The 72089-nt window shown below is 37.3% G+C and overlaps 3 protein-coding genes and 1 pseudogene across 3 annotated transcripts; 3 read left to right on the top strand and 1 right to left on the bottom strand.

Annotated features, from left to right (window-relative positions):
- The first annotated feature begins 2733 nt into the window (after window positions 1–2733).
- Window positions 2734–2831, top strand: LOC145767743 (U6 spliceosomal RNA; annotated as a pseudogene).
- Window positions 2832–5967: 3136 nt separating this feature from the next.
- On the top strand, window positions 5968–8807 carry LOC145767306 (claudin-19-like). Its single transcript, XM_082579100.1, has 3 exons — window positions 5968–6408; window positions 6936–7100; window positions 7675–8807. The coding sequence occupies exons 1-3, from the start codon at window positions 6195–6197 to the stop codon at window positions 8289–8291; spliced, it is 996 nt and encodes a 331-aa protein (XP_082435226.1). The 5' UTR covers window positions 5968–6194; the 3' UTR covers window positions 8292–8807.
- Window positions 8808–16134: 7327 nt separating this feature from the next.
- On the top strand, window positions 16135–33961 carry LOC145767575 (anaphase-promoting complex subunit 4-like). Its single transcript, XM_082579424.1, has 17 exons — window positions 16135–16351; window positions 19732–19884; window positions 21145–21262; window positions 21675–21774; window positions 23689–23802; window positions 24586–24723; window positions 25445–25542; window positions 25938–26097; window positions 26575–26687; window positions 26987–27092; window positions 27347–27461; window positions 27943–28133; window positions 28494–28587; window positions 28939–29026; window positions 29304–29442; window positions 29815–29970; window positions 31509–33961. The coding sequence occupies exons 1-17, from the start codon at window positions 16135–16137 to the stop codon at window positions 31614–31616; spliced, it is 2208 nt and encodes a 735-aa protein (XP_082435550.1). The 3' UTR covers window positions 31617–33961.
- On the bottom strand, window positions 33508–70827 carry LOC145767576 (sodium/hydrogen exchanger 9-like). Its single transcript, XM_082579425.1, has 13 exons — window positions 70700–70827; window positions 60323–60513; window positions 54781–54858; window positions 54538–54614; window positions 54064–54279; window positions 52596–52872; window positions 52016–52183; window positions 45860–45971; window positions 45051–45204; window positions 44477–44534; window positions 36895–36977; window positions 36584–36689; window positions 33508–35160 (listed from the first exon to the last, which is right to left on the bottom strand). Exons 1-13 carry the CDS (start codon window positions 70779–70781, stop codon window positions 34822–34824), a joined length of 1941 nt encoding a protein of 646 aa, XP_082435551.1. The 5' UTR covers window positions 70782–70827; the 3' UTR covers window positions 33508–34821.
- Between the last annotated feature and the right edge of the window lie 1262 nt (window positions 70828–72089).

Below are 72089 nucleotides of genomic sequence, written 5' to 3'. Positions count from 1 at the left end.
GGTGGCTTCATAGATAAGAAGCAATAGAGAAATGGCAATATCTCAAGAACCGCTCAACATATTTGGATAATTTTTAGCTCTACCCCATGTTTTCTGGGGTGGGCTATTTGTTTATGAACATTAAAACAAGTTTTGGCAACTATTTTTTCAGATAAAAAGAAATTAACTTCTTGTCGTTATGCACCAACAAAACCATGATGCGTAACTTTAAAAAAAAATTTTTTTTTAATCGGGTAGAGGAAAAATTGATGAAAAGTTTGGCAAAAGCAGTGTAGTGCTAAAGCCCCAACTTTTAGCCCAAATCACATTTAAATGTAGTGAAAGATGGAAAAATTTTGATGTTTTTATTTTCCCTGAAGAGGTTCAATACTCCATTGTGATGTCATAGTCATGTTTGTTTTCCCTTAATCACACCATTGTGCTGTCATAGACATTTTTAAAAGAAGTATGGTTGCACTTATCTATCCAAATTGAACTACTGTAGTTTTCAGGACTTTGAGACTTTAGCACTTTTCTGTTTTTGCCAAACTTTTCATTAATCTTTCCTCTACCCAATAAAAAAAAAAAAAAAATTAAAGTTACGCATCATGGTTTTATTGGTGCGTAACGACAAGAGGTCAATTCTTACTCCTTTTTACTACAGCGTAGTTCTCAAATAAAATAAGTTTTCATCTTTGATGTTTGTTTTGTATCTTTATCCTGCATTGCAGTAGCCTAATATGGGTAAAACTTTATTCTTGTCAGGAAAAGTATTATGAAGCATTTATTCACTATGTGAACACTGCGAGCAGTGCTGAAAAACTCCACTTTAAAGGGAAACTTTCTTCATTCATGGTTGGTAGTTACTAGCAATAGTTAACATGGGTGGTGGGCATTTGAAAGCAACATTAACCTAAACCTTTTCTGACAAATGCACTTACTTTTGACAGCTAAAAATATCAGTGATAAGATCTCTTGCATTATGTCACAAATGATCTGCAAGAAGCATCAATGACAAAGTGTCTAAGACCTTACAAGTTAGTGAAGTTACAACACATGAAAGGAATACTTCTGTTTCAACATTTATAAAGCATATGCATCGTTGTTAAGCTATCAGTTAAAAAAACATGTTTAAACAAGCTATTGGCAATAGCTTGCATTCGTAAATTACCACAAATAAGGTAATGTGTGTTCTGAATACTGCCATCTTGTTTTTGCCAAAATTTCGTCAACCCATTGAGTGTGTACAAGAATAACCAGTAGGCCTACCGGTATACTAACATCGTAGGCTACCTTCCATAAAGGGCACTTCCATAAAAGGAAAAAGAAATTAACTCATCTACATTATGTCATGTATCAAATTGCATTAATTCAATGTTTATCAGGTCTACTGCCACAAACATGCCTGGGAATGAATAAGAAAGTGAAACAACGTAGGCTATAGGGCTACGCAAAAAACCTATGCTGCTGCCAAGCACACACACTTAGGAATTTCAGCACACCAATAAAACCAATTTTACTAGTTTAATGTTTTTCAAGAGCACTATAATGAAACTAAGCTGCAAATTGTAAAAAATTTGCAATATGAAAAAAAACAAAAAAAACAAAAAAAAACAAAAAACGCGTGTTTTTTTGGCCCAAGTTTTTTTTGAAAAAAAACACGTTTTTTTAAAAAAAAAAACGGTTCGTTTTTTTTGCATTTACAACTCTAATCAGAAATCAAACGAAATTACGAGATATATTAAGCACAATCAAGAAACTAAAATGGTCCTGGGCAGGTCATATAGCAAGATATCAGGACAATAGATGGACTAAAAAATTCACAACATGGACACCACGAGAAACCAAACGAAAGAAAGGAAAACCAAAAGTGATATGAGATGAAGGGACGACATTGACAAATAATGCAATACAACCAATTGGTACCAACTAGCACATAATCATGTAAATTGGCATGAAAAGGAGAAGGCTTACGCTCTGCAGTGGGCTCTCACAGGCTGAAAATGATGATGATGACACTTTCCCATGTAATTGCAATCGACTTATATACTCTAGTCCAGGGGTCACCAACCTTTTTTGCATACGGGCCACTTTGGCACTAAAGAGAGCTGTGGCGGGCCGCATTAATAAAATGTTAAGTAGGTTGACTCTCATGCTAGAAAAGAACGCATTTCGTACCCAGTATCCAGCGTTACATGTTGTTCATATTTATGTTAGAATACCGCAGCAACAAAATTAATCGAACAACGCTACTGCCAGGCCAAGCTCCTTTTACAACACTTTTGACTTTTTTAACAATGCCTAATAAACGAGGCCACTTATTTTGCGCACTTATAGCGAGGCGAGCGGTTTCATCAGAATATTCATCTCCAAGCAAGAGTAGTGTTGTCACTTCGCTTCACAAAAGATATCTTGCAATTAACAATTTCAGTAAATAAAGAAATGTTTGACACATCGCAATACAGGCAACAATAGTGACCTGCAAACATATCAGCAAAAAATAGGCTCCAATAACAGGGAAAAAGAAACCAGGCACCATAAAACAAACGCTTGTGGAAATCACCGAAAAATCGTAATTCTATCGTAATTCATGAACAGTCTTTCCTCTAAAAAAGCAATGAGTTGGTTTTTCATCCTTTTTGTGAGAGTCTATAAAACCGTCTTTCTTTTGTTATAGACAACTGTCACTTGCGGTGCTTATCAGCGTGGCAAGAAAATTTTGATTAACAACATTTTGCAGTACTTGCTTCGGCAGTACATATACATGTACTAAAATTGGAACGATACAGAAAAGATTAGCATGGCCCCTGCGCAAGGATGACACGCAAAATCGTAAAGCGTTCCATATTTAAAAAAAAAAAAAAAATTGCAGTAGGCCTAGCCTACTAAGCTAAATATTTTCATAATACAATCAGAAAAACTCTTTAAATTTATATATAATATTTTGCCAATTTATTATAAATTGAGTTGGCACACCGACCTATTTTGCCAACAAAAACTTGCATAAAGAGAACACTGCTCGTGAAACACAATAACGGTGAAACGCACACTAGTGTTTGAATGACATTTGCAAAGTTAAAATAAGCAACCCTATGCTCACAGACAATTTAGAAATTCGATAACAGACGTTTTAATCAACTACTGGGACAGTGTGGCTGGACATCGCATTGGTATAACTTTAAGCAACCCCCACCTAGAACTATAATCTGATTGGTCGGTCGGTGGAATTGTATGCAAAGCGAAAATATGCTTCCCGGAAATTATTTTTTGCCTTCGTGCTCTTTAACTCCTCAAGAAAAGTATTTTGGGTTGTACTTGTATGCTGATGCCTTTCGCGGGCCGCAGCGATACAGCGTGGCGGGCCACATGCGGCCCGCGGGCCGCCATTTGGTGATCCCTGCTCTAGTCTGAAATATTATTTGTGAAGTTGTAATCAAATGCATTGTCAAAGCAAGCGCAAGCACTGATTGTTTTGAATTAAACTTAAATAAACTGCATTTACATAAATAACCTATTTAACATGAAAACGTAAAAAAAAACTAACCTAAGGTAGCCTACGTTTTCATTTTTTATCGCTTTTTTATCTAGATCAGTGTTTGATAAACTGGGATAAATGATCCCAATTTTTATTGGTAAAATAGTGGATGTGTGCAGAGACAAACAACTACGATTCCTGAGAACTCTAAAGCTCATGTCGGTCAAGCTCTTCCAGTGCAAAGTAACAATAACCAGAATTATACAACGACATTTATGATTAATTTAATCCGTTTTCAAATGTTTTGTTGTCAAATTAGTTTATGTGTAAACATTTGGTTCGGTTTTCAAAATATGAAAATCGACAAACCCGGTCAATGACAGAAAAACTTTGACGTTCTGGTGAGAATTTCAAAAGTGTTTCGAAGCGTATTCGCAAAGTATCCAATTTTGTAGTTGCGGATACAAAGAACATTTTTGGGGGAATCGGATCTAGTTTCAAATGAGCAAATATTTTAAGAAAAATTTGACAGTAGGAAAGCGAAGTTCTGAAGAAGCAATCGATAGAGGGTCAAGGGCTTGCTCCTAGAAAATGTTGGCAATTTTTATCTTATCTTAGTGGCTATTGGTACATTTTTTGGACCCGTAGCTTAATGTTTTGTTGTTCAATACGCACAATTTGTAGGCCTATTAGCCAAAATTTATCGAATTAAAACTAGATTTCCGTGAAAAGTTTTAGTTAGCGTAGTCTAAAAATTGAAGTTAAGTTTCAATCATTTTGTTTATGATCACAGAAATATTTCAAAAATATGTTTTTTGACTTTTATATTCTTGTGTAGTGCTATAGCTATGGTCTATCAGTGAAATTTAAAAAAATCTTCTGAGGTGTCCTTACTTTTCAATTAAGGTTGCTAGCTCATTTCAACTCACACCTACATTGTACACTGGGATGGGTTAATTTAATTGTTTACTACTTGAGTCAGCAATGTGTTTACTTCAAAATATTGCATTGTTATTTTAGTTTTTAAGGACACATATAATTTTACTTCGTAAATCCACTGCCGAAAACGCGTTTGCCCAATGCTGCGGTTTAGTTAAAAAGTGGGATTGACCGGGCGAAACAAGCGGGAAAATTGAAAAAAATACATGTTTTGTTCTTTGTTTTGAGAGGACAAGTCCACCTGGAGTCACTATTCCAACTTTGTGTTTGAATAGCTATGTACTGCATCCTTTCCGAACCGTGGCTTGATGATCTCATTGTTTTGATGTAAATAGCATACGATATCAGCCTTACCTCACCAGTATAAAAGCTAGCAAAACAGTGGAGATAGGAAGGGGATGAAAACATCATTAAACCTTTACAGGAAAACCAGGTGCGCTTGTAGACTAGCTTAAAATTTTAGTGAGTTAACTGGAAATCAAAAAATTAAAGGGCTTGAAATAGTGACGTAGGCAGAGGTTGGGCCCTATAGCATTTGTCTATTATCATGATTCATGAGCTAAGCTAGATTTGTGACTATAATGAAAGCCATCAGATACTGACTACTGCAGTGGAGTAGGTTTATCCGACGTTACTTTTTTAGTAAAAAGAATTGTAGTTGTGGTATCAGGAAGGTTGAAAGTAGCTTAGGCTTATATTGTGTGGGTTCAAAGCGAGTTAGAAAATTTCATAAAAACAAAAAAAGTATTGCATGTTTTTTATTAGGGTTTTTTATTCAGGATGGAGGAAGGCAAATGTACCAATACCTCATTGGATCCGCTACTGTTTTCACTATTGGTTTGGACAAAAAAATATATTCCTTGCAAAATGTTGTGCTGCATGTTTCTGTAATTTACCAAACACTAATTTCAACCAACTTAAATGGATAAAAAAGAACATAAGAAATTTTCGTTTCCAAAATTTACTAAAGAATTATTTCAATTAAATTATTATCACTAAAGAAACGAGAAAAACTTTTAGATCAGTTTCAAATGTTTTCCGGATGCTGTTTTCAAAATATTTTGACGCAGTCACATGTAAACAAAGATTGCCAACTTACCACAATGTCAACGACCTATTGCCTCGCTCCATTTGTGAGAATACATATTGAAAACATCCAGGAGTGCAAACAATTCTTTTTATTCCAATGTTCAGTGCTTTATTTGTAAGCTACCCAACCATCAAAAACTCCGTCGTATATACACTGATTTAACGTCTGCAGACATTAAATCAACGTAAAAAGGACAAGTTTTTTCCGAGGTGGAAACATCTACGCACGAGAAAGTGAACACAGCAATAATCCTCTGTTTGCGGTGAGAAGTTGTTTGTGCCAAGATCCGCTGTTTCAAGAAAAGCAATGATTAGAAGAAATTCAGTTGATTTCAACTAATCATTTGTGTTTTTGTTGTTGTACTCTCATATCTTTTTCTTCTCCAGATATGAACTATATATAGATGCCTGCAGCTTCAGTAGCCATCAGTTGCCAATTGTACTGGTTGTGAAGCAGTTGCAATGGTTTAAGTTTTTTACCTTGGAGCAACTAAAAATCTTGAAAACTCAGCGTTTTAGAACGGAATGAAACATTGACTGTTTACGGCATTCTACAGTATTGTCCGCAGCTGTATAGCTTATCTAAGTGACAGTCACAAAAGGGCTAAGTAGATTTAGCACTAAATGTGAGTTGCAGGATATTTAAAAAAAAAATTTTTTTTTTTAGAAAAAGCCTTTGGAATTTTAATAAACGAGATAAACAAATCAAACGATGTATACACAAATCCCTGCTCTTGCCCTCGGTATTCTTGCTGCTGCATCAGTCATCACCACGACCTTCTGGAACCAATGGTCCGTGAGTGGGCCTACCAGCAAGGGCGTTTTGGGGCCAATTTGGGCTTGGAGAAGCTTGTTTGGGGAATGCATGCAATACCAAGGCGGCCAGTCGCAATGTCAAGGGCAAAACTCAATGTTCCTCATGTCAGGTAAGAATTCAAGAACATTTTGACTAGTAAATTTCAAAGGGATATATGGTTTTATTGCTGTAACCAGCATTTGGTTTATAAATTCATTTTACAGTAATAATAACGTTAAAAAATCCGCATATGTGAGATGGATAGGCTATACAGCGCTATAGAAAAACATATCATTATTTTGCTATTCAATTGCAAGCTATTGGTAAATTATGTTGAGGTGTATTGCCAAAGGTCAGCTTTTGCATTGTTTTTTAAGAACAATAGATTTCTTAAATGGTAGCTTAAAAATGTAAGACCACGTTGACGATGCTTTACTGAAAGTTGTTTAAATTAAATTATAAAAGAATCGCCAGAATCCGTAATTTTTTTACATTGTGCAACCTATTACTTAACCATATGAGTAATGAGTAGGCTAAAGATTGCATTTATAAGTATCGGTGGAGATGTTGCAAAACTGCGTTTGCCAGACAATGCAGCAATAGTTTAGAATAGATGATCAATTCGTGATCACTCATTAACATTAACTTGTCTTACAGGATACAAGCTTGCTCTTAGAGGCTTAATGATAGCCTCTATCATTCTAACCACACTTGCGTGCATTGGTATATTTTTGGGAATGCAATGCACAAACGTTTTTGCGAAAAAACGCAATTTCAAGCGAAAAGTTATGTTTATCAATGGAGCTTGTTTCTTATTATCAGGTGATTATTTGCATTAACTTGTTGCAAACAAAAAAAATGTCTCAAAAGAGTCTGAACTTTTGTCTAAATTAATTTAAAAACGTTTTCAGTGTTGAATAACAGTAAAAAGCCGAACACTAAAAATACCAACGTTTTCCTCTACTACTCATTTATTATGTTTGTGGTAAGTAGGCTACAGTATTTAGTAGTTAATTGAATACACTGTTGATTTTATTTGAATGCATTCTGACTTTTGATTTGATGTAAATGCTTAAACATGGCTTTTGTATGTTCTCATAACACTTCGCCTCTTCACAATAGTAAAGCTTACACATTGACATTATTTTATTTTCAGTGAAATGTTGCAATAATGGTGAAATGTTTAAATGAGTTATCTTAATGTCAAAACCTCAAAGTAGGCTAACCAAAAAGGGGTTGATGTTTGAAATATAGTTTAATAAAGTTTCAATATTTTTTGCTAAGAGCATGCTCTGAGTAAATTGGCGTTTGCAGTTGAAATAATGCTGCAAAAATACTTTAATATTGTGTTCTCTACAAAAATTTGTTTTTTAAAAGTTATTCTTGTTTGTTTCAGGAATTTTTACCTTTGCTGCTGTGGTATGGTACACGTTCGTTGTCTATGACGAATTCTTTAAGTTTGAGAACCAAGACAATTACATTCAGTGGGAACTTGGTGCCTGCGTCTATCTCGGCTACATTGCAAGCTTCTTTTGTGCCCTTGCTTTCCTCGCTTGCATTTGTCGGCCCGGGCCTCGAGTAGAGGACGAGAAGGATAATAGCAAAAGTTACTATTACAAACCTCGACCTTTTGAAGTCAAAACGTCAAGAGATGATGAGCACTTGCATGGGTTTCTGGATCGTTACCGGTCCCGTTATCCCAGAAGTAAGTCTTTTCATCATTCTTCATCTAAGCATTCATCGTCTAAACGCTCTTCCAACCACTCTTCATCCAGAAAATCCCGCAAGCCTTCATCTTCTGTCAAGCGATCACGGTCAGTATCTCCGAGGCGATCATCATTTTCAGTGCGACACTCATTTTCTCACAAGGCTGAGTTACGTCGCCATTCAGATTGTAAACGCAAATCATATCATTCAAAATCTTCAAGATCTTCCTCTATAAAATCGTATCCTAGTGATGGAAAATGGGTGGATGAACCAAGTAGCCTTGACCAGTATGCTGAATATGTTTGAGGCATTCATATTTTTAGCTTTTTGTAATGACAAAAGTTTTGCTAAAAGTTTAATTTGGAGCAGAAACTTTTGGAAATTTTGAAAAGCGGCATTGAAAAAAAGGAACCAAGATGATTTCATGTGACGTAAAAGCAGTGGTCGTCACACTTGAATAAACATGTTTCCAAAACAGGCATCAAAATACGTTTAGCTCGCTTGTCATCTTTGTAACATAGATCTCTTTGTTAGTACATTTTTCTTAGTTTTAACTTTGAATTGTATTGTGTTGAAAATCAAGAGACATTCCATACCAAGTTTCATGTTTTTAAACTGTTTGTTTTCAGCAATTTTACATGCCTACTTGCAATTTGAAAACTTTTTATTTTTTGGTCTAAAAACAAGGCTGTAACTTTTGTATCTATTTAGTAGACCTATTTTTGTTGGTCGTGATTGTTTGTAACGATATTTTGCGTTATTTATATTTTGTTCAGATTTTCATATGTTGCGCATTTTGTTGAATTTTTAGTAAAACAAATTATCAAAAAATATCTCTGGGTGTTTTTGAAGTTGCAATGCATAACGATCTTAAGGAAAAGACATAGCAAACAGTGAGACACTTGCTTGGCAGTTTGGTGGTGAGAATGTCCGCCTCTGAATCGGTGGGCATGGGTTCTATATCCTGTCAGGTCAGGTTATAACCAAAGGCTTTTGAAAAATGGTAGGAAATCTTATTTCTGCTTGGCACTTAGCAAAGAGCAAAAAAGTGGATTCAGAGATAACAATGTAGCTACTCGGATGCGCCTCTAACGGCTGAGCTGTGTCAGGTTTGTAAAGCGCTAGAAGAAAGCAAATTTGCAATGGATGTAGAGCTATATAAAAGCACACATTAATATTATATTCCAGATATAGAAAAAAACTTCAAGCTCACCAATAGTTCCAATTTAATTTTTGTATGTAATCATTCAAGCACAAGTTACTGTAGAATGCAAGACGTCCTACCAAAATACTTCAGCTGAAGCTTTCAGTTAGGCTACGCACGCCTACTTATAAGTTATTCTTGTCTGTCTGTAAGATTATACCAAACCAAGAAAAAATATTTTACACAGGATATTTTGAACTTTACAAACCTTTTTACACTGAACAGTAAACAACTGTTGTATAAATAATAATTTGCTGACTGCTTCTAAGTCCTAACGAAATGAAATTACTTTTATTATCTTATTACGAAATGTCCAAGACAAAGAGTTATGCGTCAAAAAGAAACAAAATTTCAAAAGGTTTTGGATTCAAACAATTCTAGTAGGCTAGCGTTTATAAACGTTTATGCCCAAAACGGTTGAAAGGATTATTTGAACCCGATATGAATGCCCCGATAGCTCAGTTGGTTAACGCGTGATTTCGTGAACGAAGATGCTTCAAGATCAAGGGGCGCTGGTTTGACTCTCGGGGTGTGCGCTTGAGCAACGCTTTCTAAGGATTGTTCTCCACCAGCGGCACCTAACGGATGGAATAATTTTCTGGCAACAACACTTTAACAATCGGAAAACTTCACTCCGCCAATCTCGGTATCCGGCCCTGCGTCAAGAGCCTCTACAAGTATGCGAAACTACCTGGACTACCTATCAAGGCTTTGTGAGTCTGAGAATAAAGATTTAAAAACCAAACCAAATCAACCAATGAGACGACTAGAGCCCTTCTAATAAGGAGCCACCAAGTTGATGGAATAATTTACACACGACACTTCAACAACAATGGGAAACTTCACTTTGCTAATCTCGGTGACCGGACCTACGTCTACGGTTCAAAGCCTTTACAAGTTATGCGAAACTGCCAGGATTAAGCTTGCATAGAAGCTTTCCCAGACCGAGAACAAAAATTCAATCAATCAATTAATCAATCAATCAATCAACCTCCAAGGAAAACAATAAAAACACAAAACATACAAACTGTTTTCTTTGTTTCCACCTCCTGGAAAGATTCCGGCCCGAGTCCAAAAGTATTTCTTGAGTCCCTCCTTCTCAATGCTACTGTAGTGTATGTCAGTCAGACATGTGCTGGGTTGGCAAAATGTAGTAAAGTAGCCAATAAAAAATCTAAGTGACGTTGTTGTCAGAGTGGCAGAATTAACATTTCGACTTACGCAATGGTGCCCATCTCTAGTCTTTCTGCTGTCTGCATGGTTTATGACGTCATGACGTCATGACGTCATTAGGCTACGTTATCTCCATCCGCGTTTGATTATTTCTTCTAGTATTTCCAAGAACGCATGAAGGCTAAAGCAATGACGTAGTCAAATTTTCTGACATGCACTAGTGAACCTTTTGTTGATTTACATCGTACAAACGCATGTTTTTTTGCTAAAAAATGTTTTATGCAACCCAGAGCTGTAGCCAAATCGCTATGGTAAAGGCCAGAGGACCACCCAAGCCACAAACAAAGCCGCTTTTGAAAGCACGTAGGTTTTCTACGTTTTTTCAAAATTTTCTCGTTTTGCTTTCCTCGCTCAATCTCATTTTCTTTACCTAACAAGACACGTTGGCAACGCAGGGCTTCAGCAGTACACAGTAGTGTTGACAGGGAGGTCCAGGGGGTGATTTTGGACCCGGGTCCGAGATAAATTTAGGAGCCATCAGGAATCTTTCCAAGGGACCCGGAAACTTGAGAAATCACCAAGTATTCTTTGGATACAATGCGTTTTTATTGGAAGTATTTTGATTCGGGGCCAGCGGATCTCATTGGTACCGGGCCCAAAATAGTCTCTCAACCGTCCTGGCAGTAGGCTATATACAGTAGCCTACAAGGGTGAGGATTTTTATGCCCATTAAAAACTGACAAAATAAAATCATCTTGAAAAGTAAACGCATTGTCCACTCAATTAGCTAAGAATTAAAATGATCTATTTCAGTGTTAATAAAGGTAGGGGTAAAAGGTATTTTACATAGGCCTAAGCTATATACTTATACGCAGGGTTGTTAAGAGGATAATTTGGGCCCGGTACTAACGAGAGCCTCGGGCACCACCTCCAAGTCAAGACATTTCCAAGTAAAATACAAACGTATATCCAAACAATAGGCTACGCGATGATTTCTTTACTTTCCCGGGCCCTTTGGAAAGGTTACTGGTCACTAAAATCATCCCTGGCTCGGGTCAAAAAGTACTCCTGGATCTCCCTGTCAGCATTAATGCCTATGTGTGAAAGTATAGACATCTCCGACAGATTTTTGAAAATTTTACTGAATGCCTACATAACATTAAACAAACATTCAACAATAAAATTATTAAAATTCTTCTGTGGTGGTGAAAAAAAAAATTAATAGTTACCTTTTATTTTAAACCAAAACTTTCACTCAAACTTCTAGATAAATCCTGTCTTATTTTGATTAATTTGGTCAAATACAAGATATGGATCTGGACTAAAAATCATCATTGGGCCTAAAAATTGCGCTGAAAGTGATGAAAACAAGAATTAATTTGTAAAAAACTTCTGGAGGGAGATGAGTATCTTCAACTCCTCTCTTAAACTATTACGTTCATTTGGATTCAACCTATTTTCTTTATTTTGCAGTGTCTGTTTCATCCTACGGATTTTGCTTTGTTGAAAACTCTGGTGCCTCTCCAACACTTTTTTCTAAATCCATTAGGCTACAGGATGTGGCCTTACAGTGAAGATCAAACCAGGGATATCTAAAGGGGATACAAATGCTCACAGCGATTACCTAAAGAACTACTTGTTTGGAAAGGCAGTTGAAAGTGTAGCGGATGTCGTATTGGTTTGGTTTTGAATTGGTTTTGAATCTTTATCCTCGGACTGACAAAGCCTTGTTTGGTTATTTGGTACTACGACAGTTTATCGAACGACAGTTTATCGAACGACAGTTTATCGAAACGACAGTTTATCGAACGACAATTAATCGAACGACAGTTCATCGAAACGACAGTTTATCGAAATGACAGTTAATCGAACGACAGTTTATCGAACGACAATTTATCGAACGACAGTTAATCGAAAACCTAACCCCTAACCTAAACCCTAACTCTAACCCCTAATCCTAACCCCTAATCCTAACCACTAACCCCTAACCCCTAACCACTAACCCCTAACCCCTAACCCTAACCCCTAACCCCTAAACCCAACCCTAAACCCTAACCACTAACTCCTAACCACTAACCCCTAACCCTAACCCCTAGCCCCTAACCATTATCCCCTAGCCCCTAACCCCTAACCATTATCCCCTAGCCCCTATGTGCTTCGTCGTTCGATAAACTGTCGTTTCGATAAACAGTCGTTCGATGAACTGTCGTTTCGATAAACAGTCGTTTCGATGAACTGTCGTTTCGATGAATTGTCGTTCGATGAACTGTCTTTCGATAAACTGTCGTTCGATGAACTGTCGTTCGATGAACTGTCGTTCGGTAAATTGTCTTTCGATAAATTGTCGCGTCACGGGTTATTTATGGTAGTTTCGTATACTTGTAAGAGGCTCTTGACGCAGGCCGATTACCGAGATTGGCAGAGTGAAGTTTTCCGATTGTTGAAGTGTTGTTGCCGGGAAATTATTGCATAAATTAAATTCCGAGCGCGGTAGTGCGGTGGGAATGACCAGAGAACAATATCTAGCCTTCTGATTAGCTACATGCATGTAGGCTATTTATTGCAGAAACAAATCTTCAAACCATCGCACTAACTTAAAGGGTTGCAACCTCAAAAATGTCTCGATCTTGATTACAAGTAGAATTCAAATCAGTTCATGTCTTATAAATCAAACCATTACAGCAACTGAACTGGAATCATGGCTTGGCTACGAATAAAACATGGTGGACTGATCGAACGATGTTACCACTCAACGACTGAGAAGCAGTGAGCTTTAGACCAACATCAAGCCACGACTCAATGACTGAATGACTGAGAAAAAATCATAGGCTACTAATGAAATTTCAAAGCTAGACGCGTTGGAAGAAGTTTTCAAAGTTGATAGAAATGCCCTGAGCGACGCTCGCAATCACGATATACAAAAGCACTGTGACGTGCAACATATGTAGGCTACAACGCTAAGACGTAAAACTGGGTGTCGTAAGTGTTAAACTGCCGGTAACAAGAATGCGCTCAACTTATTGGTGACATTCAAAATTCCTAAAAAGTACACAAATACTTGGAGAATGCACAAATACTTGAATTCTTAGCTAGCGTTTCAAATTTCTAATAAACGACACAATGTCCTAAAAAAAAACTGCAGGGGATAAAAGGCCTCCAGGTTTCGCAACAGTAGTAAGCTTAAGACATAAAAAACACATAAGAAAAACCGCAAGACGCTACGAAAGGTTACCGGTAGGCTAATTTGTTTTTCTTAACTGAGCGTTTGCTGTAGGGTAGGTGCTGTAGGCACACTCTAAGAATAAACATTCTTAGTACCCACCTGTTACGGACAATTTTTAAATCAAACGTCACATAGAACCGTTGTCTACTGAACCTGACGTCTTACGTCATGGACTGTTGCTAGAAATAAGCAAAGATTGCATCACCTTTGTCACACCTGTGAAACATTACCTAATCGTTAAATCTTGAATTACGAGATATGGTGTAAGCCAAATTCAACAGATGCTTAAATAGCTTCATAATGCTTATCATTATTACGTCACAGAAGATGGGTACGTGCGTTTGGAATATTGCAATCTATTCTCGTCATTTTAAAATTGTTGCTTGAAAAGTTGGTCGCATATTCAACTGTTTTGCTTAGTGCTTACCAGCTGGACGAAATTCCCGTCTTTATCTGAGTAATTTGTATTGTAGTGACAAGTTTTAGTGGGTAGGCTACGGTGTTGCGTTCATTTATCGACAGCCTTGAGGCTATTTTTACAGAAATACAATTCTTGAATAAACGTTTTCAGAAGAGTGTTTTTTTCGGTCATTGCATACAGACGAACGGATCCGGGAATTTTATGTTACAATTTTCCCACGAAGAGTTTATGGTTTACCGTTGTGACCAGTGACCACCACCATCAACAAAGCAATGTTTTATTTTTTTTATGAACACTTGGTGAGCTACAGAGTTAGATATTTTTTGTAGAAGCGGGTGTTTTGTTTTTGTTTTTCATTAGCCTACTCTGAAATTAGGGACAGTGGAGTAGACGACTGGGCCTGGGACGACTCGCTTTACTGATTTTTCTTGCGAAATGGACAGCTGGAGGGTTACGAAGAAGTTCAAAATTTAGCAGAACTGCACAACGTTTTCTTTGCTTTTAGGTAAATTCATTCTCATCAAATGAATTGCTACTGTATATTTGGTTAAAATTTTGGGTGCTAGAAAATCTGCAAAACCTTACTGCAGCAGTGTGAGACTACCTACCGTTATCGGTGTTGTGTAAAGTCTACCCCTGCATTATCATGACTTGAATACTATTAAATAAACATGATATCACATATTTCCTACATTTATTTAGGCGATACACACTTTGTGCACATATGGGCAGGTCATAGTTTCTGCACCTGAGTATGCGACATATGGCATTAGACCTCAAGCTGTAGTTGCATCAAATTTTGTCATAACATTATGACCCTCCAGTTGTCCACCTTACTTTTGAGTGAGCAATCCCCTACTTCTACCATCCCTACCTGAAATTTTTCAAATCATGTGTTATGTTATTTTTATGTTACATGGTTTGGTTTTGAATCTTTATCCTGGACTGACAAAGCCTTAATAGATTATTCCTGGTAGTTTCGCATACTTGTAGAGGCTTTTAACGGAGCGCCGGTTATCGAGATTGACAGAGTGAAATTTCTGATTGAACAATCTACATTACAAATAGTTCAACATTGAACTATTGTTGCCGCTTGCCAGGGAATTATTTCATCCACTAGGTGCTGCTGAATGAAGAGTAGTCCTGAAATGTGTTGCTCAAGTGCACACCCAGAGAGCCAAACCAGTGCCACATTATTTTGAGTGGAGCCTGTAGCCACTTTGCTAATGGAGCAGATGATTAGTCCATGTTTTCCATTGAGAGCGTTTAGGCTGCATAATTTTTCTTGGCGATTAGGATAGTTTAGCAGTAGGCTACTAGAAGTGTGGTTTGGTTGTTAATCTTTATGTATATTGACATTATGCTTGTTTTAGTTTTCAAATTCATAAGCCATCTGGTTAATTGTCTTCATTGATGGCTTGAAATTAACTTCGTACGTTGCCGTATACTTCTTGCAGCTTTTTTCATATCTTTTTCGTGTCCATTTTCTGTTTGTGTGATGTATTTTTATCCCAGGCTGACAAAACCTTGATAGATTACTGGTAGTTTTGCATACTCGTAGTCGTACTGCTTTTAACACAGCGTTTCTTCAAATAAACTTTCGTTATTTGCAAGTGATGGTAGCTGTAGAAAGTTGAAATTCTTATTAGCTATCGCTATCTGGCTAAGCACTTAAAAGTATAGCAAACATTGCTATCCTTGCTACATCCACTGTTGAGTCCAGCAATGATGGCTGTTAATGTAGGCCTATATAATACGGTTGCTACCGTGCTAAACTGAGCTTTCTGTTATTGTGAATAATCTTGGAAAAATATAAAAAGTTGTATATAATACCGTACTTTTATCATTTTGGTAGGCCTACTTTTTTCATGACTTAGTGTATATATATTATTTTTATTGGCTTATATTATTTATGAATATTATGGTGGTTAATTTGCAATGCAAAGCATCTTTATCTAAAACATTCTATAATACGATTCTATTTGAATAAAATACTGAAAAAGCCACCTTTATGATGGCAAAAGCTTTTAGCAATAAATTATACAAGTTTCTACACCTGACTGATTTTGTTTACTTGTTTTTCTTTTATAGGAACTGAAATTACTTTATAGATAAGCCTTTATTAAAAATGGAAAGTAATGAATTTCTGCTCGTAAAAGAGCGACATTTGAAATGCCAAATTGAGCATATGTCATGGTCACCGAAGAGAGATTTAATTGCCATGGCAACTGACAGTGGGGATTTGCTTCTTTATAGATTGTCATCTCTTGAAAGAGTTTGGTCGCTTTCTCCTCGTGACAAAGGCTCTTCTATCAATTGTTTGTGTTGGAGGCCAGATGGCAGTGGTAGGTTATGCAATGTTTCATTTTGTAAATGAAATTAGTTTCACAATTCTGTTTTTTTCTGTATCATTTGGTCTGAAATTGAACATTTGTAATTTGATTTGTTAACACTAGAAGCCCTGAAATATTTCCCTACCTATAAGGACAATTGCGGTCATTTTTGACAGGTTGTATGAAACTCGTTTTTTATTGTCTTTTCTTTATTTTAATTCAAACATTGATATGAAACAACCAGGCAATAATTTTTTCGTGTTTTCTAGTCGGACAAATACAAAGAAAAAAATATAGTTAGAAAACAGTGTTAACACTAGAAGCCCTGAAATATTTCCCTGCCTATAAGGACGATTGCGATCATTTGTGACTGGTTGTATGAAACGCGTTTTTTTATTGTTTTTTCTTTATTTTAGATCAAACATTGTTATTCGTACAAAGATATACAAAGATGTACAAGATATACAAACAAACATTGTTCAAACATTAGAAATCTTATCACGCACTGGTCATTTTTGACCGGTCAGGGCTTATAGGTAGCGGAATGGCCCGTTTCGGTGAGTCCGATTCGGTAAGTCCGATTTGGTGAGTTCCCTATTCGGTGAGAGCCTTTTTCGGAGAGTTCCCTATTCGGTGATTTTTTTTTAAATTATTGCGTACCGTAGCCTAATTATCATTGCCGTTTCAGGGGTAGGGGTTAGGGTCTTATTTCAACGTTTAGCGACGTTAAAACGACGTAAAAGCGGCAATGATAATTAGGCTCCAATACCCAATAATTTTCAAAACAAATTTCAAAAAATTACCGAATAGGGAACTCTCTGAAAAAGGCTTTCACCGAAAAGGCTCTCATCGAATCGGACTCAACGAATAGTAGCAGACCCTATACTATAGCGGAATGGCCCGTTTTGGTGAGTCCGATTCGGTGAGTTCCCTATTTGGTGAGAGCCTTTTTCGGTGAGAGCCCTATTTGGTGATTTTTTTTTTTTTAATTATTGGGTACCGTAGCCTAATTATCATTGCCGTTATAGGGCTAGGGGTTAGGGGTTAGGGTCTTATTTCAACGTTTAGCGACGTTAAAACAATGTAAAAGCGGAAATGATACGGTACCCAATAATTTTCAAAAAAAAATTCAAAAAAATCACCGAATAGAGCTTTCACCGAAAAAGGCTCTCACCGAAAAGGCTCTCACCGAATCGGACTCACTGAATAGTAGCAGACCCATACTATAGGCCTATAGGTAGATGTGTAAAATACTCTTTTTGCGAAAGTTCTAGTGAAAAATTATTACAGCTACTAAAACTTTATCAAAAGTTAGCAAATCGCAAGAACACCAAAAATATGAAGCGCCAAAACTCAAAACCGGTCAAAAATGACCGGTCAGGGCTTCTAGTGGTAAACAGCAAGCAGACTGCCTGTGAGACATTTTCACAATGCAGTTTCTTACAAATGTGTATTATACTTAAGATAATTAATTACAGCACGATAACTAAATGAGGCATTCCATTATAATTCAACAAATCCAAATAACCACTAAGTTTTCAATTTTGATGACTAAAGCATACGGTATGTCATAGTATGTGAAAAATGCATCTCGGCAAAAAAACAATTTGAAAATTGGACAAGCGATTTTCGAGATATCGCGTTCTGAAGTTTTGTGGCTGTCACTAGGTGGCGCTGTTCATGTTCCCAATGTTTTTTGATTTTAGGGTTATATTTGAGGTAGAAAGTCGGTTGAAGTGTCTATTTAACCATTTTTCATGATGCAGAATTCAAAAATGATGTCAATTTTAGTCTACAAGAATTAGCTAAGGAGTTGTGTGGCATTTAAAAAAAGTTGGGGGACCAAATGCCAACCCCCAAATTTCCATGTGGGTAACACAATATCCTAAAATTTTTTTTTGTTTTTTAAAGTTTCTTGCGTATACTTCATTATAATATACTGTTTATTTATGAGACTTTTGTCTTTTTTGCACAATGCAACCTTTTATCAAAGACTTGCATGAGAAGTTATATGATCTATTAATGCAATATTTGAATGATGCGTGCTTATGATGTCACAATAACAAATTACAGATTTTCTCAAAAAACTTTTTTCATTGTAAAAATTGCTCAGGAAAACCAGCCCTTGTTTCAAAATTGCAGTCAAATTTTGTTTTCCCGAGCAATTTTCACAATGAAAAATAGTTTTTTGGGGAAATCTGTAATTTGTTAAATTGTGACATCATAAGCAAGCATCATTCAAATGTTGCATTAATAGATCTTTGATATAAGGTTGCATTGAGCAAAAAGGACAAAAGTCTCATAAAAAAATATTATATTATCATGAAGTATATGCAAGAAACTTTCAAGAACAGAATTTTTTTTCGGGATATCTCGTTACCCACATGACAATCTAAGGGTTGGCATTTGGTCCCCCAAATTTTTTTAAATTCTTCATAACTCCTTAGCTAATGCTTTTAGACTAAAATTGAGACCACTTTTGAATTCTGCATCATGAAAAATGGTGGAATAGTCACTTCAACCAACTTTCTACCCCAAATATAACCCTAAAATCAAAAAACATTGAGAACATCAACAGCGCCACCTAGTGACAGCAACAAAATTTCAAAACGCGATATCTCAAAAACCACTTGTCCGATTTTCAAATTTTTTTTGCCCAAGTTTAAATTTTGAAAACAACAAAATATATCAAAACCAACACCTTTTGAAACCTAGTGGTTACATTTCTTTCTAAAATTTGTTGAATTATAATGGAATACCTCAAATGTTAAGGTTTACACGCAGTCCTTTTGAATTTAAGGATTTAATTTCAACACATATCTTTGGCATCATATTAGAAATCTGTATTCATCAATTACAAAAAATATATATATTCCAGTTGAGTTTGTTTAGACGCTTTCACACTTCATCACCATTGCAATAGCCTATTGTATAATTGTTGTTTGTCAAAGTAATGTTTATTTTAGGGAGTTCAGCATGTTATACAAAAGTTAGCATTGACTATCATAGCCATAAGGTGCATCTGATGCTTTAGATGCAACATAAATCTCACCGAAGGATAAAAAGTTGTGCATGGTACATTTGTAGTACGGTATTAGTAAAGTACAGTATGTGTCACGCAAAGAAATCTGGTTATTTGTATGTCACCAAATATATTATGTTAACTATTGTCAATCATTTGTTTAGATTTAAAAGCCAATACAGGTTAGGTCTATTGGTAAAAATGCTAATAATGCTTGATAATTAATTTAGAATATGGGAATAAACAGATTTTTTCATAGTATAATCATCATCATCATCATAATCCATTGTCGGTTTGTTCCCCACTAGTGGGGGTGGCCGATGCTTATTGTATACTTATTGATATTGGCAAACTTTATGTGTTGATGCAGTTGTTGCAGCTGGATACAATACAAAAGAGAGAGGAATTCGACTTATTTACATGGAAAAGTCTCAGATTATTTGGCATCTGTCCGAAGACCGATCTTTGTTGCAAAGTCCTGCCACATTATTGAAATGGTTTGAGACCGACATAATGAACAAAGGTATAAACAAAATTTTGAAACTTGTGCATGTTGTAATAAGCTTATCAGTATTATCAGTACCAGTAATTGTAATTAAAGGTGATTGTTGTTCTTTTTTCTTGACTTTAAGCGTTTGTTCTGAATATGGAATTGTATTTTTGTACCATTGATTGCTAGAATATTGAACCAACAGCATGTGTCATGTTAGAGTGGCATTTGTATATGTTTATACAACGTTAGTGTATCAGTGGAAATGCTATAAGATTGTGCAATATGTAACTCAATACCAGGCAGGTGGCATGTAGCTGACAATGAGTTGCAACAGGGACAAATATCCCAAACAGAAAATCAGTTATCTGTTTCATTGTTTGAAAATAATTGATTTGTTGTCTGGGATGCTTTGAGAACTTTACTTAAATGGCAAGTAAGATAACATTTGAAAACTGTGGTTTGTTGTTTGAAAAAAAAATATTAGCCTAGCAATTTTGTAATTAGGTACGAAAACTACAATTTAATCAAATGGCACTGTGCAAATTAATGGACCTTATCTGATGCAGTTGCATCAAAGTGTAATTTGTGAATTAGAGCCTCGAGGCCTCGACTCTTTATAGGAGACACGAAAGGCAGGTGAACCACTTCCACCTTTCCTGCCTCCGAAAACTTTTTAAGATTTGATGGCAGGACAAAGTCCCAGACACCGAACTTCTCAGTAGAGTGAACATGCCCGGCACTTTAACCATCATATAAAGACACAAATCAGATGGACAGGCCACGTCCACTAGATGCCGAACCATCGCATTCTAAAACAACCGCTCTACAGAGAACTGACTAACATGTGGGTGGTCAAAGAAAACGTATTAAAGACACTTTAAAAGCTTCCATAAAAAAATTTGCTATTGACGTGGATTCGTTGAAAGACTTAGCCACAGAATGACCAACATGGCGGCATGGCGCAGTCTTATTTATAAAGGCACAGAATCAGCTTAGAAACATCGTATTATACGCCGTCTGCTGTCAAAAAACGAAAACACTGCAAGGCCCGAGCCTTAAACAAGAACCCTAGCCAACCATCCTTCCCGTGTTCATTCTGCAACAGAAGCTTCACCGCACAGATATGCTTCATCAGACATTTTTGCACTCATGTACAATATTGTACACTGACTATAGCCTACCAAGACTAAAGCTTGATTCAGTCTCATTGGCCATCTTCGGTAACGAAGGGCGAACAACAATTTGTGAGTGTATGAAAATATTGTTGACAAAAGTCTTCTGTTTTTGTAGAATTTTATCTTCATGGATTTGGTTCCTTATCTTTCAAAGACTACATTGCTGATTTGCCTGTACTGCCATCAAAAGACATCATAAACATTGACATCAAAAGGGTTGTTGGAAGTTCAAAGTATTTTATTCAAAATATGTTGATATACCATTAATTGAGCAAGTGTGGGCAGTGGGCACCACTGTGCAGCTGTGTTTTCGACACTGCATAACCAATGTTGAAAATGTTTTTAAAACCATCAAAGTAGCTCAAAATGTTCACTTCTGCGTTGTTGTTTTTTATGACAAACCTTGAGCGACGTGTACCGGTAGATTGAAAGAGATTGTTCATGTTGACTTGATGTTAATGCTCAACAGGGCGTAATACCTACTTCAACTCTACACACACTTGGATCCTCGCAACCCTGTGCTCAACACATGTCACATTAAAATAATTTTCTTGTAATTATAATAGACACATCAAGCAATGCTGAATCTTCATTATCAAATCGGAGAGTTCAATTTTAAAACTGTAATCTTTATTATCGTTCTAGATTTCATGTTCTCATGGTCTGTGATGAAAGAAGTTCCCTGACTTTGTATGCTTATGGTATTTTCCCGCTGTTATCTATTCCCCATACTTCATTCCAACTTGTAAGTTAATATTATCATAAACTAATCCAAACTTTTACTTTTTGTTTTTATAACTTTTTGGCATAATGATGCGCCACCCATTAGGACAACTTTTTGTAATCTGGGACATAATGATTTTTTGTCCATTACTTCTCTTTATCCGTATTGTTTTTCTTTATTGCAAAGTTCCATGAACAGAAACAATTTTAGTTCTATTTTTTATAAAGAAGTGTATGGCTCGGTGTGATATCAACACAGCAGTGGAGTCGGAGCGATTTTAGCGTGTCCAAAGTCGGAGTCCTTAAAAAAGGCGGACTCTAACTCCGTTTTGATACAAAACGATGAAAAATAACATTTTTGTTTGTGATCTTGTTTCAAAACATGGTTTCTTGTTTCCTATATTGCACTCTAAAACTCTGCCAGAAAACAGAAGTGTTTGTTCTCAGTTTTTGTGAAAGTTTCAATTTCGATCACAAGTGACATTAGTTTTTTAAAACATGAAAAAGGACTAAAATTTAAAAATCTGACAATCCTAAAAATCTAGCAACGCTGAAGCGGAAGTCGGCCAGTTAGAAACCGAGGAGGGCGGTGTGTATTTTTCGCCTGACTCCACAACCCTAGATGTGAAGCTCAAAGCCGGCTATTCAATCTACGCCCACACATTGACATCACAAGATATTTCATTCTAGCTAGGTGTAAAGCCACCTTTCGATATGCTGGCGACATATTGCTGGTCGGTGGAAGTATAGCGAAACTGCAAGAACTTTCGAACAGGGTCAAGTTAATTAGTGAAGAATACATGGTTTGCCAGTACATCCCACAAAACAAAAGTGAAAAAGATGAAATTTAAGTAAATAAGATGAAATTTGTCCAAGCTTATACATTGGTGAAAATGCTGTTGAAAATGTAAGTAGTTTCTGCTATCTGGGCAGTGTCATAACATACACTTGCAATGACAGCACAGAAATAAGAAGGCGAATTGCTATGGCAAAAAGCACTTACAACGGTGTGGAAACAGAGTCCAATTGGTAAAAACACAAAGATTGACCCGAACTCTCGCATTCCCAATTGCCACGTATGGATGTGGAATTCGGACATGCAAAATATGTGACATTAAAAGTTTTGAAATGTGGTGCCATAGGAGACTATTAGGCCTACACAATGTACACATCAGCCATTTGCTAGTCTAAAGTTTAAATTAAGCACTTAAAACGTAAGTATGATATTCCTTCCAATCAGATATTGCACTGACATTATTGCTCAGAACTGATTGAAAGAAATTCAGAAGTAATGCTGTAGCTTACATCACTATGGAGCTGTGCTAAAATTACCAACATTTTTCAATGCTGTAAAAACACAACCAAAGCCTCTAAGCTCCTTTATTTTTCCGGCGACCAAGCATGGCTTACCAGAGCTTCTTCCCGGCGGCAAAATTCTCACGCCCGGCAGCCAAAATAAAAAGTCCGTTAAAAATTCGTGTTTTTAAAAATCCTTTAATTAATATCGTTTTTTCTTTTTGGAGAAATAAGTTTGAAATACGAACGCAAGTGGAGAAAAGAGTTTCAAATACTAACGGAGTGGAGAAATGTTGGATTGTGGAAGCCGGCGACCAAACATGGCGTACTGGCGCGGTATTTTCGGAGGCCATTTAACGACTTGTTAATGGTCGCCGGGAGCTCAGGGGCCTGCACAACGCACATCTGTGCTTGGTAAAAACTAATGTTTATTTGCACGATTTATTGAAAGCAACTAACCCAGCGAATAGTCAATGAAGAAGTATAGTTTTTCTTTGTTTTTGTCTTTATCCGTCTATTTCATAAAATCCCATAAAAGTTGTTTTAAGTTGAATCACGTGTACATTAATGGCATGTGAACTGTGAAGCATTAAATAACATGTCATAAAAATAACATTCATTTTATGTTGTTTTCTTTCAGCCAGTGAATTCCGTATTTAAAGTGACAGACATGCATCTAAGTTCAGATTTTAAGCTAATCTGCGTTGGATTATCATCGAATGACAAACAATCTACATCTTGCAACATGCAATTAGTAAGAATATGCTGACGTCATTCAGTCAATACTGGCAACATGTATATATTCAAATATCCTTTACCGATTTACTCTTAAACTTATGTTTTTCTGTTCATTGAGTTGTGTAATATATTACCTATACAAAGAGGCCATTTTCATGAGTAGACAGAGTCGAAAGATTAACAACCGTGCCGAAAGGGAAGAAATACGTTCCATTTAATCTATTAATCAACCAATTCAACAAAATTTGTCGGCTGCATAGCTGAGTGGTGAGAACCCTGAACGGCAATCGAAAGGGCGCCGGTTCGACACCGCTCAAGAGCATGCGGCTGTGTCTTTGGCAGGACACTTAAAGACATGCCTGAAGGTGGACACGAAGATTGGCTTCCTTGCCTTCCCGTCCACTTAATCTAAATCTTCAACCACCGGGTGTAAGCCTGGATACGACAAACAAAAACAAAATTTCACTGCAATAGCGCCTAAAAACACAGAAACTCAACTGACAGCATTCAAGACAGCAGCCTCAAGCCAAACAAAAGAGCCGCATGAAATACCGACTCATTGACTTCAACGCCATTCGTCATAGCACATAACTAGAGAACTGTGTTCGGAAAGCTAGTGCAATTCGCTATTACCACAGTCTTGGTAGGTTTGTCGGATCTTACCAAAGACTTAAAAACAGTATTATATTGTTCTTTCTTGCATGAAAAGACTTTATCTAATTGTCCAACCACAGACCTACAATTTTACACCATTGACGGTTACAAATATTACATTGGATGCTTTTTCTCTTAATATCAGTTCAACATATCAAATATAATGGACAACTTGGAGGTTTGTGAGTTGGTTGCGCAGAAAACTTGCCATGTGACAGCGGTGATGACCTACATTGAGAATGTTCTGGATCTGATGAACGAGTCTTGTGAAGCGGTGGTGCAAGTTAGTAAGATTCTTTGTTATTTTCAATCTGTATAATAGATTACAAAGCTAATTTGAGTTTAGTAGTCCCAAAAAAATTTTTTTTTTAGCCCTAACTGAAGCACTTTGTTCCAATCTGTTGAAATAACTGAAACCATAGAAATGTGAGCTGCTTCATTATTTCCTGCTCCCTGACAACTCCAATTCTCACCTTCTGTGGTGTGAAGTGTAAAATTTTGACAAAATCATTTGCTTTCTGAGTATGCGCTATGCTGTTGTCGGTGAAACGTCCGTAAAGCGTCGAAACAATTTATGCTTTTTGTGATTCTCTTATTCATGAGATTGCAAAGTAAATAATCTTGATGTGTATTGGGTGAAGTAAAAATTTTTTTTCATAAAAAAAAAAACAGATGTCTTAAAAGTGGCCTTTGCTCGTGCAGGTGCAAGTGACCTTCTGAGTATTTTAAGACAAAAAACAGGTTTTTAGCTTAACCGGTTTGAAAGTTATTCGATTGTGGCTGATTTAGGAGGTCACATGACCTTTGAGGGCATTTTACCACATGGGTGCATCAGGACTGCAGGTGGCAGATGACCAAAATCACTTTGAAAGTTGTTTGTTTTTAAAACCCCACTTTTAAGACATCTGGTTTTCTGATATGAAAAAGAAATCACTCCACCCTAAATTGCACATTTAAGCTATTCACTACTTATTGAAATATTCTTAGTTTGTTTTTGTTAACAGGAGATGGAATCGAAATTAACCAAATATTTAATTAATAAAACTATGACCGGAACGATCGGTGATGAATTCATGCATTTCCTCTTATGGGGCAAACCAAGGTAAATTAGGCCTCTTTATTCAAACCCCTTTTTTCCTGCTACATTACTAAGTAAAAACACTCACGAAGAGCCAGAAAAGTTTTCTTTTGCGCATAGTACATTGTTTGTTTATATATGTGATAAGTTTTGAAAAATATTAAGCAATTTTGTTATACTGCAAAGCATTGGCGCTGATGAGGCTCAACAAGCAGAAATACTGAAACAAATTACATCACTTACCACGGTCGACTGCTGATATATTCTACTCTTTATAAATCACTGAGAATTTTTGTTTAAGTTTTACGGAAACCTTTTGAGTTTTGTCTTTTAAAGCTAAAGTTTGTTTGCTGCAGTAAAATGGTCGTCTTGCTGTCACTAGTAATTGAAGCGCTCAACTGATTAATGCTTCCTTTCAGTGAAGTTCTGCAAGACCTTTTAATGCATGGCATGACACAAAAGAGCGTCATGAAACTGGGCACATTGGTGGAAGCATCGTACACTTCCATTCAGCAACTTCTCCTGGTTAACTTTCAACTTGCGGTTGATGCTTTGTATTACCACCTCAACGAAATCAAGGTATGTACTGTTGTACTTTTTGCTGGCATGCCTCCTCTCATACTTTTCGGGGGAACATCGGCATCGAATGCTTTTCAAAATCAGCTCTGAAAAGTTAGATGATTTTTTATAATATTTGTTTTTGTTGCATTATTGTGCAGTTTTTTAAGTTCGGAACAAAATGTACAGAGCTCAAAAACAAAGCAGATTAGGTTTTGAAATTATAACTGAACAATGAACATGAATTTAATTTCTTCATTTTTGGTGTTTTGCTTAAATTAACCAAGCATCCAGTCACTTCGACCCTAAGTCCTTGCACTGCCGACATTCTGACTGTGGGCGTGGTTCTTAAATTTTGTCTTGGGTGTTTTAAGAAGTATAAGAACATGTCATTGGTACCTAGCGTTTTTCGCAAAATTTTATGGTGGTAAACTTGCTTGTGACACGATTGCGTTATTTAGATTCTCAGAAGTTTGTCAACACAGTTTTTATTCACAGGGCATGAGCACGCCGTCAATCCTTGGAAGCCTACAACTACTTGATCAAACTGAAGTTGAAAAAGTTATCGAGTGTGCTGGCTCGTTCATTCTCAAGGCCAACGAAATGCAACAGTAGGTTAACAACGCGTTTAATAAACTTTAATGGTTTGTGGACCTCAAATTGAAAAAGACTCTTTTTGCAGCTTTATTTTGGCAGTATGAAGTTTCTGAGTATTGTTATGGAGTTTTTGGTGTCGACCCTATTTAAGATAATAATTTTCTATGTGACCGCTTGATGGACAGTTTCCAGTGTATACCCTCTGTAGGCCCAGTTTTAATTTGTTTGAGCTCGCGAGTCGGGACTCATAGTTTGGAAAGCCCTGATCTTGATTGTATATAAGTAATAAGTATGTTCTGCATTTTTTTTATAGAGTCATCGGGCAAAGTTTGAAGAATTTCAAAGCTTTTTTTCGCTGGTTGTACTCGGCGTTCTTCAAGGTTAATGGGGAGTCCGTTGGTGACACACCCCCTGTTCAAGTATGTTCAAATCGTTCATTGTATGAAATCATGGCACTTTGTTGCTAATCAACCGTGTGGTCGAGGATTGAAAAAGCTGATGAGCTTCAATGTAATTTGAGTCCATAAGCATGTAAGCAATAAGTGCTGTGTGCACAATCCATATTTGTGAGGAAAGACAGTGTTTTACTTGATCTTGAAGAAAATAAGCTTTTTTTCTCTTGCTGTACTGACTTTCGTGCAATAATTAATTTTTATTTGTTGCCTTGTTTCAGATGTCAGTCAAGGAATTGGAATTTGTAGCTGATTTTATATCGGAATCATTTATTCATGAGCATGAGCAATTGAAGCTATCTGGCAGAGAAAGGCATTTCAATCTTGATAGAGTCTGTAAGCAACTGTTGCTAGTATTACATCTGAAGGTGTACAATATACAACATTCGATTTCGTCTAAGGATTTCAATTCAACGTTTTTTAGTGTTGATGTACTTCGAAGCAAAGCGATATTTCGAAGCTTGTAATATCATATTCCGAACAATTTGGGGTCAACTTGCTTAGCTGTGATGACAAAGGCCTACCATGGCATGTGATTGTAAACCGTACGGTAGAGGCCGGCCCACTTTTTAGACTAATGGATTCGTTATGAAATATTTGTCCTTAGAGCCGGACTGACAAAGCGCTTTTGGAAGCTTAATTGTGGCAGTTTTGCATTCTTGTACAGCTGTACTGTAGTGTAGATGCTTTAATCCGCTGAACTAGGCTCAGTCGCTTGTGCTGTCAAAGCGGGCGTGTTGCTTGTGTTTGAAGCCTTTGGATTGTATGTCTTCCCTTACGATATCCGTTTATTCTATAAAGATTCAATTTTTTCTAGATCAGTATTTACAAGCGTCACCTTTAACCTCTCCACAAATTCTCGGAGACAACGACTGGTTTAGACTGGTCGATTCCACTCCGAGCCTGTCAAACAACCCTTGCATTATGAAGCGCAGACCTAAAGCTTCATTGAGGCAATTATTTCTTGAATTGAAGAATCAAACAAAAACCATTCTCAACTGCTCCGCCGTGCGTATTCATTCATTATAATCAGATCATTGTCGTGTTTTTATCGACTTTTTCGTTCTGTTTGTTGCTTTAAGGGTGATTCCTGTCGGCCATGTTTTGCCGAATTTCAGTAGCTCAAGTTGTAACACTTGTCCGAAAATGCGACAATGGGGTTAGTAAATGTGTTTTCTGGTGTACTTTTACATGTTAAAATTGTTTACCAGCTATAGCATTACCACAATTCAAAAGAGAATGCAGCATTCCAATTGACTAGGCGTTCCAACCATTTTGCTGCTGAGGAATATAATAGCTTTGTTTCCCATTTTATTTTGCCATAGTTTCAAAGCGTATTTGTCGAAATAGTTGTTATTGTCATTGCAGTTTAGGATACCCAGTGATGCCATAGTTCAACACTGTCAGGTCATGTCTGAACCGTCCGTGTTCAAACCCCACTCATGCCAGTGGTTTGTGTCAGGTTGGTAGCTTATTGTTTGATCTTGTATCTTGATTTTGTCGACTTCATCAACATTCACTTGTTTTTAGTGTTTCTGAAGAGGTAGATGACGTGTTAATGCAGTGAAAAAATTGGACGAAAAATTAACATGTGCAATTGTGCGTATATTGAATATTCGTTCTGCGTTGACGACATAGTACATTGATGTGACTTGCCCTGTTTCATACATGTCGATTATGCCTTGTTTTAAAGTATCTTCATCAGGCGTTGCAGCAGACATTTTGTTCCTCTCAATCGCCTTTCGATTGATCCATGTCCGTGGCTGACATGGATGGCGTTTGGTTTAGTTTTGATTGATTCGTTTGTTTTCAGGTGCCGACAGTTGTTTTTACGCATTGTCAGCAACACGCCGGCTGCCTTGCACTGAGTTAGTCTTGACCAAGCTAAATATGACATCAAGGTATGCGGGAGTATCACCTGCTTTGGCTGAGGGCTGTACTAAAAAAACTAACGTCATTGTACATTTGCTTTACATTGTATGCACGCAAGAAACGCAGATTAACTGCTTATAAAATTGTATATTGTTCTGTCATACGATATTTTATGAATGTTGGTTTAAATAAGGTTGCTTTTCCATATTGACAGTGAAAACATTTCTTGAGGCACGTTTTAAAGCAATCAGCAGCACCAGCGATGATCAAACTTTGTAGTTTTTTTAAAGCAAAGTTTTTCTTCAGAACGATGACGAAATTGCGTTTGAAGTTTGATCCGTCAGACGGCGCCAAAGACCAGTATATGATAACAGATTTTGCTTATTACAACGACCAGTTTATCACCATGATATTGAAACAAGACATTTCTACACTGTTAGTTCAGGTAATAAACTAGCGTAAGGGTCTAGTACACTTATTTGAGCCGCCATCTTTTGACAGTACAAGAGTGATTGATGTCTTGTTTTACACCATTTTAAAGGTTTCTCTCATAATCTGAGTTCTTCAACCTTGAATCGATTGTTGCATTTATAGCCGAAGAAGATGGAGGCGAAGGGGAGGGGGCGGTTGCTCCCCCGCTACAAGAAAAAACATTGCGAATTTGGGGCGAACATGTCCAGTTATTTGGGAAAATTGTAAATTGCTGAGTGTTTAAAAATATGTTTTCAAAGACAAAAATTTTGCTGATTTTGTTCGCAATCCCAAAATGTTTTATTGTACGGGTTGCAGTTGCATTCAATACGTTTATATCTTCCAGGTTTCTTTGGACTCTCTCCTCGAGGAAATGAAGAACCATGATGACACGTCATCCTACCTGTGTGACGCAACAAAGTTCATCACGCATCGCTGCACAATGGATCCGATGACCCCAGTGCAAGTTGCATCATCCGGGACTAGAAAAGTTTCATGCGTGGTAAGATGATCATGATGATGATGAGTTATTGCAAATGAGTTATTGCAAATGTTAGTGAGCCGGTCGCCAAAAATGACACACACAGAAAGGGGGGTTGGGCAGCGTCTCCCAGAAAATTTTGAAAAAAAAACCTCTTAAAGTTGCGCATTCTGAGAGTACTTTCTGCCTAAACTAATAGCTTTCCTGATTACTTTTCCAAATTAATCAAATTATATCGGAATAGGATGTCACCTGCCCAGCTTTATATCGTATCGTAAATCACCTACTGTTTGTAGTTTGACAGTGTGGCGTCACAGTCAACGGATGGCTAATTGAAAAAGCCGTTTGCAGCGAAAGTGTTGTCGAAATCAGTGCTCTTCAACCGGTGTGCAGTGCACCCTAGAGAGAGAGACGTTTGTTTTATTTTATTTTCCAATACGAGTCGAGAAAAAGAAACACAATGATATAAAAATCAAAATATAGCAATAGAAAGGTCTGGCAGCACCAAACAACCTTGCGGTTAACCAGTCAAGGTGCTGCCTGACATCGCAGGCATCGTACATTGCAGCGTCAGACATTTCAAATTTTACATCAGCTGAATCAATAAACAGCATGATTGAACAGTAGCTTCGAAATCGAAAAATCATGTAGGACGCACCAACATATCCACGAGGTGCACCAGTACCATACGGTACTTCACAAACTCGTTACAATAAACAGAAAGTTTTTACAACGTTTTGTTAGCAAAGATGAACCATTATCTTTGATATTCAGAATAACGGGATTTCCAACTAGGTTAGCCTACCTTAACTGCCAAGAAGAAGGTGCGTTGAGAAAAAAAAGGTTGCCGGTGTTTTTCAAAGGCAGAAATGCTATTTCAAAGTGACTTTCACACACATTTTATCCATTTAAAACTATTCACAATTTGAAGGTAAATAAAATTAATTTAAATCAATTTGTAATCAACTCATCATGCAATGATATTTCTAAACTTATTTGATCTAAAAAGAAACTAGGCTATAGATTTAAAAAATGTTTCTCTCAACTTTTAAAGTAAAAAAAAGGAAAATTGAAACTATGTCTTAGGATTATAAAGCATCATGTGTCAAGTGATAAATCCTAATTGATAAATCCATAATGTTTTTCTGGTTGTAAATTATTATGCATGTAGAATTGTAGATTGAATTTGCAAACATGATTGATTGATCGATTATGCTTTGAAATGATTAAAAAATGCTTTAAATTAATTTCGGAATAATGGTCAATGAGCAAGACTTAGGCTATCATTACTGTAAGGCAGCGCTTCTCAAATCGTTTTTCACCCCACACCCCATGCAATTGATGAAGTAAAAAAAAAAATCAAAATACGTACGAAAATAACGCAGTAAAGCAGCTCGCTGGCCTTTATATGTGCCTTACTGTTAGCTTGAGACTGCTCTAGCCAGCAAATCCGTCTTGGTTTGCGTTGATTCGACATCTGCAGACGGTCTGTCAACGTAAAATATAACAGATTTGCTGACTTGGGAAGGACACAACAATCACTGGTCGAAACTTTTCAGGTTGATGCGGATGGACGCCATATAAGGGCATATGACATGGACCAAACCAATGACGAAGAAGATGACGTCGATGATGACGAATTTGACAATTCCATGACAGCATCTTGAACACATGCCATTTTTTTCAAAAATATCTTCCAGTTAACCAAGGGAGTTAAAGACGTGTTACGGTTGAACGGATGCCGTAACATTGGGTACGCAGGCCTCGAAATTCATGGCGGACATGTCCGCCGTCACAGCATGTGATGTCCGCGGGGAGTACCCTCTAGATCGGCCATATTTGTCCGCCGAGAAATAACACAGGAACTAGCGGTACAAATCGTCATTGCATAACAACTGTTGCAAGAATATAATTTCCCGTGCATTCTGTATGCGCGGGAAATTATCGCATTCCCAGCGCGCATCTAGAAAAGTTACTCTTAGCTTCTATTTAAGTAGGAAAACTTTCGATTTTTACATTGCTTTAACGATTGATGACATTGAATCAGCATAAGAAAGGTGAATTCTTCGCTAAGAATCAATGGGAGCACCGGTACTTCTACACTAATCACGCGCAACTTAGTTCAAGTCTTATGTCAATGTCTGGCTTTGATCTCCGAGTAATATTGATAATTTGATAAAGCACGGTTGGTCACAAAGTTAGATTATACGAGTAGGCTACTACAGCAAGATGCATCAAAACTCGTTTAGTTTTGATATTACAGTAAGAAAAGGCCCAGGGAAAATTCTGAAAGTGAGAATGAGGGCGATGAATTTACTTGCTCTACGACAGTGGATAAAATTAATAAAGTCACCGCCACCATTATTATTACTCAAAAACTCGTGCGCAGTATTGTTTCAGTCCAAAAGTGGATCAAAGAAATTTTCTTAAGTGGCTGCGGTATAAAGGCGACAATGGTCAAGTAAATCTAATGTGGTGCAAATACTGCAGTGGTGCAGCAACATATGGGAAATTTAGTGGTGAAAGACGCATATATTAAATGAACAACGAATGTAAGGATTAGCTCTGTCAAAGATCACAACACATCGTTACCTCATATGGCTAATTAGCTTTAGCATATCTGGCCGACAATAACGCAAGCCATCAATTTCCGATCGTTAAGGCCCTCGACAATATGAATGACAACGAAAAAATCAAAATGAAGAGGTTGTTTGAAACTGCATATTTTATCGCTAAAGAAGAGCTCGCATTTACGCTTTTCCCTCAATTAGCCAGTCTGGAGAAAAGACATGGAGATCTCGGTATTACGTATCGCGACAAGCAGTGATTTCGTGGAGATTGGCGCACGTCTTTGAAGATCGATACTATTGAAGCTCTCATGTGCATGGACGGCCCTGATTATATCCTCGAGCCTGCCATGATCTCGTGGAATACTGATACTATTTTGGAAGAGGCGACCGCATCACGGAGAGGAGAAAAATAAGTGTTCTTTTTCTAATGTTATGTTTATTCTTTTCGTCACTTTCGCTCACATGACACGCAAAAATAAACCTAAAGAAAAAAGCCTAGTGAAACTTTGCACAGCAGGAAATAGTAACGTTAGTGTAGAAGTTTTCTGACTCGTGCCCAGAACATTGTGACGTAAGAAGCGGGAAGCCACATGACCTCGTTGGGTGGAAGTTAATCAGTTCTGCGGCGTACAGGGCGGTTTACTCTTTTAGCGCACGCCGTTGGTCTGATGAAAGCCTTTCTGAAATTTCAAAAAGCCTTCTAAACCGTAGCTATAGTTCTCAAATGGCGAAGACTTATCAAGGTAAAGTGATTAAGTATAACGATTGGTGTTAAAACTGGTGTGTCTGCCGTCAATAAAAACGAATTTCGAGGCCTGGGTACGGTTAAACGGATGCATTGGGTGTGAACCCGATTGCTTTGAGTTCATTATGGCATGTATCGTACTGGATAACATGCCACGTTTTCCTTGGGTTTCAAGTCCGTTCTGTAACGATTTGAAGATTACTTTAGTTCACACCACCGAAAGCAGGCTGATATCTGTACGACTGATTAATTATCTATCGGCCTATCTGTAACCAGTGCCCGCTGCCTTTACGAGTGTGCTCGTATAATCACTTGCGTCAACAAAATCCACCAAACGAGTGTCGAATACTACACGTGTTATATTGTAATGCACGAATTAAAAGTACAAGCAATGACTGACATGGCTATGCAATTACGAATACATACCTACGGATGGGCAATTTCAAATCATAACATGATCAAATCTTAATTTTCCGAAACCAAAAGAGCACATCGAAATCGGCTATGATGGATTGACCAAGTTTACAAGAGATTCATTTGAATTGCCCGCTCCATAACATTCTTTGTGTCAGATAACTTATTACTGCGACGTTTTAGAAGTGCGAAATAAACTCAATTACTGCTAATGGCTCAGCAATAACTAGAACTTAAGGATTGCACAATATATGACAGGAGGTAAGGTACAGCTTGAATCAAGGCATTTGCTCAAAAAAATTCACCCAATAACGAGCTTGCAAAAGGTAAACCAGTGCAGATGACAATACTTAAATGCATGAATGAAACAGGTTTTCACAATTCTTTGGGCAGGGTGTTGCTCAAATGTCACATGACGATGAGAGGAGGACGGTTGCAAAACGGTCATATTACGTTAGATTTAGGTAGGTTTGACAACATACCGTCAAGTGATACATTTGAATACTCCCGAACAATGAACTAAAGGAATATTGCAGCAACGTAATCTAAATAGGCGGATGAATCTCAAAATAGTGGCAAGTCAAATAATGGGATCAAGGCTAATAAACAGTCTAAACATGACTTTGTGCAAGAAATGTGTAATAATAAGGTAATGTATCAATACTATTAGGGCGTATGGTGGAGACGATAATGAAGGAAAAACTGGAATAAGCTGCAACTTCAGCTACTGTACTTAATTTGTACGTACTGCCGAAGTAAAACAAGCCGATGCAATATTTTTATTAGTAATTGGACAACCAGTATTAGGTATGGTGCACTTTAGCACTCGAAAAAAAAAATAGAACGACATTTTTGAATTGATGGCAATCACATATCCCAAATTCGTCGAAACTTCCTTCATATGAAAATGTGATAGCGGCTGATAGTTGTAGGATATGCAGCATTGGAATCTAATCGTTTGCTTTTATGAATTCTTTCCAGAAATTCAACAGTAGACGTGACACAAAACAGACTTGCAATTGACTAAAAAAATTCCAATAGACTGAAAAGAATCCTTGACGTAAGTTAATAAACTGTAAGCCTAGTTTAGTCTGAGCACAGGAAATGCTTTTTTAGGACACCGAGTTGAATCTTTGCTATTGTTCATGACCCTTTAGGGTCGGCAAAATCGGTATTTTGTGGATTCTTATTCCACTCGACATCGGCCAGTGCGGATGAAAACAATGATGGGCTATTAGGTTGGGTGATTTTAATACGATCGCCATGGGCGGTTACATCGGGATTCCTATCTGGTAATTGACCGGTCATTTGTCCCCTTTCGCCGGCAGAGAGTTTGTGACTTCCTTCGATATCGCTCTCAGATTTCACTCCCGATTCGCTGGAAGGAACGGACGGGACTGAAGCCGCACTGGTTCCATTGCTTCCAAAAGCGTTGGCATTTATCACGAAGCCGGATTCGCTTTGATCTTCATCTAAGTGTTGCTGCAAAGAATGAGAAATTGTTGTGAGTTAGAGCCTACACAAAACAGCGACCCCGGACCGAAAATATAAAATTTAATTAAATAAAATTTTTCAAGACCGAATGGCGTATTAAGGAATTCTGTGATAGACAATTTTGCTACCATAAGGTTCAAATATCCAATGACACCACTAGCGGAGGGAAGGTCAGAAAAACAGCCATATTGCATCATGCATGGGATAGTAAAACTCAGGATCATATGGCGTTCTTGTGACATCTTCGCAGTTGGATAATGCACAAATGTTGTTTTGTTCGCACAGTCTTACAACTAGAAGTTGTAGGTGGACACACTATTTCAAACTATTTTTATTTGTGTTTGAAGCAAAAGTATTTCGAAATTCTGTTTCGACACAAAATTCCTTTGTCTTCGCTTCGTTCGGATCTAATTGTTACTCAGTGAAGATATTTCTTTCAAAATTCAAGCAGTCTTGTTTCGATATTCACGCGTAGCCATGTTCTCAAGCAGGACACAGACTCATTGGACTGGAGGTTGCAGACCTTGTGTGAAATCAGCAATCAAATTTCTTAGAGGCTTAGTGTTTTGATGTTCCAAGTAAGGGATTGCAAACTACTTCTGCTGGTAAGCACAACATCATAATTGTCCTGTGTATCTTTTCTGTTTGAAAACACAGCGTTTGAATCAACAATATGATGTTTCATTACTTTCTTATATCATCATATTTTCTTGTATCATTTTGATGACAAGCGTCTACTCTAGCTGCTTGTTTGTTGTCGTCACATTGGAAAAGGAGTTGAATAAAAACAAGAAAATGACACGTGATATTTAATCTACCCCTTAATATTAACGGCTTTAAAGATACCATGTACGTCAGTCTCACCAGTACATAAAAATTTTTCATGCTATTATTATGTATATCAGTACAACACAGTATAAGCCATATGAGGGTGCAGCAGAAGAGATCGCTTTGAGTTGGAAAGTTGTTTGACCAATAACTCAGTCGGGCGCCTGACTGCGTGTATAAAAAAACAGTGAGATCACGCAGCGCAGGTTCGACTTTCGGGGTGTGCGTTTGAGCAAAGCATTCGGGCCTGCGCCAGTGGTTTAAATCTTCTACAAGTATGCGAAACTGCAATATCATCAGAAGCTTTCTCAGTCCGAGGATAAAGATTCAAACCAATCTTTCCAATCAAGTAATTTTGTTTCGATTCACGCTTTAAGCAGTTTGTTGAAAAGCTATCGCTCACGCCAGGTCGGTATAGTTGGTTGCTGAAATAAAGGAACCAGCCATATTCCCATTAGTTCCGAAGTACAATGAGAACTTAATCTTCTTTGTTTGTTACGTTTGTTTTGAAGGACTTGTGCTATCATATTCAAACATGCACAATGTTAGTCCAATTGTATACGACAGTAACTCAAATTCTCACCGCGTATGCTCTCGGGCTGGTCAAGCAGCTTGCAAGGGGGTAACAAAACCCTGGCATGGTGTTGGTTAAAGGGGGTCCGGCATGGGTCAGGATAGGTTTGATGTAACTTTTGGGGTATGGTTAAGAAATTTCATAAAATTAATACCAACAACTAAAAAACAAAAGCAGTTAGTACAAATTACAAACGGTGTTACAACGGTTAGTTCAAAACAGTTCAGTTCAAAAATTCGTGTAGCTTTGCATAGGATGAACAAATCTTAGTTGAGATAAGTATTAAACTAACGTCAGTCTAACTAAATGCAAAAGGATACTATTGGTCTATCTTGTACCAATTCTTGAACATCCAGGCGCTGTCGGCGTATTTGTGACGAACGGGGGCTGATGAGGTATCGATCTAAAGACCAGAAGAAATATAAAGTTAGCACATATGCTGCAGTTTCCAAACCCAGTTGGTAAAGAAGAAGATGAAGAATTATAAATAAACTGATTTTTCTGATTTAGTGTGATTCTGTTTACTTTGTTCCAGTTGGTAGGGACGTTCTTTTTACATTGATTCAACGTCTGTACAAAGATGAATTTTATTAGCTGGATACACAGTGTTTTCCTAACACAAACAGTCACAACTTTCGTTTAACAAACTGCAGGTTTCAGACACTGTGCAAAAATTGACATGGAAATTTCAGCGGCACCAAGAGTGATTGCTGGGTTGGATGATAGCATTGGTTGCAGTAAAAAAATACACAGTTTGCTGGTTAATTCCGAAGGGTGAAAGAACATGTTTTCACAATCTATAATCCAACCATTTCATTTCTTTCAATTAAATATTGCATTGTGTCCTAACGATCAAATAACATTTGAGGAAATGTTTTCACTCGGTAAAATTTTTAATTATAATCTCAGTATCAAGCAGGTTTTTTGAAATCAAAAACTTTCCATTCGTGTCATGCGATGGTGACATGACGTCACGTGTCAACTGTCATTATTGCGTCACACAAAGAAGAACTGCATGGTCAAAATGTATTTTCATGCTGATGTGTGCCAAAAGCTAGTAGGGATACAATGTATGGGTACAGCGCAATCTATATGCTAGTCAGATGACATGGACATATTAATTTCAGAAGTCTCCTATCGTTTATATATCATACAGTATTTCTTTCAGCCGATTAGACCCTATTATGAGTATGACATATCAAACAGCTCAAAAATAAACCCCCAAAAAAGTAGGCAAGTAGCCAAAAGAAAGAGCCTTGAAAGGACACCAGCAAACAACAGTCGTGGCAATGTCACAAGAAACTTTCAGCTTGACTCACCTATCCAAGGAATTTGAAAAGTTGGAACAGCATGTTTTGAACAACACTGTTTGACAAAGGTGAAGAAATTGCACAGCAGACAGTAAAGGTGCGTCTACACGACGACTGTTTTCTTGCTTAAGCTAGCCAAACTTCTTGTTTCTTTAAGTTAATCGCAGTTTGTGCCGCTTACTTTTAAGAAAATGGGAGAGTAAGCGAGCCGTCGAAAAAAAATACGCTCCAGAGCGAAAAACTGGGCGCTTAAGTGAGTTCTCTTGCTTAGAAATGTTTTTCCCGCCAAAATCTCAGGTCTCCTCTCAGCTCAGTATCCAGACAGGGCAGGGCGGTATCGTTAAAGGATTTCGTTAAGTTTTGATCCCAACCCGTTCTTATTAATGTTGCGGGCTGAACTGGCGGTGACCGTACTCGAAATAGCCCATAGAAAGCACAATATTTTCCAATTTCAAATCCAAAACAAGATCTCAGCAGAAAACCATTGCCATTGTACACTGGGTAATAAAAATAGCGGAAGAATGATTTTGCTGGTTGTTACCAGTCACCCACGCTGACACGAAATTCTGTTTCCAACATTTCAACCTCACTGAGGTGTCTGAATGCTTCAATAAGCAGTAAATTGCGGGTTTGCATTCTTCGCTTTTTGCAGCATTTTTTACACAACTTCTGGGAAGCCATGACTGAAAGACTGCAACAACTTCAAATGGTTAAAGAACAGTCAGTTGCTTGGTCTACTCTGCTGTACTTTAGCGCGAACTGCTATGCTTTGGCGCGAACTTTTTAAAACGTGACGTCATTGGGGATTAGATACTCACGTGACCGCGATTCAAGCGAGCAAAATCTTCGTCGAGGTTGCCAGTGTAGACGAAACGAGTTTAATCACTAGCTTAAGCAAGAATTTCTAAGCAAGAACACTTTCTCGTGTAGACGCACCTTAAAACTTTACACTTTTGCTTCGCTTCCCAGACAAAAAATCAATCATTTCTTTACATTAATTCAACGTCTGCAGACGTATACATTCACGTCTGCTGACGTTGAATTAAAGTAAAAAATTGGTTGATTTGTTGTCTGGCTTGTCGGCAGACGTTGAAACGATGTAAAAATGGAGATTTTGGCGACCGGGTTTTGGAAGTGCCACAACTACGATGCAGTTTTCATTGAAGTATACGTTGTTTGTTTTGGAGCAGAAATAGCAAGTAGCGACGCACAACGACTTCCGGAGTGTGGTGTTGAGCAAGACGCCAAACAAAACAACTCACCACATTCGTGGTTATGAAGTACTTCTTAGCTATCAGAGGTTAGCGCGAGAAAATCCTAGGAATAAGCGACTTTCTCTCTGGATGACACTACATAACCGACAAGCTACACTTATCTCAGGCTAGGTTGCCTTCAAAATGCATGATTTTGGTAACAACAATTAAAGGTTTGTTGTGAAGAAAGGGGCGTTCTTCCCGGCTATCAGCACAAGGCTGAGCACTCACTAGTATAGCGAGCAGCTGCGATTCGCCAACCATAACGGTGTAGCTTCCACAATCGCAGCTGCTCGCTGTACTAGTGAGTGCTCAGCCTTGTGCTGATAGCCGGGAAGAACGCCCCTTTCTTCACAATGTCCTCTGCCCTGGCGCCTGCTGGTTTTGTTGGCTCTTTCTTTGTTTCCACAAAGATAAGAGTTAAACTGACTGGTAAAGCGGTGGTCGAATAAATTTGTGGCAGAATACGGTGCGATACTGATGAGCCCAGCCTCATGGGCGAAACACGTGTCTATCGCTGTCAATTCTTGCTACAAATCGGCTGCCGAGAAACAATTAAAGGTGTTGCGACAGTGCCAAATTTTTGCACCTTTTATCAAATTTAGGTCTCAAGCATGATATAACGTTTGCATTTTGTGACTAATATTTTCTAGACCTTTGTTATGTGTAGCACGTGTTGTTTTTTGCTGTGGTCAGAAATAAAAACAAACTGAACAAATATATGACCAACATATCCCATTAAAATGGATAACAAGACAAAAACTAGTGCTGGCAGTGCAGAAATAAGGTAGCAATTTTTAAGCTGCTGATGCGCAACAGTAAGTTAATCACTGGTTATCATCAACAATAATGCTGAGCCTATCAATCAAATAACATTCACTTGGAAACCCAAGATACAAGGTAAACCTTTTACACAAAGCAAGTAAAAGAAGATAGAAATAAAAAAAAGTTCAACCTCATTAAACGAAGAATTACTTCGGTATTCTAATCAGAAAATAGAGAGCCCAAAATGTAGATACTAAACTAATTTTTTATTACCAGACGCGCAAATATCTTGAAAATTTCACTAGGTAAATGTTAAGACTTTTCAAACTTACCATGAACATTCAACAGTACTACAAGATATACAGTAAGGTGTGGCTGGTGCCTACCAAAAATTGAATACTTTACTAAATCAGCTCTTCTTTTGGTATACTCTGTGGATGGGTGATACAAACTCATCTGCAAAATTTAAGCTGATTTCGACAACATTTAGGTGTAGTACACGCGATTTAAAGATTGCGCAATCACACGACACCAAAATAGTCAAAAATCGCTCATTTTTTTAGCATTTTTCAATAATACAGTACAAGCATATTTTCAACTATATATAAAATGTATTATTGGCCTATGTCAAAGTAAGTATTGTTTGCATTATAATATTTGGGTATTATTGTGATAATTTATTTGCTTTTTCTCCTAATTTCCATAAATTTTTGGTAATTCTTTTCGTCGAAGCAACGAAAAACTTTGATTTTTGAAAATTTGTCATTTCATACAGACGCAGTACTACACAAACACAGTTGAAACCAATATTAAATATAATACACAATAAACACATTAGCATAGCAACAATCAGTAGCGTAGCCAGGAATTTTGAAAGGGGGGGGGGTTGACCACCCAGCGGCGGGGGGTCTGGGGGGCCTCCCCCATAAAATTTTGAAAAATTACTTTGAATTTGGTGCATTCTGAGAGCATTTTCAACAAAAATGTGGGTACGAATATTCCTGTAAAATGGTGCTGTCTGGTAGCATAGCAAAAGGATAAGATCATGTTTTCTTTGGCATTTTTTGGAAATAAAGCTAAGTCTCTGTGTTTTCTTGTTGCTAATTCCTGGCTGAGATGCTTGAATGTTTGGTATTGGCAAAACTCGCTCTTTTAATGCAATTTTGTTTAAAACTAGGCAATTTTTTATTAGACTGAAAGCATCATTCTCAATATCGTGACATCACACGCGTGCCAAAGGGGGGGGGGGGGGGGTTGTAACCCCCAAAACCCCCCCTCCTTGGCTACGCCACTGGCAACAATGTTTATGATGTATAGTTGTATACAGAAACCAGGTTTTAAAACTATCCCGAGAGGAACGTTCACGCTGGTTAGGAAAAACCTTTCGATCGTTTTCAACAACTTGGAGAATGTTCTGATACTTATCTTCAGTTTTGGAGTGATGTAAGAAATCAGAAGCAAGCTTCACTCCTTTTTCAGTAGTATCATTTGAAACATTTACTGTTGATAATAGCTTTTTATATTAAGTGGACGGGAAGGCAAGGAAGCCAATCTTCATGTCCACCTTCAGGCATGCCTTTAAGTATCCTGCCAAAGACACAGCCGCATGCTCTTGAGTAATGTCGAACCGGCGCCCATTCGATTGTCGTTCCAGGGCTCTCACCACTCGGCTATGCAGCCGCTTTGTTGATAAGAAGCATCAGACTCCCAACTTTCAACGGGTAGTTCAGGGAATGCTGTATCAATTTTAAACAAATCAAAAAACATCCATGAATCAGCGTCGACAAATTGATCTAAAGAACATGACGATGATACCTCCTTGAAAACCTGGGTTTTTACATAACCTTTTTCAGCAGCGAAACCAATTCGGTTGATGAATTTTGTACCTTTATCAAAGCTCTTAATTAAAGGTTTGTTGCAATTTTTTCCTTTGAGGATAAGTTAACCTTTGAACTAAACAGGGAAAATGGTATCAAATCTTCTGTAGGGTACCAGTGATGCTTTGCAAATGACGCGATTGCGATAGTGAAAATTTCTTCATCAACATCTTTATATGCCAAAAATTTACTTATTAGTTTCCAGGTCATTGTAAGGTGCATCGACTGCAATTTGACAAGTAAACCACCATGGCACATACACAAACACAATGAAATTTACAAATCGTTTCAACTTTAAAAATTGTGATGATGACAAAATTACTTTTTTTTTTCAATTCAGTTCCAATCTTGTTTTCAAAAGAACAATCTTAATTGCTTACAAAACTCGTGCCCCATCCACCGTGCCTGATGGAGTGCACCAGGCTTTAGCATCGTGTAATTATCAAGTTCCACTAAGTTTGAGCCAGCGTATATCAATGAAAGATGCAACATCTCTCTGTAGTCATCCCTGCACCGAAATCTCGTATTCGCAGCCATCATAGAGGTAGCTGTTTCAATTGGTTGTGCTTTACAGTCGTATAAAACTCTGTATTAATAACATCTTTCCAATTGAAAACATTCAATTCCGCAAAATCCTGATTTGTAATACTGTCCCAGTTTGTTCTAAAGCGATTAAATAAAGTGTAATTTGGTCCTCTGGATGCTTCTGATTGCTGCTTTAGCCTTTTCTGAAGCCATGCGGACTTCATCAGCTCCTGATGTTCTCTTGTTCAAGCGCTTAAAAACAAGATGGCAGTTTATTGACCAGACTACATTTGAAGACTCGTCAACTGATGATTATACAGCCAATGCTGTGGTTGACATCAACAATGAGATGGTGAAGGTCTTGGAGACGGCTGTGAAAGTCACTCAGCCAAGAGATGACTACATACAACTACTGGAGCTGGCCATTATTTTTCTTTGAGCTGTCCCTCCTCAAGGCATCCACTTTGTAGCTCCCGGAGCCATGCACCAATGGATGGCAAAAGTGATCTACACTTTCAAAGTCTGGATTATTCTTTCACAGTTTAAATTGACAGCACGCCAGCATCGAGGATTGCAGAAACTCTGCATATTCTTTTCCCACATCTACGTTGAAGCATGGGCAACAGCGAGCATTGTTGTAAAGGCCCCAAGAAAGGACCTAAAGCTGCTGAAGCAATTGCAGAAGTATCAAACGATTAACACTGACATATCCAACGCTACAGTGAAAAAGATTGCAAGCCAACTGTGGTTTCTTTCTGAGCAGCTGGTTGGCTTGGCGTTGTTTGCTGATGTTTTGGACAATGGCTTAGACAAGATGGTTGTGGCTAAGAAAGAGAAAGAAGCGGAAGAAGAGCCATTTAAGCGTGCAACTATCGACTTCAGATTCATTCAAGAGAAGACTGTAATCGACTTTAGGATGAGGAACTCAACACTTCTTTTCAAGAACTTGCGTCTTTTGGTTGGTTTCCTTGAATATCCGGCAGCTCAGTAGAAGGATCAGCCTAGCTTCATTGCTGCAAAAAGCTTCATCAGCACATTGGCCTCTGGCGTTGCCTTAGTTAAGGATTTCTCTAGCCCTCTCACAAAGGACGAGGAGCAACTGCAGTTTGCATTGAGAGTTGTTGCTGACCACTGTAAAAAGTTCCCTAACATTCTGAAGCAGACCTTACTGGGCAACAACAAGTGATATTTGTCATCATGACACCCCTGCCGATGAGCATTGAGCAGCTAATATCCACTGTTAAGGAACACAATAAAATGGGGGGACCCAGACATGCGAGCGTTGGGCAGAGAGCAACAATGGAAGTGCTTATGTGTTCTATATACCTCATCCGGGTGGAATTTCGGATCCATTAAGCCACCTCTAAACATTAATGAATATCAATGAAATTTTACACATGGTGTTTTTTAACCAAAAGGAACGTTTTGGCAGGGTCAGACCAACAATTTTCCAAAATAATTTTTTTAGTGTACAACTAAGGACCACCCTATTTGACATAGGCCTATAATACATTTTATAGTTGAAAATATGTTTGTAGTATTGAAAAATGTTAAAAAAACAAGTGATTTTTGACTATTTTCGGTGTCGCGTGATTGCGCAATCTTTAAATCCCGTGTGCTACACCTACTGTACATCTACATGTTGTCGAAATCAACTGAAATTTTGCAGGTGAGTTTGTATCACCCATCCACAGAGTATGCTAAAAGAAGAGCTGATTTGAATAACATAACGGCACCAGCCACACCCTAATATACAGTACAAGAAAATTATAACTTTAAGCTTAAAGAAAAACTTGGATACTCGATGGAGTATAATCCTACGTTGGCCATCTTTAAATCAACCGAAAACAGTTATTCCTGCTCTTTAAGAATTCAGCAGTCTATCGGCTACTCAGTATACAGATTAAGATCTTGTCTTTGAACTAGTCAAAAGATAAACTCTCACATAGGGTCTATAAAAATGTGAACAACAAAAGAAATTCAAACACCGACGTAAAAATCTTTAACCAAGAATTAAAAGTGGTGAAGATGAGTCCAAAACTTAAGTTTCGGTGGGAAATTCCATCCGAAGCCACGAGCAAAGAATTAATTCTTACAAACTTGTTTGTGTCACGAACGACTGCACCATGGTCATCTCAACAAGCTATGCACCACACTAAACATGTAACTTACGGTGGTTACAGTTGGCGGTAGTTCGTCTTGTGCTGGGTCGTCTGGATCAACACCAACCCTACAATGTACAAGGCAATTTTTACGTTGATGTTAATTTTTATGTATTTACATTCCCTAATAGATTCACGCCTCATTATGTCAGTGGTTCTGAATGCTTTTCACAGTAATGCAGTAAAATTGAAGCGCAACTTAGCGTCGATTCTAGCTGTAAGCTTAAAAATTTAGTGCTCACCACAGCAGTGAGCAGTGCTGTTAACGATAAGGTAGCTATGTTCTTCTTAATTATAGCCACCACCAAGTACTTTATCCAGTAATAAACCCAGAAAAGTCGCTTCATAGCCGTGTGGTGAGAGCCCTGGATCGGCGCTTGAAAGGTCGTCTATTCAAGACACCGCTCAAGAGCATATGTATGTGTCTTTGGGAGGACACATAAAGGCATGCCTGAAGGTGGACACAAAGATTGGCTTCCTTGCCTTCCCATCGACTTAATTTAAATCTTCAATCAATGAGCGTAAGCCTGGATACGACAAAAAAAACAGAGAACTGGCTAATTGTAAGGATTTGATGTTCTTACTTGATGTTCAGCCAGGCAAGCATCTGTGTCGTGCCGCCACCCAGGACCCAAACCGTTGAAAAGACGATAAGTAGAGTTGTGGTGAATATCATGTGTTCCCCCGATGTGCAGGTGGTGCGGATGGCCAGGGTGAAGGCAATCGCACCTCGTAAACCTAACGTAGAAATCCTTGGCTGGTAAAAGTGTCTCTTTACATCGCTACAACGTCGCCAGACGCTGTTACGATTGCCAGACGTGGCTACTTAGGTAAAAATCAGCATCACATTACACTATTTGAAGGAGGCAAGCGAAGGAATATCGCATTTTATAATAGAGTATTGTCAATGCTAACCCATTGCTTTTTACACTTAAATTAATTGCATGTTGTGAAAATTGTAGATATAAACATTGGATGGAAACGCAGTGATGTTGCGATCACTTGTCGCTTCCCAGACTACAAAATCTGCCATTTTTGCATTGATTCAACGTCTGCAGACGTTTGAACCAATGTAAAAAATGACTGATTTACTGTCTGGGTCGTCGCTTCACTACCAGCAAAACTGATACTTTTATGCGGCTGACTTGAGAGCAGGAAATATAGCAGGAAGTCTTGCATCCTGTTTGTAAAACAAACGTGAAGACGTAATTGATTGTAAACGCAAACGTAGCATTGGACAATTGAAGGTGAGAGGGGTTCTTAAACTTAGACCTTAGTTCGACTCGAGAGCAGGTTATATTTGAGACTTTTTTTTATCAAACTATTGAATGATATTTATAAGCATAAATATTTATCAAGTCAACAAAACTGAACAACAAGGCAGAAAACCCACCAGCGAACATCATCATGTGTTGTATGTTGTAAGGAATTTTTTTCTTCCGACGTAAGTTAAGCAGAAACGAGAGTGGATAGATGTTGCAAGCTCGGGATACAAAGACAGCAACCTGCATATAAGTTGTGGTTTCCGTTTTTTGTTCTGACTTTGGGCTGGTTTTTTTTTTTCGGTCATTGACCGATTTTTCAGCAAAATGTCCGAAAAAAATGTAGTCAATTCGGTCAAAATGTCCGAAAAAATATATAGTCAATTCGGTCAAAATGTCCGAAAAAATATATAGTCAATTCGGTCAAAATGTCCGAAAAAATATATAGTCAATTCGGTCAAAATGTCCGAAAAAATATAAGGCAAACCGGGGCGTGTTGTCACAGGTTTGGGTTTTTTCGATTTGTGCTTTTGCTATATACAATGCAAGTGATTTGGTTATATCATTCGTACGCTGTCCACTTACACTTCCTTTTTCCACTAGTTAAACTTTTTAACCGCAAAAGGATTTCAAGAAAATCAAATTTTTGTAAAAAAAAAAACATTGTGACAACACGCCCCGTGCTGGGGCGTGTTGTCACAATTTTTTTTTACAAAAATTTGATTTTCTTGAAATCCTTTTGCGATTAAAAAGTTTAACTAGTGGAAAAAGGAAGTGTAAGTGGACAGCGTACGAATGATATAACCAAATCACTTGCATTGTATATAGCAAAAGCCCTAATAGAAAAACCCCAAACCTGTGACAACACGCCCCGGTTTGCCTTACAAAATTAAATTTTATTACGTGGAATTTACACTTATAAACAAGTTGAAATTAATTCAACAACTGCTTTGGGTCTTGTTTCCTTGCTTTCACATATCGACCAAGGGTTCGGCAGTTTATGCCAAAGTTTGCTTCTGCTTCTCATAAGCTGTGACCATCATCACAGCTGTGACAACTCGCCCCGACGTACGCAATCGGACAAAAGTTTTAATGGAGACTAGAAAAGGCACGCTATTAACTTCTAAAGTGTCAGCTATACTCCTAACATAATAAACTATAAAACTGATTTCATACTTGCGGTCAGATTGCTCTTACGAAAGCGTCACACAATTTTGAAAAGTTAGTGAAATTTACATCGATGACCAAATTTTTGATAATAATGTAATTTAAGCAAAACCTGCTGTCTTTTCTTAACTTTGCTAACCTCAAAATGAAGATGACTCTTAACGAAGCACGTGCTACAAATATAGACTCGAAGCAGTCAGTGCAAGTACAAAAAAAATTGCTGTGACAACGCGCCCCTTGTGACAACAAGCCCCGGTTTGCCTTATAGTCAATTCGGTCAAAATGTCCGAAAAAATATATAGTCAATTCGGTCAAAATGTCCGAAAAAATATATAGTCAATTCGGTCAAACTATCCGAAAAAAAAACAACGTTTCTCAGCGAAACTTAATGTTGTAGCTAGTCAGGAAGTGCAAATTTTGGTTTGTATCAGCTACTTGAAAGGAAATATTTTCATCAGAAAAAATGACCGAAATAAATAAAAAATTATCAAATTTTTTCAAGTCATTTCGGACAAATGACCGAAAAGTCTCAGCGAAAAAAACAGATTTTGGCAAATATCACAGGCAGCAATTTTATTACTTTTTAGCCTTCAATGGATTAGTTAGTCGTGCTTACTGGCAAAACGTTATAAGTAAGACTGGCGATCACTTTAAGCCATCAGCGCCAACTAGGTCACAGTGAACACCACAATAACACGATGTCATCATCATCCATTTTTCTTCAAAGAAGCCTGGTCTTCATCCAAAAACATCAGGGTCGACCAGTTGTTTGCAGCGACTCCTCAATCTCTCTCTATTATTGGCATCTTTAATTTTCAGATTTCTTTTTGTCATGTCATCTTTCACAATGTTATCACACATTTTCTTTGGTCTTCCTTTTCTCCTTTTTCCTGTCACTACCTTATTCCAAACTCGCTTTGTGAAATTGTTCTCATCCATTCATTCAAGGTGTCCAACTCATCTCAAACGATGACCAGTGACCACACAAGTACTCTTCAAAATTCTCAACATCAGTATTCAGTCCATTCTTTCAAGATATCAATTTTAATTTTGTCGAGAATTGTCTTGCCACTAATGTAATACGGTTGTAGGTGAATTGTTTGTAAACAGTTGTTCGTAAAACAATTGTTCGTAAACAGTTGCTCGTAAAATTAATTCTTCCTAAATCATTTCTTCGTATAGTGAATTGTTCGTAAACAGGTGATAGGTCAGTTGTTTGTGAATAATTTTTCAGTTGTTACTCAGGGGCGCCGGAAGCGGGGAGCAGGGGGGGCATCATGGAGGGACAGTGGGGTAATGGTGCCCTTTTAAAGTCATGTAAGCTACTGCACATTTTGCAATATAACAATTTCTGCTATTCGCTTTTAGCCTAATTATAACACAGGCCAACAAAAAAAATTTGGCACAAATAAAGGTGAGAGTCATTTTAAAGTATTTCAAGGCCCCTGATTCCGAAAACGCACTTAGAATTGGCTCTAGTTTTCGAGATATTCAACAATGAAAATATTTTTGAAATCGTTAATCAAACGCTCAAAAGAATATTCACAGCACAAATTCTGCAACACAGTAGGTTACATCATTATAACATAGCATGATGTCCTTCTTTGTATACCGGACACTTGTATCATTACTCAATAATGAGCTATTCTTATCTTAAAAGTTTAAAAAAAAATTGGCCTTTCAGCAACAAAAGTACCTTTTTTCGTAATCCTGCCCCCCCCCCCAGTGAAAAATTGTTTCGGCGCCCCTGTTGTTACTCGTGCAGGACATTTTCTTTGAAAATGCTCAAATTTCCAATAAGTAGTTTCTTGCCCTTGTGCGTTAAGTGCACTATAATCTTTGTAATAAAGCTGGCCACCATACAAAAGTTTTGGCTCTCCTTTTTCGCTGCCATTCTGAATCAGGGACTCTACACTCTGTCTGCTCGTTTACAGCACGTCACATCTAGCATATCTCTAGCATATACGCTACCCTAATTATTTGTTCGTAAAGAATTGTAACTGTTTTACGAACAGTTAGTATTACGGTCAATTGCATGCACGAAGAAATGCTTTTCGAAAAATTGTGTTACGAAGAATTAATTTACCAACAATTGTTTGCGAACAATTGTTTTACGAACAACTGTTTACGAAAAAATGTCGGACACCATGTAATTCATGTATATTGCATATTTATAAATGCCATCATCATTATGTTGCTTTCTCGTATTGAGAGTAGGAAGCAATGCGCCATTGTTTATGAATGTATGCTTAAAATAAATTTATAATTAAAAAATCATTGAAAAGAGTTACCGGTATATAATATAGTAATACTTAAGCATCGCATCACAAATAAATGAAAAGGCTTAAAATTTATAAAAGCTTGTTTGATAGCATAAAACTAGCATTGCTACAACGTCATTAATCATTTAGAAAACATGGTCAACGTCAACGCATTAGAAAACAAGTAGATATTGTTATAGTAAGCTGCGCCCTTTTAGGGCAAATTTTTAATTTCAATTGGGGGGATATCTAAATATCTGTGTATGCCAGAAAAATGAAGGCATGCAAAAAAAATTTTTTTTTTGTCAATGTTTAGACCCTGCTGTCGGCCCCGGAACATTTGCAGGTTACCGGAATTTTAAAATCCTCATAAAATCTTAATCTTTTGTGCTAGGTAGGGCATGTTGGTATTCATTTCTATTGTTTTTGGATAATTAATCCATTTATTAAGTTTACAGACAAATTTAGACATGTTTTAAAATTTTAATTTTTGCAACGGTGGCAAATTTTCTTGCATTTTATGTAAATGTTTGTCGTTTCTGAAGGTTATGATAGTAGCAAGTTGGATTTACTGGTTCTGGTACATTCTGAAGCAATATAAATAGACTCATTAGTTAAACATTTTTACAAAAACAATGGCTGAGGAAGTCCAGATGAAAAAATAGTATATTATAATTCTTATTTATGTAACAAATTACATCACAGGCATGTAAGTATGTATACTGTTTCTCCACCCATTAACTTGAATCCGATTTTACCTTCCAGGATACCACGAAATATGCCTACCTGACTCATTCTATTGAATGTATTGTATTAGCTGAGTGTAAGAATGGCATAACGATCTTCAATAAAGGATGATCCTTTAGAAATAGTAAAGTATAAGTCACTGAAAACATCCGAACTTCCGCTTCGTTTAAATGTACTCCGACATTTTCTCTATCTCCGTACATTTCAATTTATAAATTCCACAACATCTAGTCAACTGCACAATTAACTCTACGAAGGCATCATCGACATATATTCATCTGCATGTATAGCAGCCACAAAGTGCAAGAAGACCATCATAGACCACATAAAAGAGCTTGAAACCAAAAGAAAGACTGTGAACAAAAACAAGAATAACCAGTAGATTCTTAGGTTCAATAATTTTTTTTTAGGAAGTCTTAACTTTAAAATTTGTATTCTAGCCTACAGGAAAATGTGTTGCTGAAGGTGTCGTGGATCATCTAACCTTAATGAAAATTAACATATCTAACATATATATGTGTTATTTGAGATGGTATAAACTCTAATACTGGTTGGAAGGATGGTTCAATGGCCCATATCGACAGAAGTATAGGAAGACCTTGTCAGCGTGTTATTTGCTTACTTCACCACTGGGAGTTACCACTTCGCAAATTTTTTGAACACATTGATGGATAAACTTCAGGGCCAAACAGTTTTAATGGCCCAATCGGAAAAATGCTTGCCAAAAATGTATGGGAAATGGAGCCAATACTATTTGAACCACTAAATAATAAATATACCAAAATATCCTGAAATTTCGGTTCAAGTTGAACAGAATCTCTCGAATGATGCAAAGCACCTGCATAAGCTGGGCATGGCGACCAATAGTGGAAATCTTCCAGAAAGTTTGATCAAGAAAAAAATTGGCCCACTGTGTCACTCGCGTTGGTTATTCTTGTTTTTGTTCACGGTCTTTCTTTTGGTTTCATTGGTTTCAAACTCTTTCATCTGGTCTATGATGGTCTTCTTGCACTTTGTAGCTGCTATACATGCAAGGTGAATATAATTATGTTGATGATGTCTTCGTAGAGTTGATTGTGCAGTTGACTAGATGTTGTGGAATTTGTAAATTGAAATGTACGGAGATAGAGAAAATGTCAGAGTACATTCAAATGAAGCGGAAGTTCGGATGTTTTCAGTGACTCATACTTTTCTATTTCTAAAGGATCATCCTTTATTGAAGATCGTTGTGCATTCTTACACTCAGCTAATACAATAGATTCAATAGAATAAGTCAGGTAGGTATATTTTGTAGTATCCTGGAAGGTAAAATCGGAATCAAGTTAATGGGTGGAGAAACAGCATACAAACTTACATGCTTGTGATGTAATTTGTTACATAAATAAGAATTATAATACTATTTTTTCATCTGGACTTCCTAAGCCACTGTTTCTGTTAAATGTTTAACTAATGAGTCTATTTATATTGCTTCAGAATGTACCAGAACCAATAAATCCAACTTGCTACTATCATAACCTTCAGAAACAACAAAAATTTACATAAAATGCAAGAAAGTTTGTCACCGTAGCAAAAATTCAAATTTTAAAACATGTCTAAATTTGTCTGTAAACTTAATAAATGGATTAATTATCCAAAAACAATAGAAATGAATACCAACATGCCCTACCTAGCACAAAAGATTAAGATTTTATGAGGATTTCAAAATTCCGGTAACCTGCAAATGTTCCGGGGCCGACAGCAGGGTCTAAACATTGACGAAAAAAATTTTTTTTTTGCATGCCTTCATTTTTCAGGCATACACAGATATTTAGATATCCCCCCAATTGAAATTAAAAATTTGCCCCAAAAGGGCGCAGCTTATTGTTATAGTGTTTACTACAATGTTGTGCCATGCAAAAATCTAGAAAAAAATGAATAAAATACCAATCTCATGTTTTGCACACAACAGTTGATTGTGTGGTACCAACATACAAAGTTTTTAAGATTGTTAGCTACTTTTCTCAGTTCCTAAACATTGCGTTCAAGTGTTGAATTAATTTTTAGTGTGAATACTTGAGCAAGCCTACCTCGAGAAATCGTATTCTCCGAATAATAACAAAAAATTAAACTCACAAAAGCCCCAAAGATGAAAATGGGATTGAACAAATGATGACCGAAAGTGAACATGGAAATCCCCATGTAACTGAAGATGAAGTTTTCTGCAAGAAAGTTTAGGAGTTCAAAGAGCTGTCTTGTCCTTAGCTTTGACTCTGCTGAAAGGTTGTTGTACGTATAATGTGCCTGAAACAACAAATGATTGCTTTAGTGCTGGTACATCAGAATACTTAAGCAATTAAGCATATATGTAAAAACTAGGGACATCACATTACGGGACGTGCAGCTGCACGTTTCCGCCATCAATAAAAGGGTCAATTGCCAACTTTTTAAGCTTCGCTACAAGCTTGCTTTCAACAAAAAACTTAAATTACTGAAAATCAACTTCACCAATCTTATATGACTCATAAAAATTACAATATAATATATTATCAATCAAAAAAGACAGCCCTTCAAAGTGTGATGGATAAGCCAAAAGCGGATATAGTTTCTCATCCCCATGATAAACATAACTAGTTAAAACACAATACTTGTTGCTATAAAGCTACAGATTTAAAACACATCAGTTTCAATGTTTTTTCAGTTACAAGAAACATACCTGAAGAATACCACAGAACAAGATAGCAACGATGCCAGTTAGTCCGACTGCTTCTGCAATTAAAAATGAACTCCAAGACATGAGAAAAAATATGGACGTTTCCAGCATGGGATAGAATCCAATCTTTGTAAACTTGAACATCATCGCAGTCATAATTGCAACTAAACCTCCAATCGCAAATGAACCCAAGAAAATACCAATAAAAGACCCGAGAGCACTAAAGAATGCTCCAGTACTGAATGCTGACGTGCCTGCGTCTTTATACTTCTTAATAGATCTAAAAAGATATGCATAGGAAATTCGAAAATGAAGTGAACAGTGAGGTAATGGTGCAGTGGAAACACATCTTATCAGCAAACTAAAAATTACAAAGACATGGCAAGTGTGCTGCTTTGATTATCTCGCAAACCGACGAAAAAAAGCACATATGTTTTAAATTGGCTTTTGAAGTGCACATGCTGCAGAAATTTCGAACCTTAATTTCTCGCTGATAACAAACACCATGGCTTTCCCTGAACTTTTTAACACTGTTTACTTTGCAATGCCTTGAAAGTAACGCAACGCTATGGCGTTATATAAGAAACGCACATAAGTATTATTCTAATAAGCAAAACAAAATTTTTTTACATTGAATCAATGTTGGAAGTTTGTGTATTTAACTGAAAAATTCTGTGTTTTGGGTTGATGTAAGACATTGGGTAGAAATCAATTCACAGCATTAAATGCTTCCTTTTCATAAAAAACAAAACCTTCTACAGTATCATATGAGAAAGTGAACTAAACCAGCTATGTTTAACTTCATGTTAATCGCAAGCACAGCTACAATACATGACAGGTGATAGGAAAAACAACTAAAATCAATTAAAAGTAAAACTCCAAAAAGTACGGCACTGAAACAGAACATTACAGTACAACCAAGTGATGTGTACCACACTTCGGTTTCTGTTTCAACATAGTTAAAACAGTGAAAAAAATTTATCTGTCTTGGAAAACTGCTACACCAGTATTTCAAACGTGCTTTGGAAATATATAAACAATGTCGCAAACAACCAAAGATTGCAAAACAAAAAGGAAAGTGATACAGAAAAAAAAAACTGAAGTACCGTAGTGCAATATGTTCTCAATCAATATTGCAACTTATTGACTCAATCATAATTAGTTCGTGTTAGTTTTGTTGTGCTATTTCAAAAATGGTTCTTGTTGGTCAATTATGTTCTGATTAGGTAAAAACACAGCTTGAGTCAAAAGGCTTCAAAAGTCACAATTGTTTAATGATTTTGAATAACTGGCCAACAGATCGCTAAATATGTAGATGGATGATTGGATGCGCATTCATAAAATGACAAAATTAAAGGTGCTTAGCATCAAAACGATAAATTTAAGGAAGTAACAAGAACAGCAGGTCATCCAGCACTACCGTATGGAAAAAATATTATGCTATATATATAATTCATGAAACCATACTTACGACACAAGCACTATAGCAACAGCATCATTGAGCACACTTTCACCAAACAACAGAGCATCAAGATCCACATCTGCTTTCAATTCTTTAAACACAGCAAGAACGGTCACAGGATCGGTGGCTGATACAATGGCACCAAACATTAAGCAGTCAATGAAGCCAAAGTCAACTGTGGGGTCTGTTTGAATCAACCAAACCACAAATCCATATGTAATGCCCCTGCAAAATAAATCTTGTTAAATTCAACAAAGTGTAACAATCCAGCTTGATAAATTGTTAAAAAGTGAAGCAGTAAAAGAGTTCTTTTTTCATAAAATTAACTTCAAATACACCTCAAAAGTGATAAGTATATACCTAATCCATCAATCAAAATAAAGGATCAACTAAATCGTGGGACTTAACAATCACTAAGAAGCATACAAAAACAGTTTGTGGTAGGCTACTTAGCGTAAACAACATGGCTGCTGAAAAACTTACCCAATAACAGCAGCAGAGAGAACAGTGCCAATAAATGCAAAGGTCAAAATGGATCCAATGTTACGAAAAAAGTAACGCTGCAAATAAATTATTCCAATTTTAGCTTACATTTACATGGACATCTCTTCTGCTAGTTTTATAAATTTATGGCAGAAACAAAATTACAATAATACAAATACATAAGATATATATTTTACTTACGTCTAAAATATAAGCAACATAAACTGTTAGAACATCACCTACCTTCTTTAAACTGTAACCAGCATAAAAAATAATCGGTGGAAGAAGAATATTGAAGAAAAACTCTGGATCAAAGGTAACCTGCAATGACATATCAAGAGTAAAAATACAATATAAGATTATTTCTTTATTATTTTTATTTTATTATTTATTACTTAACTACTAATTTATATTTCGATTAAAAATTTACCAGAAAGATAGGAAGTTCAAAAACTATAAAAAAAATACCATACTAACAATTTGTGGTTTAGATAAAAACTAAGTTGAAGAGATCAAAAGTTCAAAAACAATCCTCACAAGCATACGCGCCAACTTTCGGGGGGCGAGGCGGGGGGTCTGCTACTATTCGGTGAGTCCGATTCGGTGAGTTCCTAACCTCTAACCCCAAATCCTAAAACGGCAATGATAATTAGGCTACGGTACCCGATAATTTAAAAAAAAAAATTGAAAAAATCCCCCGTTAAGGGATCGGACTCACCGAATTGGACTCACCAAATCGGACTCACCGAAGCAGACTCACCGAAACGGGCCATTCCAGGGGCGGGGTCCATGTGTTTTAGGCGCAGACAGTTAGGCGCCGGTCAAATAGGTGCGCACACTGTGGCGTCTGGATATTTAGGTGCGAAGCACTGTGGCACCCGTTAATTTAGGTGCTCTTCCTAGTAAAGTCTGCAGATTGTATCAGCTTGGTAGGTAGGGCAATGCTTTTCACAGTTTTCACGCAAAATGTTATATTGAACAGAAAAATACGTTGTTTTGTTAATGCGCATGTGAAGATGAGGTGCCAGACAACGCTCTACTACTCTTGATATCAGCACATCTCCACAGTAGGGTGTAACACTTTTTGAAAAATATTTTCACTTTGTTTCAATAATGTTTCTAACAGGTGGGAAATGCCTCACTGATAGCAGAAACCAATTTTAGGGATTAAAAACGATTTTTTAAAGTTCCACACTCAGGTTGAAATATAGTGCTTTCGGATACGGTATGCAAATTAGGTAAAATAGGGGCTTATTTATGTTTTACACTTAATTTGTAGTTTACAAATAATTGCAAATTGTAGGAAAAGGGTGTATAATATCACGTATTATATTATCGAAATGTTATAGGCTAGCTAGTACCTATTCAATAATACTTATCAAATCATGCTTTGCAACATTTATTTTGTGTGTACCTACTGTATTATTCTGTAAATAACCTAATGTGCAATTGTGCATACAACATTTGCAGTATTTTTTTTTACATTTTTGCACTATCTTTTTGTACAATTATCATCAACACTCAAATTTCTACAAACATACATTAATAGCAACTGTTTGTCATTTATGGTTCCTTGGTTTGGTTGGGATAAGTGTATGTATAGTTACTATAGTATATACATATTAGAATATATGGTATACACAACTGTACAGGGTCATCAATAATTAACGTTACAAGAGATCCAATTCAAAAAATGGCAAAGGAGGCCAACGTAGCCTATGGAATCATGTTCACAGTTCTCAAGAAGGATTTGAAGATGAGCCCATTCAAATACATGGAGAAACAGTTGCTAAATACCAATACCATTGAGAAACGTCTTTTCAGAGCCAAAATTCTGCTCTTGCGCATTGAAGAAAGAGGCATGCTGCCAAATCTTGTGTTCAGCAATGAGAAGAAATTTGATGTCCAGCATCATTTTAACAGTCAGAACGATCGTGTTGATCAAGAGATGGTGACGTTAAACCCCGGGTAGTCATTCGGAGACAAGGGGTGGCATCAGTGATGGTGTGGGCCACAGTCAATGAATCAGGAAGGAGTCTATTGATTTTTGTGGACCAAGGAGTGAAATTGGGGAGCAAGTCTTTTAGGCGCTGACAATTAGGCGCTGGTCTAATAGGCGCGCACACTGTGGCGTCTGGATATTTAGGTGCGGAGCACTGTGGCGCCCGGTCATTTAGGTGCTATTCCTAGTAAAGTCTGTAGATTGTAACAGCTTGCCAGAAAATTATATCATGGCTTCCGTGAGTGAAGCTGCTTAAACCGGCAATGCTTTTCACATAAAATGTTACTGTATATTGAACAGAAAAATATATTGTTGTTTTATTTGTTGTTAGTCCAGGTTTGCGTTGGTCAAAGCTTTATCAATAAATTATTCAAGCTTCCGAACATTATTGGAAGTAATCCTACGGAAGTATCCCTACGTCGTAAATCATGGCAGATCCATAGTCTTTGCCTGTCCTTTTTTGGCTACGGTAATAACTAATAATATAATATTTTGTGTGAAAATCATTGCCGGTTCAAGCAGCTTCACCCATATATTTTTCTGTTTAATATAATATTTTTTGTGAAAAAGCATTGGCGGTTTAAGCAGCTTCACTCACGGAAGCCATGACATATTTTTCTGTTCAATTTAACATTTTGTGTGAAAAAGCATTGCCGGTTTAAGCAACTTCACTCACTGAAGCCATGACCAACAACGCACACGCATTAACAAAACAACATATTTTTCTGTTCAATATAATATTTTGTGTGAAAAGCATTGCCCTACGCCCCTACCTGCCAAGCTGATACAATCTGCAGACTTTACTAGGAATAGCACCTAAATGACCGGGCGCCACAGTGCTCTGCACCTAAATATCCAGACGCCACAGTGTGCGCGCCTATTAGACCAGCGCCTAACTGTCAGCGCCTAATAGACGTGGACCCTGAAATTGAACCAAGAAAACTATCAAAATGATATTCGTGAGGGTTCATTGTTGCCTTGCCAGGCAAAGAAAAACTTCAAAAAACGGAATTGGCCATTCCAACAAGATTCTGCCACTTCACATGGAGCTAAGAAAACACAATTACTGGCTTTCAGCCAATGTGCGGTGCTTCATTTCCAAGGAAGAATGGCGTCCTTCATCCCCAGACCTGAACCCCTTAAACTTTGGCATCTGGTCTTACCAAGAGAGCAAGGTTTTGACTAAACACCACCAAATTAGACCAACCACCTGTTAGTGTTGAAAATGTTAAGAAAATTTCTGTTCCATCAATTGACACCCAGAAACTAGTTTGGAAAAACAGGCCTATGAAATCGCTCTTTGATATTACAAGTAAATGTTCTCCAGCTATTTCAATTGGTTCACCTGGTGATTGGAAATCATTCAAAAACAATCAAATAGCAAATGAAAGGCTAATTGGGTGTGTAAAAAAATGCCTAGAGGAAAAGAAGGTGACAGCTTCGCTGAGCTTTGACAAGCATGACAGCTTCGTTGAAGGAAATATAATAAGATTTGATTTGTCGTTTGATTGCAACTGGATTTTTTGTTGGTTACTTTTCTCGGACATGTTGTTTTGTGCAAATTAAACATATCTGCTGCCTTAATATTCGTTTTATTTTAGATTATTATCACCGTTTGCATTTTACAGTAAAATGTTGTTAAATTAAGAGTTTTTGAAAATCTTTATGCTTTTAAATTTAGGCCAAGAAAGCTAGGAAAATGTCAACTTAGTTATGTTTAATGACCAGACAAACTTAAAACTCTCTTACACATATACAACTGTTCCACAATGACAAAGACCTTGCCAAAAACGATAGTATGAATAGGTCGCGCGACATTTCATAGCTAAAAATATGAATATTTTCAAGTTAAGTGTGGAACCTCAAAAATTAATTTATTGTCAAAAATCTTTTTAGAGCATTTTAGTATCACCACTTCCCATCTATAGAACATATTATTGAGATATTTTTGGAAAAATGTTACACCCTACTCCACAGGACATTTGCTATCCATCCTGAACACAGGTTGCAGCCAGATGGTACCTTACTTAATCTGTTATCTTTTGCAATTACTTCTACATGGGATGGATTGGTCGTGTGGCGAGTACATATGAGACAATGCTCTACTACGTCTACGTGAATACATTTCTATAGGGCATATCAACCCTGGCAACAAGTTGCAAGCACAATGATGCGACTTTGCTCGTTATTAAACCTAGTCAGGGTTTTGACGGAAAACTAAGTTACTCTTCACTCAAGCCTACCACCCGCTTGAATAATAGGCTACAGTATAAATTCACTGATGTTTAGTGTAGTTATATATGTACATTATTTGACTCACTAAAAGTGATCTCAATCATGTTTGGAAACTTGAATAATTTATTGATAAAGCTTTCGCCGATGCAAACCTGGACTAACAACAAATAAATGCCGAACACGCGCATTAAAATACAATATATTTTTCTGTTCAATATAACATTTTGTATGGAAAGCATTTCCGAATAAAACAGCTTCACACATGGAAGCCATGACGTTTTTTCTGTTTAATATAACATTTTGTGTGAAAAGCATCGTCCTACCTGCCAAGCTGATACAATCTGCAGACTTTATTGGAATAGCATCTAAGTGAACGGGCGCCACAGTGCTTCACACCTAAATATCCAGACGCCACAGCGTGCGCGCCATTTTGACCGGCGCCTAACTGTCTGCGCCTAAAATACTTGCTCCCGGGGCCTCCGCCTCCCGTAAATTTATGGTCCCGAAATCGATTTTAGCAAACTTTATCAAGATGAAACCACGACACAACGAACAATTACGTGAATGCAGCTTAAGGAAAAAAATGCATAATTTTTCAAAACTGTTATTCGTGTTTTGCTTCAATAGCACTGTATTCATGTACAGGGTGACCCAAAAAGATTCGTACCCATGAAAATTTCAATTGTGACTTTGATTGAAAAATGAAAAGCTATTTATTTCAAATTACAACCACACATTATTCAGTTTATGGAAGACCATTGACCAGAGTTTTAGCTTTTTCTGTCAATTTTTAGTCAATTTATGGCTTTCCCAAGATGTGTTCTAAATGTGAAAAAATCGAATAAACCATGGGTACGCATCTTTTTGGGTCACCCTGTATATATTGTAAAAATACATACATCTCATACACCCATCAATATACAGTTATACACTCCTGCACTACCGTATTCGATAATAGACTATAAAGACTTTCGATAAAAAAACAGAAAAGAAAACACTTCGTCGTTGTTAACGCTGAAGGTAAGTAATTAGCAAAACAAGGTTAATAAAACTGATAGCGGGTTTCCACTCTGCTTGAGATCATAATTTTTTGCGTTTTATTTCGATAACTTCACTGTCTTGATCGTTGTTATTCACTCGCACAAAAAGAAATTGAATTGACTTGTTTTCCAACTGTTCCAATTATGAGCTAACAATATCAAATTTTTTACGACCTGGCGTGCTGCATGAGTAAAACTAATCGTTTCAAGCAGTGGTTCTAATAAATTCGGTTTGCAACCTAGGTGTCAATATAAATAAGACATTAAGCTTAATCAAAGACTATTTTAATTGAGTAAAATATATAGCGTTATCTTTATGACGTCATCATTTTTCTCGCCCTCCAAGGTTTTTAAAAAAGTCGGCGCCTATGCTCACAAGTCATTCTCATGCAACGATAGATGAGGCAACATTTCATACTCAGGTACTTGAAGAAACATGGTTAATTGGTTAATCATTAATATCAGGTAAATCAATGCTTATAATATTATAACTAAAGGAAAAACTCACCTTTTCCAACTCAGGGTTATTAACAGTGCCCTTGCATATGACTGGTTCAATCGTGTAACTATAACTTGTGCCATTGTAATTTGTGAGGAGAACATCTGGAGGCCTTCCTTCATTCAGGCATGTTGTATTGGAAACAACAGCTTGAGAATTGCCAACACTTGTGTACTTTATAAGGGCACCAATAATCAAACCTATAACAATAAATATTTATGACTTGAAATGATTATGAAAAATTGACACATTGAACTAACACATTGAACTTATATACTGCTTAACAATCAGAGTTGAGAAAAACCCGTTTTTTTTTAAAAAAGCCCAACCCGCATGTTTTTTTAAAAAAAAAACGGGTTTTTTGGGGTTTTATTAAAAAAAGATGCAAAAAAGGTAGATCAGTGCTCTTCAACAGGGGTTCCGCGGAACCCTAGGGTTCCGCGGAACATGCAGTGGGGTTCCGTGAGTTTTAAGGGTTCCGCATGGGTTCCTCGTTTTATTTAGGGAAATTGATTTCTTGCTTCAGCATTTTGATGCGTCATTCCGATTTTTTACATCACTGCACCGCATTCACACTTCAAGTAGGCCAGTTTGTTAAACGAGGGGTTGACTGCAGTCACCAACCGAATAAAACATTGCTATAATTGTTGCGTCACTGGTTGTTCATTGTTATTCTATTAACAATAACGTTATTGTTGCATCACAGTCATAGGATGTAGCCGGTGTACAGATCACAGAAGTACAAGCAGACTGAGTAGAGACTTGAGCTGCTGTTGATCCTTTGTGAGAATAAAATAAAAACAGTTTTTAACCAAATTTTTATTGTTTAGTCAAGCCAGATGAAACAAAATAGCATATTTTCTTATATGAAGCCAAAGAATAGCAACAGCGAAGGTGTGGGCGGAAATGAGCCTTGTAGTTCAGTTGTAACAGAGACACCTCCGCCGAAGCGGACCAAATGTAATTCAATTGTCAAGGTTAGAAAATGGGACGACGCATATTTGAGATACGGGTTCTTTTTGCCGGATGACCAACTTTTGAATGTAGCTCCTCAGCCCGAATGTTTGATTTGCTGTAACAGACTTTTTAATTCAGCCATGGTCCCGGCTAAATTACAAAGACACTTACAAACAAATCATTCTGCGTACGCGACAAAGACTATCTCATTTTTTAAACATATGAAAAGAAGCGTGCGCAAGCAAAAAGAGTCATTCTTAGGAGCAGTGAAAACCAATCCAGATATCTTGTTGACTTCATATCGACTGTCACATCATATTCTTAAAACAAAGAAACCATTTACTTTAGCCGAGGAAGTTATTAAACCAGCGTTGCAAATAGTAGCAGAGGAGCTCCTTGACAAGGAAACTGAACGCAAGTTACAAAGCATACCTCTGTCTGATATCACTGTAAGCAGAAGGGGATTTCATATGGCTGAAGATTTGTTGGAACAACTTTTATATAAAATCAAAAATGTTCCATGTTATGGGCTGCAACTGGATGAATCAACTGATATTGGGAGTAGAGCACAACTGCTTGTGTATATAAGAATTCCTGATATTGATTCACACAGCATTGTTGACGAATATTTGTGTTGCCTAGACTTGGATGTGAGCACAACTGCTGAACAAGTATTTAGTAAGCTCAACGAATTCTTGAAAGAAAAAGAAATACCATGGGAAAAGTGTTGTTCTCTAACTACAGACGGGGCAGCTGTGATGACTGGACGCTTTTCAGGAGTTGGTGTTCGTGTCAACTGTCAAGGCAGTTGCTACTAACTGTGTATTAAAACATTGTATTATTCATCGTGAAGCTCTGACTGTAAAACCGCTTAGTTCTGACAAGCAGAGAAAAACGGAACTAGAAATGGTTTTGGATATAACTGTGAAAACAGTGAATTACATAAAATGTGGTGGTAAAGGCAAATCTGCAAGAGTTTTTCAAAAAGTATGTGAAGAAATGGAGTCAGATAATGTCACTCTTTTGCTGCATACAGAGGTGCGTTGGCTATCTCGTGGCAAAGTTTTGGCTCGGGTGTTCAAATTAAGACAGGAAATATCAGTTTTTCTTGCAGAAAAAAATCATGAATATGCTACCAATTTTCTTGATCATGAATGGGTTTGCAAACTGGCATATCTGGCTTCAATATTCGATATGTTGTCCACACTCAACACCAGCCTTCAAGGGAAAAGATCAGATATATTTTCACAAGTTGGCCAAATTGATGGCTTTAAAAGAAAAATTGACTGCTGGGCCAAAAAAGTTTCAAAAAATGATTATTCTCCTTTTCGGTTTTTGAATAAATTTCTAAGTGAGGACTCCGAAGTTGAAGCTACAGCTGAAATAAAGGAATTAGTGTTGGAGCATTTGAAGCTATTGAGGAAAAATTTCAACTGCTACTTTCCTGAAGAAGAATCTGAGATTTTCCGTTTGCGAAAGTAGGTGGTTAATCCTTTCGTTTTCCCTTGCCAACAACATGAAGAACTCCTGGATATCTGCAATGATATTCATTTGGAGGAAATCTTTGAAAAAAACGGAAAGGAATATTTTTGGATTTTTCTGTACAAAGAAGGGACAGAAATTTCAAAGGAAGCATTGAAACTATTGTGTCAATTTCCAAATACCTATTTGTGTGAAACAGCATTTTCTGCTTTAACAACAATTAAGAACAAAAACAGAAGTTGCTTGAAGGGTGTCGATATGTGTATGAGAATTGCATTAAGCAACGTTGAACCACGATTTAAGAAGATTATAAAAGATAAGCAACAACAACAGAGTCATTAAGTGTCTGACTTTATAACTTTTGTAATAACTGTCTATGTTTTGAAATGTCTAATTATTTTTTAAAGTGTAACAGTGTAATAACGAAATATTTAATTTTCTGACCAAGCAATTCGTAATTTGTAAAAAATTTTTAGTGGGGTTCCGTGACAAACGCGAAAGTACATGAGGGGTTCCGTGTTGACAAAAAGGTTGAAGAGCACTGAGGTAGATTCATGCTTATTTCACCCCACATACTACTTTTTACCAATGAAGTGCCTCTTACTCACAGTACATGCTGGCATAACTCAATAAAATAATGCACTGGGGCTGTTTAACTATGAGGCCTTCTTGCATAAATGAGTTTTAGTGTAGTACAAAGTGGGCAGTGGCATTACTTAATTTTTGTGTACAGAAATATCCACTGTGTTTTCAATTTGTCCTTGGAAATTTACTTCACAATCACATCCTTAAGTCTTAATTTGAAGTTTGTTTTAAGTACCTTGTGGTACTTTGGTTCATTTTTTTCAATTTTCTGATGGAAATTGGACAAATACGGTACCGTATGATGCTCTGGGTTTTTTTATGGGTTTTTTTAAGTGGGTTTTTTAAAAAATAACCACCCGGGTTTTTTTGGGTTGAGTAAAATACCGACAACCCTGTTAACAATTGATTAGCGCTAAAAACTTAACCCTTTCGCTGCTATAGGTATGTCTAGTCCCTGTGCTAAGCCCTTTTTTAGGAAAAAATATGCATTTTCAAATGAATGTACAAAAAGTACTACAAGAGCTTTTTTAAAAATTTTTCTTGTGTATTAGATTTGAAAAAAGGTTGGACTAATAAAAACAAGCAAAATTTTAGAGTTTTGCGCAGTTAGATTGTCACGTGACGTCATGGCAGCCATTTTGGATTTTTTCATTTTTGTGAAATTTGTGAAGAATACGTTTTTTTTGTATTGAAATGTAGTTACAAAGTCTTTTTGCTTACTAAATATGAATAAAGATACACAAAACGAACAAAATCAATTACTGAATAACATTTAAAAAATGAAACTGGTAAAAAAAGTAATAAATTAAAAAAAAAAAAATTAGAAAAAAATATTCATTTTATAATGAATGTGAAAAAAATGAGCTCCTCTTAAAGCTTTTTGAAAATTTCTTTTATGTTTTAGATTTAAAGATAGGTTGAACTAATAAAAAAAAGGAAAATTTTAAAATTTTACGCAGATAGATTGTCACGTGACTTTGTGGCAGCCATTTTAGATGCTTCAATTTTTAGAAAATCTGTAAAAAAAAGTTTTTTCTAGTAAAATGTTGTTGGAATGTCTTGTTGTTTAGGCTACTGAAAATGGATAAAAATACACAAAACGGACAAAAAGAACCATAGAATACCATGTAAAAAATGAAAGATACATTGAAAAATAGTTATAGTTTGTAGGCTACATACTATAGTGATTGTAGTCTTCTATCACATAGGCTAATGCTTTTCAATAAATGTTTTTGCTTTCTTTCACAGTACAAACTTCACGCTGTTGAGTTTGGTGAGAGCATAATTTGGACATTTACTCGTAGGCTTTAGGCTACGTCTAATGAATCTCTGTTTTTTGATCAGGTGCAGCCAGGCCCGGATTTAGGGAGGGGGCAGAGGGTGCAGGTGCCCCGGGCCCCCCTTTTGAAGGGACCCCGACGTAGAAAAAATGTACTTTTGTGTTATTATTTTTTTTCGGCCTTTGAAGTTTCTGCAAAATGCTGTGCAGTGCTAGATTACTGCTACTGTAGGCTACACGTAGAGGTGGTTTTTCGAGCCGACGGAGCTAAAACAATTTTTGCACGGGGGTTGGGGGCCCCCCGATCTAAAAGTGCCCCCGGCCCCCCGGTCTAAAAGTGCCCCCGGCCCCCCATCAGCTAAATCCGGCCCTGGGTGCAGCTACAGAAAAATCCAATTTTATGTGGTAAACCCTAAAACAATCTTTATCTGCCTGCAGGCCTGGCTGGCTTGGACAGTCAGGGCAAACTTGGGCGGACCATCAATGCGGCTACTTGGGCTGCCCATAACTAGAGTTCTGAATGGAAGTCAAGCGCCACCAGACTCTATTTGTTCAGCCCCGACGCCGACACACGCCCAATCGGCCTAAGGCTACCAAGACAGGCATGGGTGCGCCTCAACCGTCTTCGTACGGCGTCGGGCTTTTCCGCTCAACCATGCACCAACGGGGAATGGCCTCTTCCTCCTCCGAGGTGCCGAGGAACAGACCGCAGACCACATCATCAATGACTGTTCCATCTTCAAGCCATCTAATGGAGTGGAAGGTCTGCATGTCATGGATGATGAAACCAAAGACTGGCTGCTCTCTAGTAGTCTTCCAGTGTAGTCCGGGAACATCGTAAATCTGGGGTGGTAAAAGGATAGACCCTCGGCCCCAGAGTAGGGTGGATCAAAAAAAACGAATTTTTGAGTTCAGCTTAGTGCATCTGCCAAAAGATGCAGTTTGGGCTATCTTTTACATTGGTACTTGAAAAAACATTTTTTGACCCCATTTGACCCCTATCCAAGAGCGCTCTAGTGGCCGCCAAGGCAAAATTCCTTAAATTAGCCATAATACTTTTTCTAGTGGGTGCAGGCTAATGATTTTGGTGTCTAACCCCACTAAATCAAGTCTTAGGAAGTCACTTCTGCAGTCTAAAATGATGCATGGGCAGCCAAAATTGCATAATGACATTTTTGCTCTAAAAAAGGCATTTTATGGGAAAGAAATGGCATTTTTAGATATTTTGGGCAGTTTTATGGATGAAATACTAAAAAAAGTGTAACCTAGGTAAAACACACGAGGATGTGACCATTTATGTGCAAACTGGCCTCTAGTCCAATGAGGTGGCTGAGGTGATATGAGGTCCAATAGACTACAGAAGCATACGATAGTGCAGCTGCATGCCGCATATATATTTATTTGATAGTGTAAACTTAACTATTGCATTTATTACAGCTTTAGATATTGTTTATTTCAATGTTTGTAAGTATCTGATCACACTTAACTTAATTGAGTTTATATAATGTTTAATAGAGGCAAAACTTGCATTTGGCTTCTGAATAAGCATCCCATTGAACACATCCTGGGTAGTGTGCACTCAACCCCCTTGTTTTTTACTTTTTTTTGTACTATTGACTTGTAGATTTGTGAGATTGTTCCACTAGCCAAGAATCTTTGCTGGTCCAAAAATCAGTAGAATTGGGGCACGTTTATGTGGGCCACCATCCCATTCAAATTTTTAGGTTTGCCATTAAGTAAATATTGAATTACCGGTATTTTCACGCTTCTCAACAGAATTTGTATGTTTCAACAAAATAATATGCATAAAACTTTTGCCTATTCGCCTATCTATCGTACAGGGAATTAAAAGAACATGCTTGTCTATACGAGTTGTCTGAGAATTCACATTTTTCACGCGTTGGAATACGGTAGCTAAAAATACAACTCCAGTGAGCGGAAGTGGTCTAAAATTCTAATTTCACACTCGAAATAGATCAAATACCATAGAAAGTTACCAATATAGGCTAGTAAGTTTGCTACATGAAAGCCTGGTATTGAATCTGTATGTATACAGTAACTGTAAACTGTTACTAACACATTTTGTCACAGAAGGCAATGTGATCGACTAGTCTAATCTGTGCAAGAGGATATTAGTTTTTTTCCTTTCTCAAATTAGGTGTGTCTTTTCTGTTAGCTTCCACCATAGGCGTCGAAATAGGGTGGGCGGCGCCCACCCTGCCGTGAAACGAGGGTGGGCAAAATATGTTTCGCCCACCCTATTTTCATGACACTTATGAAGTGTTCGTTACAATTATTTTCGTTTTTGTTAAACGCTGAATTATCCAACACTTCTTGTTTTACGCTATGTCTCTCGCTAGTTATTCGACAGAACAAAGCAATTCCGTAACAACGCTGCGTTGAAAAAAGGCGGCACTCACTGCATTGTTGTTGCTACGGCAACTGCCACACCAGGGATATCTAAAGAAGGGGATGCGAAGGCTTACAACGATTGCCTTATTCTTATGACACTACCAGGGCGGTAGTTTGTCTCTTCAACATTGCAGAAAGTTTTGTAGTACAGTTGGTACAGTCAGATACAGAAGACAGAACTTAGTAAATGTTACATAGATAGAACATATTTAAAGAATACTTGTTTGGAAAGACAGTTGAAAGGTTACCAGTAAGCTGCTTTTCTTACAAAACCATTGCAGTAGGCTAGATGTAAAGCAAGTATACAGGTAGTTGAATTAACAAGTAACCACATGAGCATCGCAGTGAGTATCCAGGCCTGATGCTAATAGCGCAATGCAGGTTATCATAACAAGATTGATTAAACTACTATCGGTGCCAATTGTCATTTTACGATAAACACAGATTATTCACGATAAAAAGAAGCCCTTCTACTGTCAGACGTATTAAAAGCCTTCATATCCCCTTCTTTAGATATCCATGTGCCACACGCTGGCAATTCCCGGTGAGAAAAAGCCACGTTTGATCTTTTCTCCGAATGGTCTCACTTTCGTTACGTCACAATCAAACTTCAGTTCCGGGTCAGCGTAAGGGAATGTGAATATGACATCATAATGATCGGCCACCCCCACTAGTGGGGAACAAACCGACGATGGATTATGATGATGATGAATGAACATGACAATAACATAACCGATACAAACTAAAGATGTATTGAAACAATCGCTTTTTACAAATCTTTCCACACAAACTTGTTGTTGGGATAAATTATGGCACCGCGCGATGTTGTCATTTCATTATTGAAAAGTTAAACATGAAGCAAAGTCAAACATCTATTCGAGCATTCTTAAAACCAGCTTCCAAAAGGCGTCGAGATTATAACGCTGAAGAAGCCACGTCCAGCACGAATGAACGTAGAGATGACATTGCTGAAGAAAGCAGTGCTTCAAGGATGGACATTGGACAGTGGTGAAGTCAATGTCTTAGGCAATGCACCGGTAGTTGTAGAAGACAGCATGAGCCATGGATCTCTACCTGCTCCATTTGACGTTAGCATGCTGCCGGATCAGCTTCGCCTCTGGAAGGTCGTATGTTGCAAAGAAAGCTTTTTTCCGAATTCCAGTGGATGTGTCTTAACCCTGATGGTACTTGTTACTGTAGTTACTGTTTGTGGGCCTCGGAAAACAATCGGTTATCTGCCGCAGACCAACGGAAGTTATACAGCAGCAATATCCGCACAGTTAGCAGTCACCTGTCCGAATATTTTACGGCAAATCCGAAGGTGCCACTTTAAAGATAACAGGTCACGAGTCAAGCGCTTTTTAGGTCGCAAAGGAAAACATAAAAGAAGTTTGTTTAGTTTAGCAGCGCTCATAAGATCGCAAGGCGCAAGAAAGCAAACATCAAACCTATTAAAGCCTAATTGCTGCATCGACGCTAAACGCAATCTTTGTGAAAAAGACTAACCATTGAAAATTTGCGAACATACACAATTACACATTCAATGAAATCTGTTTGAAAACTCTCGCCCACCCAGAATTCCTCTCTTCTAAGAAAAAATCGACGCCTATGGCTTCCACTATTTGTAAAGTGTTTTGATAGTGTTCCTCGTTTCAGGCACAATGTAGGTGATCGGTGCTCAGTTTAACTCCATGTTCAGCCACATTGTAAACAGCTTTCTGGTACGACTCTGATTCAGACCATTTCTCTACTGATAAAGGAAGAAAATCATCATTTATCTCTAAAACAGAGAAAAAGAACTGAGTGTCCTTTGTGATAAAATCTGTCAGTTTTGATTCCAGATTGATTTCTGATGGAAAACGTGGTCCGTAGCTGGCCAGTGCCAAACCGATCTGCTGGTGTAAAAACAGGATCTGTAGGTTTTACATGTATAAGTTCATCAGCCATCTGATGTTTACCTCTTCCTGAACTTCAGAGCTGAACAGGGCCCAGAGGCTCACACGACGACGACGGCCACCCTCTTCATCATAATCAGGAGACACATCCATGGATCTATCGTCAAGATGTAAATCATAAAAATCATTCAAATCACATTCCCCATCACTTCCCGGGCTGTCATAGTCAACATGCGGAAACGAAACTTCTCTATCAGCAATATCAAAATTGTCCTGGCTGTCTGTGCCAGCAAAAATCTGACCTACCGCTTCCTCCGTATTGAACCGACTACCTCGCACATTGCTCCCCGACATTTTAAAGTTTGACGTTTTTAAACAGCTACAAATAACTTCTAGTGCATAGAAACAAGCCAAGCTTGCGCGTGCAAGTCAATAACTAGCTTTAACAAGGTTTTAACTGACTACCCGGTATTACCGGGTACACGCATTTCACCGACATGTTGCTATACCCGGTAACACCGGGTACACGCACTGAAAGGGTTAAGTGGTACAGTACGTCTAAACCAGAGTTAATTCTTGAATATTATAATGTTGAACTGTAGCATGTTTTTACACAACTGCTGCCTAGATTTCAACTATATGTTAATAGTCTTGGTCACAAAATGTCAGTATGATACTCTTGTGTTTCTTAGGAACAGTTAATATTACACGAAATTGATATTTCATGAACGGTAAAAATGTTATGTTTGGTAACATTAGCAGTCACATAAAATTTGCAAATATGTTGCAAAGTTGCTACACAGTTAAACACTATTTTTGTTATTTGTTAACTCAATGAATGTTACATGTTACAACATGTTATGATAATTAACAACTATGATTTTAAGAGGTCTTTGAAAAAATGCTTGCAAATATGCAAATGCACTACATTATTACATAAGTATTGTAAAACTGTAACACATTCACAGTCAATGAACAGAACTTTATATAGTGTATATGCATTTTTGCAACCATTTTTTCAAGAACCGGAACCTCTGAAAATCAGATTTTTAACTTAAACAAATTTGCTCTTTTTTTATTCTTGTTCATTCTCTTGAGCTCGTAATAATTTGGTGGTATTGTTGTGTGTTATGTGTATTAAAATTACAATAGGCCTAGCACATTTTGTGATTGCTGGTTTAGTTCCAAAATACATCTGAACACCACTGTCATTCTGGAATAATTCTGTGCGATCTGCCTAATAAAATAATCCGTAACAAGCATGCGGTAGATAATGTGATTATAGCAACACTAGTGCACCACGCGAACCCTGACAAAAGCACTTCTTATTGAAATATTGATTTTTATGCTGCTTGAAAGTCAGAATGCCATTTTTAGTTTTTTTTAATAGAAAACAATGTTTTTCTAAAAACATAATTTAAAAAACAAAAAACAAGTCACAAAGTTAGTGTAAAAAGATAAAACTTACAAAACTTGTGATAACTGATAACATTATTGATAAATAAACTGTTAATTTTTTTTCTGTTAAATTATTTTCAATTGCAAAATATTTACAAATTTGTTAAGTTGATGCAATTACTTCGATGGTTGCAAATATGCACATCAACTCTATATTTCTTTCTTGCAATAAGTTTTGTTATATTAGTTTAACATTACATAACGACAGAAACCTTTTATTTCGTCTGTTGCGAGAATAGTAATGAGTAACACATATGGTACGCCTAAAGCCAAGGTTATGGTACTCTTTTAAACTTAATAAAACATTGGAAAACATACCATATACAATAGCAAGTCCAGTTTCATGCAAAAAGCGTATTCTTTTGTGTTTAAGTACCCATACTGTGAAGATAGTCAGCATGAGAAGTGCGATAAACACCAGTAAATTAGCACTTTCTGCCTGGTGTTTTTCTTCAGCAGTCTCCATTTTTTGATTTATGATCAATATTTAACTCAACAACTACAATATTATAAAAAAACAATTCTTAGACAAGAAATATCCTGTACACTTCTTGACTAAACACAGACCAAGTGACCAACTGTCAAGCCCCAAACTTACATTCGCGCACTTGCGGCACTTCATCAGAATAATAATAAGCTTAAATTAAATGGGTGATCAAAACAACTGAGGCGTATCGAAGAAATGCAACCCGAACTTTTCTTTCTCAGAGCTGAATGCAAAGATAAAATGGTACGGTAGCGTTCAATCAGTTACAGGCAAACATTGAATACCGTATTACTGCCAACTAGAATTGCATGAATGAGAGCATGGTCAAAAATCCAAAGCATTGTTGTTTTTTTGATAAACTTTTACTGTAGTGGGCAGGGAAGGGGATGGAATGGAAGACAGATTTTGGGATGGAAAATGGAAAATGTCACGGATGGAAAGGAATGGAAAATCTTGATGATGGGATGGAAAACAATCTTTTACCCTTTCACCTCAATTCCATGATTAACTTTCTAACGCTTTATCAAGACATGCAAAGTAGGCCATTACGTTGCTGGCTGAAATAATTCGATTTTCGGTTCGTATTAATCCAACGGGACTGTTGCCTGACGCGTATTTGTCAAACCAACGAGATATAACACATGTTATATCTCGTTGGTCAAACCTACTGTCGTTAGGCAAAATTGACCAATCAGAAAGCTATGGTTTTTAGGTTTATTTGTGGCATATTCAACGCGGTGATCACAAAATGTGAAGATTGAAGATGAAATGGAAGATGGAAGAGATTTCTGAGATGGAATGGAAGATTTCTAAGATGGAATGGAAGAAAATCTCAGGATGGAAGATGGAAAAAACGTCTTCCATTCCATTCCATCCCATACCTTGATAGTGGGTGTGGCCTTTAGATTGTGGGAATCTTTATTCTCGGAGTATAACATCTGAGGGTCCATGGTTGAATTGGATATCAGTAGCCTACGTTAAAGTGCCTACCACTACTAACCATCAGATGCTACATTGTCCGTCCAATTGTGACCATTCCAACATTCAGCCAGAGAGTTGATTATTACTTTGAACTTTGTTTGGTAATTACAGAAGAAAAAAGAGCAATAACAGTGGTGGGATTGGGAAGTTGCGTTTTTCCTCTGTACCGAGAATCGCAACCTTGATGACGTCATGAACAGCGTAGCTTCTAATTGGTTTATCGTTCGTGGTTGAATTGGA

The sequence above is a fragment of the Aplidium turbinatum genome, chromosome 3 (assembly GCF_918807975.1).
Source record: "Aplidium turbinatum chromosome 3, kaAplTurb1.1, whole genome shotgun sequence".
Taxonomy (NCBI): Eukaryota; Metazoa; Chordata; class Ascidiacea; order Aplousobranchia; family Polyclinidae; genus Aplidium; species Aplidium turbinatum.
The sequence above is the reverse complement of the archived record's forward strand: the minus strand, read 5'-3'. Positions and strand labels throughout refer to the sequence as shown.

Excerpts from the sequence above, each read along its gene's own strand:
- LOC145767575 (XM_082579424.1), top strand. The coding sequence starts at position 16,135 with ATGGAAAGTAATGAATTTCTGCTCGTAAAAGAGCGACATTTGAAATGC. Across the intron at positions 16,352-19,731 it reads TTGGAGGCCAGATGGCAGTG|TTGTTGCAGCTGGATACAAT; the intron begins GTAGGTTATGCA and ends GTGTTGATGCAG. Across the intron at positions 19,885-21,144 it reads GACCGACATAATGAACAAAG|AATTTTATCTTCATGGATTT; the intron begins GTATAAACAAAA and ends CTGTTTTTGTAG.
- LOC145767306 (XM_082579100.1), top strand. The coding sequence starts at position 6,195 with ATGTATACACAAATCCCTGCTCTTGCCCTCGGTATTCTTGCTGCTGCA. Across the intron at positions 6,409-6,935 it reads CTCAATGTTCCTCATGTCAG|GATACAAGCTTGCTCTTAGA; the intron begins GTAAGAATTCAA and ends CTTGTCTTACAG. Across the intron at positions 7,101-7,674 it reads AGCTTGTTTCTTATTATCAG|GAATTTTTACCTTTGCTGCT; the intron begins GTGATTATTTGC and ends TGTTTGTTTCAG.
- LOC145767576 (XM_082579425.1), bottom strand. The coding sequence starts at position 70,781 with ATGCTGACTATCTTCACAGTATGGGTACTTAAACACAAAAGAATACGC. Across the intron at positions 54,615-54,780 it reads CTGGTTACAGTTTAAAGAAG|CGTTACTTTTTTCGTAACAT; the intron begins GTAGGTGATGTT and ends ATTTATTTGCAG. Across the intron at positions 52,873-54,063 it reads GTTGCTATAGTGCTTGTGTC|ATCTATTAAGAAGTATAAAG; the intron begins GTAAGTATGGTT and ends ATATCTTTTTAG.